This window comes from Benincasa hispida, chromosome 9 (assembly GCF_009727055.1).
Source record: "Benincasa hispida cultivar B227 chromosome 9, ASM972705v1, whole genome shotgun sequence".
Taxonomy (NCBI): domain Eukaryota; kingdom Viridiplantae; phylum Streptophyta; class Magnoliopsida; order Cucurbitales; family Cucurbitaceae; genus Benincasa; species Benincasa hispida.
In genome coordinates, this window is record NC_052357.1 from 51,260,938 (window position 1) to 51,333,026 (window position 72,089).

Genomic DNA, 72,089 nt, shown 5'->3' on the forward strand with positions numbered 1-72,089 from the left:
AAAATAAAGTAGGCTAAAGAAGTACTAACATTTTTTTTATAATATTCTCAAATAAAAGGCTAAACAAGTACTTACACTTTTTTCGAATATTCTCAACGTATCCTCCATATCTTCTTATTCCCTAATTTTCTCAAATTTTGTTTTCCTTTCGACTTCCTCACATTATCATAACACGTTCTTCTGGATCAAAATAGAAAAATACATTTTTTTATTTGAGAAAAAAAAATATTCAGAAGATTGTCAAGTAAAAAATCTTCAGAAGTTTGTCAAGTACTCCTCTTTCATATTTTCTTTTCCTAAATTTCTCACTTGATCTCATATCTCAGTTTTCCTCATCTTTTCCATCAAAATAGAAATCTTAGTTTAAATTAAATTCTAAAAAAATAAACCCTTAATGTGAAATAAAAGAAAAAAATGAATTATATCAAGGATGACTTGCATTTTTTTTTTCATAATGTTTTTTTCGTGATGCTGAGAAAAAAATGTAGGGAAGAAAACACATATAATAACATTAAAAAAAACAATGAAATAAAAAACAAAAAAAAAAATGTGAGAAACAAAGTGTTTTCACAAATGACTATGAACCAAAATAAAAGACCATTAAAATTTTCTTAAAAAAATAAATATAGAATGTATTGCAGAAGTGGTGATTTGAGGTAAACACAAGAGGACTTACATTTTTTTTTCTTTGATAATGTTTTTTCCAATGATTCTGAGAAAAAAATATAGGGAAGAAAAATACAATAATACACACACAAAAAACTATGAAACGAAAAATATAACAAAAGAAAGAAGAGGAACAAAGTGTTTAGAAACAAATATAAATCAAAATTTAAAAAAAAACAAAATTTCAAATTTCCCAAAAAAATAATGTTGAAAAAACAAATATAGGATGTTGGTTACTTTTTTGTTGGATTGGTGAAGTGAGTCGAAGAAAAAGATTAATGGTCTCTTTATATAGAGAGCGGCTTGATAAATAGTCTCCTTTGCAAACAGGTATCTTAGGGAAAGTGCATCATTGTGAAAAAGAAAAGAAATTATAACTAATAATTAAATGAGGGTATAATAGAAATATGATTAAAAATCAAGGACAAAATAGGAATGTAAAAATTCTCCTACTTAAACCCTCTTTTAATATGGTATATATAGATAATTTAATATTGCATATTTAATAATTAAATGAAATAATTATTTAAATAACTAATTAACTACGAGACTTTAGGGGATAAATCCTAATAAATATCGATATTAAGGGAACTTTCGAGAAATTTTATGGAAATTGATGGAAATCGTTGTAGTTAGTTAATGAAACTTTGATTGTGGCTAAACTAGACTATATTTGACCACTTTCAATCATCATTTCTATAAAGTAAGAAAACATTTAAATGTATATATTATAAACATTTGTGTAAATGTCGATATAAGGAGCAAAAGTCAATGAAAAACAATTACAAAAATAATAATAACAGTAATTAATTATAAAATGAAAGGACATGAATATTTGCATACAAAAAATTGCAAATTATTTATTATAAAATGAAGTTGATACAAAAAAGAAAATCATAGCATTAAACTTACATAACATAATAATGATATAAAAACTCATAACACTAAACATAGGAGGGATACAAAAAGTTTATTAAACATAACAATAATGGAAAAGATTGAAGAAAAAGATCAAATAGATAGAGTTTCAAAGAAAACGAGAGGAATATTAGAGAACTTGAAATTTGAGAGTAGTATGGAAGAAGTGATTTGGTAGAGATATTTATAGAATAAATTATGGGTTTTTATTTTATTTTTTTTAAAAAAAAATTCTTGGACATGAACAGTTTGGGCAGTAAAAGAAGCAAAATTCACACCAATTCAAGTTTGAAATGAAATAATGTGAAAATTCAATTGAGATGATTTGAATGAAGTTCAAAATAAATATATGTTATTTTTCTCAAATACATGTTATTTTTCTTAAGTTTGATTTCTTGAAAATGAAAACTTGGGATGGTAAAAGAAACAAAACTCACATCAATTTAATTTTTAAAATTTAATGAAAAAATTGGATGAAGTTAAAAATAAATATGTATTGCTACAAAAACCTCGAAATTTCGATGGAAATCTCGCAATTCGAGAAATTGGGGAAAATCAAAATTCTCCCAACCAAAATTTTGAGCCCACCAAAATCTCAAAGTTTTGAGATTTCGAAAAAAAAATTCCACTATGGAGACAATTAAATTTGTAAAATTTGGCATATACGACATTATTTATACTATCACTCAAGTAAATTGACATGGTTGAAGAAGTTTTAAGATCTGTTTCAATTGACTATAGAAAAAATTGTTTTTCAACAAAATTATTTTTATTTGAACTTTTTGGATAAAAACGGTTTAAAATACACTTTAAAAGTGTTTTAAAAACTATTTTGAGGATTTGTCATATATTTCAATTTTTTTTAGAATGACTTATTTTCAAAATTAAATACTTAAAAAATTAAAACAAAGTGTAAATACACCATTGATTCATCATTATAAACTTCTAATTCCAATTGAATAAGGTTCCTCTTGTGAACATTGTCAGCATATTGATGTGACATAACAATTATATTAATGAGCAAATAATTTGGCATAATGTTGGCACAATCGAGTTATCTTCATAATAAAATAAAGACTAAAATAGTTATTTTAATCTAAAATGTATCATGACTCCATCTTCAAATACTTATATTAGTGCTTTTTCTTTTTTCTTTTTTTCTTATATGTTTCATCAATATTTTTACGATAAAAAATCAATATATCAACGAAAATCTAATACCATCTTCTACCATGTTAGTCTTCAAACTAAAAAAAAAAAAAAAAATTCTAAGACAATGCGTAGGATAGAAGATCGAACATCAAACCTCGATATTAATAATACAAATTCATGTCAATTGAATTATATTCGTATTGGCACCAATAATGACGTATTAATTAAGAATAAAGTATCATTTGAAGTTGATTTTTTTCTAAAAGAGTAAGGAAGTCTTTGTTTATTATTGCTATGAATGGAGGTCGTTGGGCCCATTTAATAGGCAAAGTGATGATGAAATGTTACTGACGCAATTCTGATGACGCAAGTCATCCCTACGTCTCTCCATCAATCCATGCAATTATTTAATCCTTCAACTATAATATTGCCTATTCCATAATTCTTTATTAATTAAATCTTTTAATTACTATTTCAACGGTCAATAATTCGATCAGTACCTTCAAAATATCTAACTATAATTTGAATATATAAGTTTCGTTGGAGCTATTTAAGGATGAATTTAGACCGACTAGATAGATTAAAAGCTAGAAAAAAAATAAAAAAAATAAGTCTAAAATAGAGTGGACTCGGGCTCGATAAGTTCTAAGGTCAACTAATGTTGGATTAATCAGATTTAATCCTAACTTGTTTAAGATTAGGAAAAATTCATATCTAAACTTTTTTTTTTTGGACAATTTGTAGGGTGAGAGAATAAAACCTCTAATCCTGAGAAGTTGATAGAATAAGTTTTATGTTAATTAGTTGAGTTGTGCTCATTTTGGAAACTCATGTTCTAATCTTAAGAGAATTAAGATAAACGTTAGGTCAATTTTTCTATCTATTTGTCAGTATAGTTCAATATAGGGTAACTAAAACTTCCAACTTCTACTTGACTATAGTTTTCATCGTAGATTTTGGTATTAGAACAATTTTTCTTTGTTTTATAGGTCATCTCTTCCTCAAATTACAAAATTTTTGTTCTTGTCACATGAAGGTTAGGTGTGGTCGATGTATTGAATATGAAAAAAAAATTAATGTATTTGATACGTTAAATATTAAATTAAAATTTTAATGTATTAAGATAGGTATACAATTTGAATATGATCTAAATATATTATAGGAAAATTTTAGATATTTGAATAAAGATTATATCAAGTTAAATTTTGCCATAGTTCTCACTATAAATAAGACCTTTTGGGTTGGCCATCCTCAATCTTTAGACAGAAGTTTCTTTACGAAATTCTCCCAATTCCTAATTGTTTGTTTAATAACAAAAGGTTTCACAAACCTTTGGTCCTTTCTTTGAGCCATTGCAAGGAACTTTTTGTGGGAAGGATTAAAGGAATGTCGAAATATTCTCAATATATTTTACTAAGGCATTGGTTCTTTAACATTGATTTTATTTTCATTTTCAGTTCTTAAATAAAAGTTATTGGATTTCAAAGCTTTCGTTTGAGATAGATGAGATTAATCCCATAAATATAAGGAGTCAAATCTCAACGAGGAAAAAAGAATCAAAGTCAAAGTAAGAGCAAGGGAAACAAATTCATATTATGAAGAAATACAATGAAGAGAATAAATCTTAAAGGTAAAATCCAGGAGAGTTGCCTCATCCTAAATAGACTCGAGAATAGCAAGAAACATATCTAAGAGAGTTCCTTAGATGAGTGAGCAAAGCAACTAGGCCATCTCAGCCAACGTACTCCTCTTATGGAGCTTATTTTCAGTAGGCCTGTTATTTGGAACATTTGATATGGTCTGATCCAACCCTCGAGAGTCCTATTCCTGAAATGATAAAGGAAATTTGAATCTTTTTCTTCAAAGGGTTCAGGAAACTCCAGGTTTAGCTCCACTCATAACAACTCCATATCAAGTAAGTTCGTTTTCTTCCCTAAAAAGCTTTCTCTAACCCCTGTGCTGAAAATGACTTAAGCATCATAGTTCTATGGTAAGTATCACAATAGTTTTTTTATTAAAAAAAAAAACTTAGAATTCAACTCTTTTACTTAAGATAGATGAAAAACATGTAAGAAATTAAAAGGCTATGTTTAATTATTAAAAACGAAAAAAAAAAATCAAATAGTTACCAAACGAGACTATGGTTTGGCTATTTAGTTTTTTCTTCTTGAAAATTATTTTTATTATCTTATAGGAACTTATGAGTGTAAGTACTATTTACTAGCTTAATTTTTGAAAATAGAAACTAAAAATCAAATGGTTATCAAAAGTAACCTAAGTATTTATCAAATAAGTCTTATCAAACTGGGGCCTCAATAGTTAATGGGTGAAATAACAATCTTGATTCCTATTGTTTGGGGGAAAAAATTTAGTCATACCATTTAACCAAACTTGGCTAGTATCTATATTTTTAAAAGTTAAAATTTAGTCTTTATGATTTGAAAAAATCTCCATAAATAATTTCTATATATAGACAAGAACTACTTAGCGGTTGTTTGGCGCGTTGAATTGAGTTTATATGTCTGGAGTGTTCATATGTTGTGAAGTTCATATATCCGTGCTTTGGGTGCTGAGATCATATGTTAAAGGTATTTAATGCAGCTTTTTTTATATAAAAAATCTGTTTTTATGATGATTGTTTTTGTTTGAAACTTTTTTTTTATTTAATAATCCTACATATATATATATTTTAAATAAACTATAAGATGCACTTCATTTTATTGTTTTAAAATGCACTTCATTTTATTGTTTTTTAAGCACACATATGTTGTTGGAAGTTTGAGAAAATGAGGTTTAGGATTTACTTTTGGATCATGCATTTTAATTTTTTTTTTCCAATTCAAGCAATCATTTTACAAATTTGTGAATGTGATGTTTCTAGTTAAGTCATTTTTTAATATTTTTGATAACAATTTTTTAAAATAAAAACACTGATGTGTCTAACAATTTGTTTTCAAAAGTGTTTTTGCATACAAGTTTGTTTGATTTCTTACATGATAAAAGCGATTTTATTAATGACAAGTTACTATAAAGAACGATTATAAAATACTATGAATTAATTAAAAAATTTGGGAATTCAATGTTTTGACAGAACTTATGTACTTTTGTGTTAATAAAGATATTTTTATTGACAATTTTGTACATCAACTTAAATATAAACATTTATTGATGTTTTATATGTATTTTTAAATTAATAGTTATTTTTAAGTTTTAAATTAAGGTTTTATTGACGATTTTATGTCACGAGCGTCACAAAAAAAAAAAAAAAAAAAAAACTCGTGTATCAACAAAACCCAAATTTATAGTAGTCATAAGTTAAAATAATGGTTGTCGGATTTGTGGAGTGGCCATTGTCAGAGGTTGTTAGAGTTGACCTTCAACAGTGGTGGTTGGATATTGACAGAGTTGGCCATGGGCGGTGGTTGCAGAAGTTGGCTATCGGAGGTGGTCGTCAAAGTTGGTCGTCGAAGGTGGTCATTGGAGTTGGTTGTTGGAGGTGGTCGCCAGAGTTAGCTATCGGAGGTAATCGTCGAAGTTGGTTGTCGGAGGTGGTCGCCGAAGTTGAGCAACAAAGCATATATGGTGATGAGGGTTGAGTGTTCTATTGGTGAACATTGTATAAAATGTCAATGGTATTCGAAGTTGGCCTCCCAAACAATGGATTGAGTTCATATCTCAAATCATCTCATCTCATCTCCTCACTCCAAACATTCCTTAAAATTTTTATCAAATCGAGCTAAAAACCAATTATAAATTATAAGTACGAAATTCTAACTTTATTCAAATTATAAGAACAAATTTGTAATTAAACATGGTTAAACGCTATCATTATGATTATGAATGTGGCTAAATGTGTCACTTTTGTAAACGAAGTAAAGTGATGGGACCCACAGAAACCCTTTACAAGAAACCGAAGGAGGGAATTCTAAACGACGCATACTGGCGGGAGCCGGAGAAGGCAGTTAGGGCAAAGCTCTGAACATACACATTCTTCATGGCAACGCCGGAGGAGGAATCGCTGCTTCAGGGAACATCAGACAGGTACAAGACTTTTTCATCTTCTAGTTGATCGAAGAAACCAGGAACTGAAATTATAAGTCTTCTTAGCCGATTGATTTTTCTGCTGTTAAACTGTTCTTCTCGTGGGGGGTTGACACAATGGTTGACGGGAGTACTGGTGATCATTTGCTGGATCAGCGTTTGAATCAAAGGGTAACTGCGAATTATATATGTAAAAGTTTATGTCACGAAACTGTGGATGAGTACGAGATAGAAGACTGCGACAAGGATTATCTAACATTCTTAAATGGTTGGACGAACCGTGTGGACAGTAGTGATGTGGATGTTAATGCTAAGCTTGAGGATTTTAGGGATTATACTGATGATAATGCGACTTTGCTGTTTAACTGGTCGGATAAAGAAGTTGATCCTGTTTATAGGATGTTCGTTCAGCATTTGACTGAAGATGGGAAAGCTTATAAGCTTGAAATTCCATCAGTTAATGGGATGAAAGTGTATGTGAAGTATGAGGAACGGGAACAAGAAGAAAAACAAGAACAATCTAGTCCGAAGAATAATCATAATAGAAAAAGAGCTGGAACTACCAGGATCTTAAGGAGTGCTTCAAAGAAAAAGGAGATAGAGAGGCCAGCAAAAGAAAGCCCGGTTCCTTTGTTTGAGAAAGTGTTCAATTTGGATTGTGCAAAATCTATATCTCATGGGGCAGATGGAAATTCAAGCACAATCCCTGGTACAGATCTTCGTTCTGCTAAGCATCTTTCCCAATCCGATTCTGACTCAAATTTGATAGATGAAGACTACAAGACATTTTTGACTGATTTTTTTTATGATGATGATCATAGATTAATATATATGCCAGTAGACAGTAGGTCAATTGTATATGAGGAGGATGAAAGTACTTCTGATTCAGAACTGGTGATGGTTGACACTGGTCGATGTAAACAAAGCCGAGATTCCTTTGGGAGGACATATTCTTATTCTACTGTGAGTATATCTAATTCTGGTGCTATGAACTCCCTGTACTCTAATGGCGAAGGATACCTGTTTCTGTCTGTTATTTGCCTATGTTAGTTGTTCTATGTCTTGTATTGATTGAAATTCTCTCTTTCCAGATGGATGTAGATAGTGGGAAATGTCTTCAGAGTCCTGGTATACGTAATGGTTCCAATTTCAGGGAAAGGCTCATGAAAGTTCTTAAAAGGCCATACGACCAACGTGAGTATGACTATTATCTTTATGAAGTAAGTTGTCGTAAGCCACAAGTGCGTCATAGAGAGTTACGTCGTCGAGTGCTAAAAGCATATACAGTGGAAACTTACGGCAAATCATATCTTCATATCTATAGTGGTGAGTGTTCTTAATCCCAATGTAATCTTATGGAATTATATTAATTGGTTTTTTTTGTTATCCTTCTTCTTCAATGTATTAAAAGGCTTTTGAGCTACGTATTTCCTGTAGAGAGAGAATCTTCTTGCCCTGATCTGATACTTCTATTCGATTCTACTTTCGTAATTTGCCCCGGTATTTTATCAAGTTATTCAGACAAAATAGTTTTACACCCTTCTGACTTTCAAAGAACTACCTAATAAGTGTTAGAAGGAACTATGACAAATTTTCTGATACTAACATAGTATGTACCCCATCGATCTACTCTGTCACACATTATTTAATGATCTATAATTTTGTTTCATGGACACGTCATTTTTAAATGCATTGATGTAACAAGCAATGAATGAAAGAAATATGAAAAAATTTTCATACTACCATAGTATTGGAAATTTGCCCATGGAACTATCTTCTAGCTTGATGTGATCATTTTTTTTATCCCAAAAAATGTGTTGAATTTAACCTTTGGGCATATATCATTGTTTGTCAAATAGATATCCGATTATGCTCTTGCCTTTTTCTGGTCCGTTAATTTCTTTGCATATACTTTCAAAATTATTTGCGTGATGTTCCTTATTACCAATGTGAGGTTCTGTTTATTGATTGTATCTTCTCTGTTTTCTTATGGCAGAGCTTGCTACAAAAATCCAAGAAGTTCAATATGATCGCCTCAGAACTTTGAACCTACTGCGTGGCTTCTTCTATTGGTTGCAGGTAGTTTTTGTATTATTTCTGCACTAATTTTTATTTCAATAGACATCTTCAAAGAATAGCTCAATGGTTAAGACACGACTTCCTTCTCTTAAAAGGTCAGAGGTATAGGCACTTTTAGCAATTACGATGGCGATGAGTTTGGATGACATGAAATAGTGTAAATGAAGTTTTCTCACTTGCCAGTTAATGCACTTCATTATTGAAAGTCTATAATGGGTTTAAATTCTTTGGTTTTTCAACTTTTTCTTTTCCTCCTTAGAATTATTCTGTATAAACTCACTTTGTAAGAAACATTGCAATCTGAGACAGTTTGTGATTATTTCTTTCGTTATTTGTCAGAATTTATCACATGAGGATGCGTTTCGGCCTTGGATGGACCCATCATGCTTGGATGTGTTGCCACAGTCATAACTTGGAAGTTTAGCTCAATTTGGCACTCGTTTCACTTTATATGCAGACGAATGAATCCAAGAGAAAATGGTATTCCGAATGTATTTTGGTGGTCGTGGGTTTCATGTTTTTGTAATTATGGTAGGAGGAATTAGTAGGTGTTATCCATTAAATTATTCCTCTTTCTAGCATGAGCCCATGTCATTGAAGTGTAGAAGAAACACATTCCTTCTGCCAAAGTGTAGCATTGCATCTTTCCTTTTTATTTTATGTGTTTCCCTATGATTTGAAAGATTTCATTTGAATACAAGTGACAGGAAATGAACCAAGATTTCGATTATGAAACAGTGAATTGAAGGAGGACAAACTATCACCTCGACTCCAGGTTAAGCAACTTTACACTCTAGACATAGTCTTCTTAATTAACTCCAAGTTAAACAACTCTTCTCTCTAAACACAAACTTCAAAACTCCAGACTAAATAACTCCACATTCTAAATACACATTAAATAACTCTTCAGACTAAACTTCACTCTGTCTCAAATGGCTAAAAGTTTCAATTTGGTATTCCAAAGTTTAAAGACATCACTAAAAGGTAATGATTATCTTGCATAACTCTTTGTTTGGAATTGGACAGTTCTTTGGGCATGTGGAATGTCCTTTTGTTTTCTTTTTTTCTCCCTAATGTAGTAGGTTTTGAAGGTATGAAACTACATTTACAGGGATTATGCATTGATGAAGCATCAAAATGAGACAGGGAAGGGAATGATAAGTATAAGGTGAAGAATTATGGTTTCCATTATTTGGAAGACCAACACATTGATTTGAATATTTCACATATGATTACATTTGTAAAGAGTAATTATTGTGATTGTAGATCCTGAGGCAGATCATTGGCATTGAACATAATTCTTGGCTTTCCCATGCTGAAGTTGAGGACTCTTGCATTCATATTGTACTTGATTTCTCCATCATAAAGCATCTTTCTTATATAGTGTTCTATGTCTGAACCTATTAGTCGAAGTGTATATTCTGTCAATGGAGCTCCCTGCTTTCCACAAATGAAACACACTCGATCAAAATATTTGTTAAAGAGCATAGTATTCTACCTCTAATAACCTATCTTTTTACAAATTCTTTATAGCAAAAACAATATGGAATTTCTCATTTAACTCTCCGCTTTCTCAAAGGAAAAGAGAAACTTCACAGTTCTAAGTTCTAAGAATGGAGAAGCGTTCTATAAGAGTCGTTTTCCTTTTTGGTTAAAGTATCATTTTGATTCTTGTACTTACAATATGGTTCAAATTTAGTTGCTAACTATGAATGACTGAATTTATGATTTATTGAAAATATTGAGACTAAAAGTAGACATTTTAAAATTGAACAAGTTCCAAAATACAAGGATTAAAGTAATATTTTAAATTTCATTTTTAGTATAAATATCAAAGGAGATGATGCATCAATTTTCCCTAATGCTTATGTTTTATTTATTTATTTATTTATTTTTGGGCTAAATATCAAAAAATATATCCAGGAACTTGCCCTTGATCTTCCTGAGTGTTTCAAAACCATCATTAGAGTAGAATCTTTGCACTTGATCTACATGAGTGTTTCAAAACTATCATTGGAGTAGAATCTTAGATTCTAGATGGAAATTGGGACCTAAAGCAGGTGGACTGATGACTCGGGTATTGAACTCCCAATTTCTATTCCAAGTCAAATTGTACTGTTATAGATCTCAATTTCCCCCTGGTATACTAACAAAATTTTACTTCAAAGATAGCTTTGAAATATTTAAGAAAAATCTGAGTAATATTGCAAATTTTAAAAGAATAGAGGTATGTCTTAAACAAAAAGAAGAATTAGGATACCTTTTGTATTTAGCATTTAAAAATAATAATAAATAAATAAGTTTCTATGTCTCTCAGTTTAATGGAAAATTTGTTTGATCTTCTTGGATATTGATTGAATATTTGTCTTCAAATTCATCGACTAGTCCAAAATTCATTAATGTCCTGTTTGGTAATTATTCAATTTTATTTTTAGTTTTTGAAAATTAAGTCTATAAAAATTACTTCCACTTCTAAATGTCTTACTTTGTTATCTACTTTCTACCAAAATTTTAAAAATCAACTTTTACTTAAAGAAGATGAAAATCATTATATGAAACTGAGAGGAAATAGATTTAATTAAAAAAAAAAAAAAAAACTAACAAATGATGCCTAAGAAATAAAAGAGAGAATATCATGCATATATGATCTTATGGTAAATTCATCCTACAATTGCTACTTACTTGGAATATAAAAAGTTTACAAAATTCCAATGCCAAATGAGTTGTGCACTTCAATTGTAGTTTTGTCAATTGAAACACACACACCTTTGTATGTAGACAAACAACAATCAATAAAAGTACAGTAACCCTTTTTTTAAATCTTTACATTCAATTAGTATAGTATCAGCCATCCCAATTTTACTAACAACTACACTGATTTGATGCAACAACAATTTCAAAATCGAACACAAACTGTTTTCGAAAAACCACTAAACTAACCCATGATGTAAACAAAGAAAGAAAAAAAAAGTACCTCATAATGATCCACAAGCTCTTGGAAGTAAGCATAGACTTTGTTGCAAGTTTGAGGATTCCAAAGGAATTCATTACTTGGATCCAAAATAAGAGTAAGTTTATCCATTTGAGTTTGATCAAACTCACAAGTAACAGGATCAATATAAGCTGCATATATTCTTACATGTCTTGTTACACTGCTAAGCCATTGCCCTCCATACTCTCTCCCCATGTTTTTGCTCTTCACATTCTGCTGTGCTTCGACCGGCCGCAACGGCGACGGTTTTGGCTTCCCCTGTTCTTCTTTTTGTTGGTCTCCCAAATTTAGTTGCTCTGCAGCTTCATTGATCTGAGCTGAGATGGGAAATTTGGGTTTGGGTTTTGTGTTTTGTTTGCTGTTTTTCCAACCCACCATAGGAAACACCATGTAAGATGAAGCTGTTGCCATTGAGGATTTCTATCTTTGGAAAATATGGTTGGTTTTGGTTTCTTTGTTTTATACTTTCGGTTTTTTTTTTTCAAATGAAATGAGATCCAATTGTTTGTGGATAAGATTTTTCTGGTTTTGTTTCATCTTTTGGTGTATTTATTGGATAGTTTCCTATTTGTTTTTTCCTTTTTATTAGACTCCAAAAAGGGATTGTAGTCTTTTGAGGCAATTACATTTTTTTTTTAAAATTACGTTGTAATATTTAATAAAAAGAAAAAAAAAAAGTTTATTTCATGATTTAAGTACTAATTCACTGATTCAAGTATAGCTCATAATATTAGATATTTATTGAATTTTAATTTTTTTTTATGGAAAAAAAGACAAAATGTTAAGGTCTCGTCTAATAACTATTTTGTTTTTTATTTTTTGAAATTGAGTCTATTTTCTCCTCATTCTTTATAATGATTTGTATATTTCTTGAGTACCAAACTAAAATAAAATAACAAGTTTTCAAAAGTTACTTTTTTTAGTTTGGTTTTTTAAACCAATGATAAAAAGTAGATAACAAATGAAAAAATTTGAAGATGGAAGTAGTGTTTATAGAAAAAAAAAACTAAAGATATATTTGGAAGTGATTTTGAGAGGGTCAAAATCACTTTCTCTTGCCAAAATCAATTTTCCTTAATATGATGGTGTTTGGCATAAGTTAAAATTGATTTTAGGAAAATTTAAAATCATTCCAAATTGATTTAGAGGAATTAGTTATAGGTGATTTTTGTTAGCTGATTGATCGGGAATAGTCTTAAAATGGCTATCTAATTCTATTTTTGTTAAAATATTGTTGGTTAGTTATTTGTGAAATAGTTTTTTTAAATTTTAAATACTGAAACAAAAGGTGACAGAGAGTTTGTCATTAAATTGTTAATAAAACAAATAATTATATATATTTTGAATTTCTTTAAATATCTATTATAAACATTTACCTTACTCAAACTATCAATTATGCATATAAGAAATTAACATTAAAATAAATAGAAATTGATATTTACAACAGTTATTTAGTTAAATAATAATTTTTCAAATAGAAAATACAATTTTGAGTAATTGGGTAACTATAAATTTACTTCTAAAACCAACATAACAATTCATTTAAAAATTTTGGAACCAAACATAAATATGATTGTTTAAAAATCAATTTTATAAAATCAATTATATCTAATCTCTTTTTCTAAAATCATTATTCCAACTGTCACTCTTAAACACATTCTAAATGGTTATCAAACGGGGCTACAATTTTAGTTTTTTTTTTTCCTTTTTAACTTAAACTAATTTCATTTAACTTAAACTACTTAAGTTTAAATTAACCAATTTCAGTTCCTGTAACCTTTAATTTCATTTTTTTAACCAAATCCAATTCTAATTCCATTGTTCCCGTAAGTTTAAGTTGTTATTATTATTGTTTTTTTTTAACTTAAGCTTGTGGAAATGGTGTAAGGGAGTAGTTTAAGTTTTTTTTTTTTTAATTATTTATTCTTCTTAGTTTTGAGTTAAAAAAATTACTTTTTCCTAATTTTCGAAATTTCTCCCAATTTTCCAATTCTTGTGGAAAATTTCACATAAGAATTTTGTAGAGGAAATTTTTTAATCCTTACAAGAATCTCAATGAATTTTTTTTTTTTCCAAACGTTTCCTTTAAAAAGAACAACAAACCTACCACAAAGGTGATAGTTGAAACTTGCCAAAAACACGGAACAAACAAAATGGAGAAGTGAAGTATATAAGTTTTTGGGTATGAAAATTTGTGTTAGGTAAAAGTAAAATTGGAGGCACTTGAATGAGGGACAAAATATATTTTCATTATTGGAGGTGCTCCAATTAAAATCTGAAAAATAAGAAAAAGGTTAGAAAAATTACTTTTTTTTAAAAAAAAAAGTTAGCTTTGAAAGATTAATTTTTTTGGGTAAAACATGGCAATTTTCTAGATTCAATTAAAACAAAATTATATTTCATGTTTTTAGATTTGGTTTGATAGCAGATTTAGAAACTGAATTCTAATTTAAACAATTATTAAAATGTGTTTGATAATATATTTATGAACCATAAAATTAACTATAATTATTCACCATACCTTCAAGTTGAATATAAACTATTATTAATTTATTTATGAACATGTTTTATATTAAAATTTTAGAATGATTATTATTTGGAGTATCATATAATTTATGATATATTATATAATTATTTTAATTTAACAAAATAATTGAATTTGTAATATGAAATGTTATATTTGTTAATGTATTTATCTATTATAATACAATTATGTATTTTTAAAATGTCAAATTCAAAATCAGAATACACTATAAATATAAAAATGTTTTTTCAGATTTGAAATATCTTATTCATTCTACTTATTAAATTAGTTTTAAAATTTAAGGTTAAAAACTTAAGAAAACATATTTAGTCGATTAAACTATTTCGGTGGAGATTGATTGGTTTCATCTGTTTGTCTTTGTCAGCCCATATTTAATACATACATTAATCCTAAAATGCCCGGAAATGATAAGAATTATAGCATCAATCTATAGAAGGATATTTGGAAATAGGCCAGACTTGAGGAATGGCAAACTTTAAAGTTTTATTTATAAAAATAGCAAAAAAAAAAAAAAAAAAAATTAATCTGAAAAATGGCAAAAAGGTTTTTTTTAACTGTTAATTTGGAATTGTTGAAAGACCAAATTGCCCCCAATTTTTATAAACACGTCCCCGAGAACCAAAACATCCTAGAATAGTAACAAAAAATTATACGGTAGGTTTAAATCTTATCTTAGTCTCTGAATTTTGAATCTTGTTCTATTTTGGTCCCTCAACTTACAAGAATGTTTTTTTTAGTATTAAACTTTTAAAAACTGCTTATTTTAGTCTATGCTATTAAAATTATGTTAAATCTTCAACAAAAATGTGAGGAAACTTATATTTTTGGATGACTATGTGTTCTAGATGTATTGAGCAAGATGAATGTGAAGTAAAATGGCAACAACCAACATGTCAAAATATTGAATGACCAAAATTTTGAGCTAAAACTGTCTTTTAAATTCTCCCGCTTTGCCACCTTATTCAAAATTGAAACTCTAGAATTTTTAGTGTAGCTAACTTATTTGATTAACCTAATCATCCAAAAATAACACCTCGTCATTTTATTGAAGTGTTAACAAAATCTTAATATAGCAGAGACCAAAATAAGCATTTTTTTTAAAAGTTCAAGGATTAAAACAAACAATTCTAAAAGTTCAGAGACCAAAATAAAACAATATTCAAAGTTCATGGATTAAAACGAATATTTTTAAAAGTTTAAGGACCAAAATAGAACATTATTCAAAATTACCGAAATAAGATTTAAACTTTGTAATGTACTTAAAAACAAACCCAAATACAATCTATTTATAGCTTCAAGAAGAGAAAATAGGAAAATTGCCGGTTTTGACCCAAAAAGTTTTTTTCCATTCAAAAGCAACCTCATTTTTAAAATCGACTTTTTTTAAACCTATTTTCCAACTTATCAGACTTTAAGTGGAAGGTTCCACCATGTAAAAATGCAATTTTACCCCTTAATAAATGGTCAATCAATTGCCTTTAATATGAAATCATCAAATTTACCTAACTCGCATATCTTAAATTAAAAACTTCAATCTTCAATTTCATATTTTATTTTCAATATAGAAAGGCTTTATGTAAGAGTCCCAACTTCAGAGGAATAATCCTTTTCAGAGGCTTCTAAGATCAGAGGAATAATTTCTTTCCTTTTTAGAGTTCTAAAAGAGACATGTATGTTGAAAAGTAGTATTTGATTTTTAAAAAAATTCAGCAAAATGGAACGAAAAAATTACTTTTTAAAGAAAGTTTTCAGTAACCAACGAAATTCTTACTTATTTTTCACTTATTTACGTTATAAAGGAGAATTATTACGTGTTAGGAGAAAAAGTGGAGAGAAAATTGAAAAATGAAAAGTATTAGAACATGATTGAATGTGAGATTGGAACCACGGTCAAGGTTGTGCCTCTTTGTAGGCTACCCCAAAAGTACACGAGGGGGTACTTTTATGATCCCACGGAGAATAGAGTGTTTGTGTCTACAAACGCTACCTTCCTGGGGGAGAATCATATTAGGGAGCACAATCCACGTAGTAAGATCGTGTTACGTGAGCTTTCCAATGAAACTACTGAAACTTCAATAAGGGTTGTTGAAGGGCCTGCTTCATCAGCAAGAGTTGTTGATGATAGTTCATCTAGTAGGTCGGTTCCACCTCAAAAGTTGATGGAATCTTGATGCAGTGGAAGGATTGCGAACCCACCTGTTTGCTATCTAGGTTTCACGAAAATCCTGACTATGGTAGCCGATGGCGATGTTATGGATCCGTTATCTTATCAGAAGGCAATAGAGGAAACTAGGATGAATGGGTCAAAGCCATGGATCTCGAGATGGAGTCGATGTACTTCAACTCAATGTGGGACCTTGTAGATCAGCCTGATGGGGTAAGACCTATAGGTTGCAAATGGATCTACAAGAGGAAATGAGGTGTCGACGGAAGGTGCAAACCTTCAAGGCTAGACTTGTGGCAAACGGTTATACCCAGGTGGAGGGAGTTGACTATGAGAAGACTTTCTCGCCTTTTGCCATGTTAAAGTCTATCCGCATCCTCCTGTTCATTGCCGCTTATTATAATTATGAAATTTGGCAAATGAACATCAAGACTGTCTTTCTGAATGGTAATCTAGAGGAGACCATTTATATGGTGCAGCCCGAGGGAATTCATTGCCCAAGGTCAAGAGAAAAAAGTCTGCAAACTGAATCAATCCATTTATGGGATGAAACATGCGTCTCAATCTTGGAACATTCGGTTTGATACTGCGATCAAATCGTATGGCTTTGACCAAAACGTTGATGAGCCTTGTGTCTACAAGAAAATCATCAACGGTTCAGTAGTTTTCCTAATGTTGTATGTAGACTATATCCTACTGATTGGAAATGATGTAGGACTACTGACTACAGTTAAGAACTGGCAAGCGACCCAATTCCAAATGAAATATTTGGGAGAGGCTTAGTTTGTTCTCGATATACAGATCTTTCGGGATCGGAAGAACAAAGTGTTAGCGTTGTCTCAGGCATCGTACATTGACAAGATGTTGCTCAAGTACTCGACGTAGAACTCTAAAAGGGGCCTACTGCCTTTCAGGCATGGAGTTTTTTTGTCTAAGAAAATGTGTCCTAAGTGAAGGAACTCTTAAACAAGAGTATCTATGAGCGGGTTCGGATCTTTCCTATTTCATTGTGATTGAATTATCACACACATTCTAACAAATAGGTATGCATTTTAACACTAATTATAGGCATGCTTCGACAAATAAAATACAACAAATTGAGTAAACGTACCAGTTGAAGACTATCTTCCCTCGAACTCAATCTAGCGGAAGCGACACCTTTACGGTCCAAATCGCCCAGCAATCAGTCGCCTAACAACACCACGATCGTCTACACGAATGGCAGCGCATGAAAAAGCAGCAACTGGAGACGACACCACCACTTGAAGCCCTTGGCATTCTCAGAGTGAGAATCCAAAGAGTGAACTTTGATGGAATTGGTAGAGGAAGGAGGAGAGGACGATCATGTAGAACGAACAAGCAAGTGGGAGATAGAAGGTGACTATCGTATAGTCGGGTGCTTGTCGCTTAGAGAAAGGTACACGATCGTGTAGGTTTTACTAAGTGATCATCTAGTAAATATTAAGCAATCGTTTAGGAAAGCTCGTTGCGCTAAGCGATCGTTTAGAAAACACGTGTGATCGTTTAGGCGATGTGCGTTATTGTATAGTCTATCAACTAAGCGATTGTGAAGTTTCCACACCGTGAGTGAAATTTTCGAACTTTTTACAAAAATGAAAACAATTTTCATTTTATTCTTCAGTTACAATAACTGAAATCAATCTTCCCACTTTCACATGATTTAGGAGAAATTCCCGATCAATTATCTCATAACCGCCTATTTAAATAAATAATGAATATAATCATATTATATTCTTAACCTATAGGTTGATATCATATATCTACTATAGTAATTTCTCCTCTACTTGATATAAATCATATTTATATTTAATTTCTTCCAAAATAATGTATCTCATACATTTAGTCAATTATATCATATATAATTAACCAGTTCAATTATATCATATATAATCGAACTCCCTCTTGTCAATTTGAACATTTTAAACTAACCCAAAAACTAATTCTCGACTTTATCCAAGCTACCAAGGGGACCTTATGGACCTATGGCTCGAAGCTCCAACGGTACGTGCATAGCTGACTAAACTCTTTAGCCACGAGATCCACCATCCATTAACTGCCAGACATTCCACTAAAGACCAACAGCTGAACTCTTCTTACCCCAGATATATTTCTATGCCCATTGGATATAACCAATCATGAGTACGATGACCCTTCACATGCTCGTAGTACAGTTGAGCCAATTTACTGTTTTTCCCTTGTAGTTACATCTCACTCTTTAAGTACCACTGATTCCTCTAATGAACAATACAACATAGTCCAACTATGTGTGAACACCTCTCGAGCCAAGAGAAGGTGTGTGGTGTCACATCATTCAAGCCCTGGAATCAGCCCTCAAGGGAGCTATCTATCTACTTGCCCCTGCTTCGAGGAAGGAGTGAATTCCATCTTGTGTAGCTGAGTTCCCAGCTCCCAAATCAGATAAATCCCCAAAATGGTAGGTTTGAGTCGACGACCCGGCCACTCACACCCATACAAATCAAAGGACCGCCCTCAATCGCAGGAGTTCATAACTCACTCAGGATTGAGGTCATGTTATCTATAGTCATCCTAGTGAAGTGAGTCTCTGTTATGAACGGTGTTATATAACGAGACATTAATACTTCGTGGTCAGATCTTATACAAACTCTTTGTATAGGACGCCTTCATTCTCATGTCCCTTACACGAATGATCAGGATCAGACCATCTGTGACAAGTCATAACCCTTGTGACCATTCTACAAAGCGGGTCGCATCCGTAGTGTTACCAAGATAAGGTTTCCCTCATATATTCATATACTATAGACCATTTTGGTTATCACTTAAGACATGATCCACTTGTATGTCACCACATACATGCTTAAGTTACTTACAGATAACCAGAGATTTTAGGTTTATTGGTTTGTGGTAAATCAAATAAAACAAACAACTGAGAAAAATCAAGAAGTGAAGTAAAATATCATATATTATAATACGTCATAAGCATTTGTACAAACTGTTTACAAACTACAGGACACGAGACTTTAGGGCATCAACCTCAACACTAAGACGCCTCAAGAGGTTAAGAAGATGAGACGGGTCCCATATGCATCTGTCGTTGGCAATTTGATGTATGTGATGCTTTGTACTAGACCAGACATCTGCTATGCTGTGAGAATAGTCAGTAGGTATCAGTCTAATCTAGGACAAGGTCACTGGACCGCAGTCAAGAACATCCTCAAGTATCTTTAGAGAACGAGGACTACATGCTCGTGTATGGAACTAGGGATTTGATCCTTACTGGATATACGGATTCTGATTTTCAAACTGATAAGGATTCTAGGAAATTTCTTTCAGGGTCAGTTTTCACTTTTAATGGAGGATCAGTAGTGTGATGAAGCACTAAGTTGGGGTGCATCGCCGACTCCACGATGGAGGCCGAGTATGTAGCAGTTTGTGAAGCTTCTAAGGAAGCCGTTTGGCTCAGAAAGTTCCTGACAGATCTGGAAATTGTTCCAGACATGTCTAGACCCATTACCCTCTATTGTGACAATAGTGGTATTGTAGAGTTCTAAGGAGCTCAGGAGTCACAAGCGAGGCAAATATAGAGAGCGAAAGTATCATCTCATCCGCGAGATAGTGCATCGAGGGGATGTGCTAGTCATGAGGATCGCTTTGGAGCATAACGTTGTGACCCGTTTACGAAGGCTCTCACGGCTACAGTTTTTTAAGGTCACCTTCATAGCTTGGGTCTACGGGACCGCCCACGACTAGATTAAGGCAAGTGGGAGATTTTTGTACTGGCCCTCAGTGCCCTAGTTTATTGTTTTGTACTAGTTGTTTGTACACCCCACTCGCTTTAAGACAAGTGGGAGATTATTGGGGTTGATGCCCTAAACTCTCATTTGGTCCTGTAGTTTGTAAACACTGTATTGAACAAAGCTTATGATGTAATAATATATGATATTTTCTTCACTATTGTCTATGAAACATTGGATATTTTAATTGCTTTACCACAAACCAATAAACTAAGATCCCTGGTTTTTGTTGTAATTTAAGCATGTATGTGGAGACATACAGGTAGATCATGCCTTAAGTGATAACCAAAATGGTTTGTAGTATATGGATATAGGAGGGAAACCTTATCCTGATAACGCTATGGATGTGACCCACTTTGTAGAATAGTTACAAGTGTTGTGACTTGCTACAGATGGTCTGATCTTGATCATTCATGTGGAGACATTCGAACGGAGGCATCCTATACAAAGGAGTTTGTATAAGACCGGACCACGAAGTGTTATAGTCTCGTTATATAACACCGTTCATGACAGAAACTTCACTTCACTAGGATGACCATAGGTAACATGACCTCAATCCTGAATGAGTTGGGAACTCCAGCCTTTGAGAACGGTTCTTTGATTTGCATGGGTGCAAGTGGCCAGATTGCCGACTCAAACCTACCACTTTGGGGATTTGTCTGATTTGGGAGTTGGGAACTCAGCTACACAAGATGGAATTCACTCCTTCCCCAAAGCATGGGTAAGTAGATAGATTGCTCCCTTAAGAGTTGATTCCGGGGCTTGAATGATGTGGCGCCACACACCTTCTCATGGCCCGAGAGATGTTCGCACATAGTAGGACTATGCTGTATTGTTTATTAGATGGATCGATGGTACTTAAGGAGTTAGATGTAACTATAGGGGCAAAACAGTAAATTGGCCTAGCTGTATTTACGAGCATCTGTGAAGGGTTATCGTACTGTTGATTGGTTATATCCGATGGATACAAAAATATATCTGTGGTGAGAAGAGTGTAGTTGTTGGTCTTTAGAGAAATGTCTGGCAGTTAACGGATGGTGGATCTCGTGGCTAAAGTGTTTAGTCAGCTATTCACGTACTGTTGGAGCTTCGAGCCACAGGCCCATAAAGTCCCTTTGGTAGCTCAATGGATTCAAGTTGAAGATCAGTTTTTGGTCAGTTTAAAGTGTTCAAATTGATAAGAGGGAGTTCGATTATATATCATATGATTGAACTAGTCAATTATATATGATATGGTTGACATGATGTATGAGATATATTAATTAGAAGAAAAATATATAAATATGATTTATATCTAGCGGAGGAAAAAATGACTATGGTTTATATATTGCATATGATGTGGTATTAAACTATAGGTTATAAATATAATATGATTATATTTATTTCTTATTAAACTATTATGAGATAATTGTTGGCTGTTTTTTATTCGTAATCGAATGAGATAGTGGGAGGTTGCAATCAGTTTTCGTAACTGAAGGATAAAATGAAAATGGTTTTCATTTTGCAAAGAGATCGAATAATCGCTACATGAATTAGTTCATTGCCTATTGCTTAGCAAACGAGAGCATACACGATAGCTCAAAGTTTACCAAAAGATCGTGTACACGCACAACTTACCTAAATGATCGTCTACATGATCAGCCCGATTTACTACACGATCGTGCACCTTTTGCTAAACGATCAAGCATCCGTTTATATGATAGACTTCAAGTATCTCCCACTTGCTTGGTCGTGGTAAACGATCGTTCCTTCCTCATTCCCTTTACCAAATCCAACAAAGCCTACACCTCTTAGATTCTCGCTCCGAGAATACCGAGGTTTCCGAGTGGTTGTGTCCTCCTTGCTACCTTGTTCGTGAGAAGTCCGTTCGGTGGTAGATGACAGCGAGATTTGATGGACGATAGCCTTGGCAATCTCAGCGACAACGAGAGTTGTCGTTCCTTGACGAGAGCGAGATTTAAGGCGAAGAAGAGTTCTTCAACTGGTATGTCTCTCATCTCTTTGTTGTTTAAGTTTAAAAAGCATGCCGTAATTTGTTGTAGATGCATAACTTGTATGTAATTGTAAATGCGATTTTTCTGTCATAATGAATTTGGAACGATCTTGCTTCCGCTCATAGGTACTCTTTGATAAAAGTTCCTTCAAGGACGTCCTCACTCCTCATGTCAATACATAAACGAATCAGGATCACTTCGTTTATAACATCTTTACAACAACTTGTAACAACTACAGAGTGGGCCACATCCAATAATGTTACTAGGATAAGGTACCCAACCTTATTCATATATTATAGATTATTTTGATTATTTTCTTGGACCTGATCCACTTTTATGTCTCCACATAAAGTTCACGTCAAATAACCAAATAATATCTTTATTGATAATAGAATATGTTTAACTTTACAAACTGTGAGTTTTAAGACATACAACCCAACACCATCATCCTCAATGTACGGTAAGAAGGATAATGTTTGTGTAGACGAGGGGTTTGGGCATAATGTAAGTGAGGAGAATGATATAGAAGATGAAAAGGTACGTGTTGAAGGGTTTTTTAGCATGATGTAGGAGAGGAGAACGTAAACCAAGAGAAGAACATAGTTGAAGACAATTCAGACTATGAATAGGAATTACTAGAGGAATTGGATGATAAGTCTGATGAGTCTAACGATCTAATTGTAAAGAGGATAACAGGGACGTTCGAATGGAGGGTGAGTGTGCTAATCGTCAATGCGAAGATTGAAGGGATCGAATCCCAAACGGAAGCGTGTGTGTGATCACCTTGCAATTTTGTTTTCGATTTTACCTAAACAAAATATAGTATAACATAATTGATAAACAATCAAGATTATCATGCATTAAGAGAAGAAAAGAGGGAAGAGTTAAACCTTACCTTTGTAGATTCCCAAATTATTCCTGATTCCCTCCACGCCTTCTCCAGAATGTCTCTTCAATGGTCAAAGGACACCACCGTAAGTGAAACCTTGTTATTCTCTAGGATCCCAAGAATTGGATGTGTGATCTCCAAGACTTGGAAGAGGAAAAAGAAGTAGTAGAGAAAAGACTATTTTGAAAGTAGTAGGAGACTAAAACTCAGAATTCCCAATTCAATTGTATCACAAACATGGGCCATGAAGAACTATTTATAAAGAGGAGAGGTGACCCCCTTCTCCTAGTCTTTCCTATTTCTACTCTAGTTCATATTTAATTAAATAACTTTTATTTAAAGTCCAATAAATAAATAACCATATATATTAAATCCAATTTAATGTAGGAGTATATCAGCATGCAGTGGAAGCAACAAGGATCAATAAGCATTCTAATTCAGCTTCCGTAGTGGATTCGACAATATAACCTTGTTTTGTGCTGCATCATACTATAGCCCCTCCATTCAGAGTAAACCTTAATCCTGATACGGGTTTCCCAAAATCTTATTAGTATAAAAATCAGAGTCAGTGTATCTTGTAAAGATAAAATCCTTAGCACCATACACAAACATATAGTTTCTCATTCTCTTAAGATACTTGAGAATGAATTTGACCGCTATCCAGTGATCAAATCCTAGATTGGACAATCTACTGACCACTCCCACTACGTGGTAGATATCAGGCCTAGTACACAACATGACATACATAAGGCTACCTACCGCAGATGCATAAGGAATCCATCTCATTTCCTCAACCTCTTAAGGTGTCTTAGGACACTATTCCTTAGAAATAACAATTCCATACCTAAAAGGTAGTAAACATTTCTTGGAATTCTACATCGAATATTTGACAAGAATTTTGTTAATATACGATGCTTGAGACAAGGCTAGCGTTTCGTTTTTACGTATCATTTGGATCCCTAGAACATATTGAGCTTCACCCAAATCTTTCATTTGGAACTGAACAACTAACCATTCCTTAATTTTGATCAGAAAACATACATCATTCCCAGTGAGTAGGATATCATCCACATACAACACCAAGAAAGCTATTGAACTGTTAATATCTTCTTGTAAACACAAGGTTCATCAACATTTTGATTAAATCCATAGGTTTTGACCGCAACATCAAAACCTCATGTTCCAAGATCTAGATGCCTGTTTCAATCCATAGATGGATCGATTAAACTTGCAAACTTTTTGCTTTTGACCTTGTACTATGAATCCTTCTAGTTGAGTCTAGATATCTCTTCAAGATTACCATTTAAAAAGACAGTCTTGACGTCCAGTTTTCATATTCCATAGTCATAATATGTGGCAATAGACAAGAGAATTTAAATAGATTTTATCATAGCAACAGGAGAGAAGGTTTCTTCATAGTCCACCCGCTCAACCTGGGTATAACACTTTGCTAATGATCTAGCCTTGAAGGTTTGCACCTGTCCATCTACACCTCTTTTGCTCTTGTAGATCGACTTGCAACATATAAGTTTGATCCTATCAAGTTGGTCTACAAGTTTCCAAACAGAATTAGAGTACATAGACTCCATTTCTAAATCCATGGTCTTAATCCATTCATCTTTGTCAACATTTTCGATTGCCTTCTTGTAAGACAACGGATCTTCAACATCATCATTAATGATATTTTGGGCTTCTGTTAAACCACGTAGTAGACAGATGGGTTCACAACCCTCCTACTACATTGAGGCAATCTCACTCTTGAGATGGATTAGTTTGACCAGACGAACCAACATCAACAACTTTTTTGATGTAATAGCCTATTCAACAACTTTTGTTGAAGTTTCAATAGTATTTTCAGAAATTTTTCTTAAAACTATTTTGCTTCGTGGTTTCTGGTCCCTCATGTGGTCTTCCTCCAAGAATGTAGCGTTTGTCGATACAAACACTTTATTTTCATTTGGATCAAAGAAATATCAACATCAATTTCCTTGAGGTAGCCTACAAATAGGCATACTTTTGAATGTGGTTCTAACTTTTTGGGATTTGTCATAAGCACATGGACTAGACATCCCCAAATTATAAAGTGGCGTACATTCACGGACTCTCCACAACTTCAAAGGTGTTTCAGAAACACTCTTTATTGGAACATTGTTCAAAATGTCAACACCAGCCTCCGTTGCAAATCCCTAGAACGAGTGAACATAACACATCATAGACTGAACCATGTTCAATAGGGTTTCTATTTCTCCTTTATGATACACCATTCTACTGGGGTGTACCAGAGGCTAAGAGTTGAGATGTTATTCCATGTTCTATCATATAGCTATGAAAAAGTCCATATACTCTCCACCACGATCAGACCGTAGTGTTTTTATCTTTTTTACCTAACAAGTTTTTAACCTCAGATTTATATTCTTTAGAACTTTTCAAGTGTTTCAGACTTATGTTGCATTAGGTATAGATACATGTATCTTGAATAATATCTAATGAAATATTCATACGCTCCTCTTGGTTTTACATTCAACGAACCACAAAGTCTGAATGTATAAGTTCCAAGGCTTCTTTGACTCTATAATCTTTTCCAGTAAAAGGTCGTCTTGTCATCTTGCCTTCAACCATTATAGAGAAATGTGGATGAAAGAGTCCTAGTTTTAAAAAAAACAAAAATCAATAACTAAATAGTTACTAAATGGGACCTAATAAAATAAAACTAGTTTTTTAAAGATAACCTACATAATTAAAGGATCTATCAAAATAAGATAAACTAAATTTTAAAATTGAGAACCAACACATTTGCTAGATAAACACTCAAAATCCAAACACCCACGAAAAATAAGCAAAGATTCTGTTTTTTGAAAATTCAAATTTGGAAATCCAAATATAGTAAATTGGACATAAAAAATATAATTACACCGTATTAGTAAAATTGTATGAAATATAGTTATCTAAACAACTAGAGAGTAGTTATACCGTATCTCAAACATCAAGTGCATATCTATTGAGGGCAATTTAGGGATTATGAAAATTGAAATCCATATGGCAACCACCATGTTTGCCATCGGAAATGGTTTTATTTTGTAAAATTGGATCCGGTGGCATCAATTATAGCAAAATCCAGAGATTATTCTTCATCGATTCTTTTTTAAATATTAAGAAAAAATCTCAATAGCAAGAAGTATATGTTCTTTTTAATCGAATTTTGCAAATTAGGATTCGAGTTGTTGTGATCCTTTACCTTATGGATACTAAATGACACTTTGGACTTGTCATCCCAATCATAGAGAGATTTAGAGGAATCAACTGACCTTTGTAAACGAGCTAATTAGGGGATAGAGCGTAATGAAGGCTTGATGAGGCAAAACAAGGAGAGTGAATTTAAAATTAGAAGATTTAAGAGGAAGAAAAATAATTAATTTGATAATTTTTTTTTATTCTCAATAATTTTTGTCCCTTATTTTACAAAATCGCCAACTTTCAAGTAAGTAAATTATCTATTTTCTTCTTATGTTTACTAATTTTTCCTCTGGCCCTTCAACAATGTACTAAAATTATCGTGCAGTTAACCAATGGACATCACACAATTGTCAAATAATCTCAAATTTGTATATGGCATATAGTACTTATTTCAATTAAGGTGTAATACAATTTTAATAAACAGTTGCTAAAGAAAAGGTTAAGATCAAATTTGTTCGTTCGATTCCCAAATTATTGGTAAAATCTTTTAAATGAAAAAACAAAAAGATTTAGAGTGTGCAAATCTAATAATTCGAAAACTATAGTTTAGACAAAATATTTTTTTTTTTGAACATTCAAAAAATTTGGGTTTGTGTGATTTTAAATAAACCGGTAATTTTTTTTAATGAATTTGTTACATATGCTCTTTGGGGTATTGTGTAATTTATTAATTGTTAATTAATAAAATAAAAAATCAAATTTTTATTTTCGTAACTTGAAAGCATCTTTGCTACTTCTCAAACTGAATCTTTAAAAAATGTTATTCCTGTCACCAGCTCTTTTATTTTTAAAATTTGTTTTTATTTTCCTTTTTCCTAACTTTCATATTATAGTTATCACATTCCTTAAAAAAATATTTATTTTTAATCGACTACCAAAACAAATTTTCAAAAACTAAGTTTTCACATTCTCTAAACCCTTAATTTTCAAAAACAAAAAAACAAAAACCACCATTTTGTTTTTTGTTTTTGTTTTTGAAAATTAAACCTATAAATACTACTTCCATCTCCAAATTTATTCCTTTATTATCTACTTTTCACCAATTGTTTAAAAAACCAAACAAAATTTTGAGAACTAAAAAAAATATCTTGCAAAAAGCTTTTTTTATTTTTTTGACATTTGGTTAAAAAATCAACTATTGTACTCAAGAAAAATGTAAATCGTTATAAAATATAGATGAAATAAACTTAATTTTCAAAAACGAAAAACAAAAAAAAAAACCAAATGATTACCAAAAAAAACCCAAATGATTAGCAAACAAGACCTTATATTTAAGATTTTAGAATGTTTTTCCCAAAACAGTAGCGCTGCAAGGTATACAAAACAAAGAAAAATTCATAGGTAGAAATATTGTTTTTCAAAAAATGACCAAACGGAAGCTTAAGTAAAGTACTTATTTATTGTCCTTTTTTTTCTTTTTCTTTTTCCTTCTTTTTCCTTTTTTAAATAAAAGAACTAAAACTGTTACAAATAAAAGCACAAGAACCACGATGCTACACCATTTAAAGAGGTTTTCCTAAATCTTTCTAAACATTCTACACACTTAAAAGAGGTTTAAGAAAATAAGCAAAAACTCGATAACAAGAACTACCTCCTAACTTCTATAAGGAAAAGTTTTGGAAGACAAAAAATAAAAGAACATGGTAGCTTTTCATACAAAATCATTTCATTCCCGTCAAATTAAAGTGTCCATCTACAGCAATGGCAGAAACGGAGTTCATCCAGATTTCTGCAACTAGAAGAAGAAGAAAAAACAAAAAAAAACAAAAACAAAAACAAAAACAAAAACAAAAACAAAAAAAAACAAAAAACTAAAGACCTAAAAACTAACCTAGGCCAACAAGAGCATAGCTCAACTGGCATAGTGTTCATATTATCGACCTCAAGGTTTGAGATTCGATTTTTCCACCCTACACTTTAATTGCAATACCTTTCAAAAAAAAAAAAAAAACTAATCTAAAACTACAACTGTGGTTCTGTTAGAGATTATTAGCAGCAGGTATACACTCTGTTAAACCGTAATGGTGAAAGATTGGATACAACCCTTGCTCACAGTAAGGAGCAAGCAACTCAACTCAGTTTGCCAACTATTGCACACTCAGATTCTCATTCATTACCCTAACCGGTTTGATTAACTCGTCAGGATCGTCTAACAGTAACTCGGAGAGGTAACCTTGATAAAAGGACGTAGTCTGGCTTGTTGAGTCGTGGCTTTCTACAATATCTTCATCACTACTGAGATCAAGGCTAATATAATCTGTCAGATCTCCTTCAAGAAAAGGGTCATTTGATTTAACAGGATGCTGTTTCTCAGTCACCACCATTCTAGACCCAGAAACATCCTGATTCATAGAACCGAAGTAGCGTCCTTGATCATTATTCTTCCCTTCTGATCGCTTCCTTTTCCTTCCTTTAGTTTGTCGTTCAGGATGGTGAAGTTTGCATGTCGATCTATCCGGACATGTTCCCGTTGCTTCGAACAAGGGGCACACATAACTGTGCTTCTTACGGCACTGAATAATTAGGTTCCAAGTTTCATTAGCGAGGGTAATCTCTTGAGTTGAAAACTCGATATTGTCTTTAAAAGTTAAAATAGTATCCAAAAGGAGCAAATTTGAAGTAGGATAAAAGCAGTGCTCTAAGAAGCAGTTCTACGAAACGGCTTTTGAACACATTTTTTTCAGAATCCACTACCAAACAGCATTCACTAGAAATAAATTGAGTGCTTGGTCAGGAAGGGTCTCCATCATCACAAGAAGCACTTGAAAAAATTGAAGATTTTCAGTACAGTGGAAGCCTAACGAAGAAAAGGTACCAATTCTGATAAGGTTTGACTAGGTTCTGAAAAGTCTTAAATTTCTTTTCAGGGAAAAAAGTGTTTGACCGGAAAATTTGCACCATATTTATTAGAGTTAAAGCTACATTAAATAAATGTGCAAGTCCTTCATGCCTAGTAAACTAGAAATTAAAGTTTGAAGAGTGGAGATTACCTCGTTGCCCAGAGCACAATAGCCCCTGAGAAAAGCCTCGCAAGTAGGAGCCTTTGAGTTCACATTTACATGTCTATAAGCACAATTTTTGCTGCTGCATAAACCTGTCAAGAAGTCAATCATAAACCTGCAGTGCTATATATATTTTTTGAAAAGATGAAGTTTGAAAAGTACCCTGTAAAAAGTATGAACAATCAGGCATCCTTTCTGGAATCACCTGCGGAGAGCAGAAAATTGAGATGAAAGGTTATCGACATTTAACAATAAACAAAACCAAGGCCTAAACAAGAAACATCCATCAATTCAATCAGTGCTGAACCTTATGAGTCAATTTGCAGCTTGCATTAGAACATAAACCGTTAAGAAATTTTGTGCAGACTGCAATCTTGGAAGTGTCATGAATATAAGGGCACTTGCCACCTTCTTTGTTACATTTACCAAATCTTGTGAAAAATTGACAGTACTTCCGCTTCTTAGCCAGACGATGTCTTGCAGTGTGCAAACTCCATCGAATTTTCTCACTTGCCAATATGCGTGCTCTTCTTTTTGGATTTCTGACCAATTGATTGCCATTTCCGATCTTAACATATCTACCAGTGTTTCAGAGTCGATCACAAGAATGTTAGTACAATTGTCTCGAAACTAGTATGTAAATGAAACTGAAGTACTAAAATTGGCACGTGTTTCTACAGAAAAAATAAAAAATTACATTGATACAAGTACACAGCTATACTGTTCATCTAATATCCATGCACATACTCAAATCATGCATTAGCTTAAATAAATCACATACTCATCATTGCCAATCATTAGTCTCCGTGGAATATAAAATTTCTTAGCGCTCTTTTTTGGTTGGAGAGCAGTAGAACCAGATGCTTGGTCATCTGTAGGACATGAAAAATGAAGAATAACAATGAAATTAGAGGATGTCTATACCTCTTAAACCTGTGAGTGCAAATAATATACTCAATAGCAAGAGATTTGTTTTAAGAATATAAAGTTAGGTTCAAACATATTTTAGATCCTGTATTGGACTTCATAAATGTTTTGATCTCTAGTACATTTTTTTTTCCCAATAGTTATTTAGCTCTTGTGAAAAATGTAAGGATTACATACTAGTATGTTAAAAATTTCAATGAAAAGCACATTGAAAAGCAACCAACAAAAAAAAAACCAGATGGACCTCTTAACGTCCAATGACAAAATTAAAAAAAAAAAAAAAAAAAAATTCATCACTACAATATAAAATATACAAGGGAAAAATGTTACAAGAATTAAAATGAAGAAACTAAACTGCGCTTCCAACAATTTTTTAACAACAGAAGCAAAAAAACAGAAACCTGCAGGAGCCGAAAGAATCCAGGAAAGACGACAAGTAACATCCACCACTAAAGCAAGTATCAACTAGCTGAGAGGTGTGTCATGAAAAAAATGTGAAAGATAACCCCTCCTACCCTTTCTTGTAGAAAAAAAATGACTTGCCAGACAGTTAAGGAAGTGTCATCATTATTTACTACAGATATCCAAACCCACATCACTTCATTAAAGGAAACACTGCAGATCATTTGGCCATGCCAGCAAAATTAAAACCCAATCCCACAGAAATTGACAATAACCAACAGACTTACAAGAAAATTGGCTTCCACCCAGAGTGTCAGTGGAAGCAGATGCATCCCAATTACGTTCTCTTTTCTTCCTTTCTGCATCAGCAACTGCCCTTGTAGCTTCCTATGTTAAAGAAGAATAAAAAGAAACTATTTTCTAAAAATATGTTATAAACGGTCAAAGTTCATTCTTCCCTCCACAAGTGCCCAAGAAAAAGGATAAATAGTGGAAGACAAAATTGCAGCCTACAAATATATAATTATCCAACTTCCAACAAACCTCGTTAGCTTTCTTTGAGTGCTTTTCAATGGATTTTGACCACTTTAAACTAGACCTGCCAACACTTAGTACCTTGGATTTTCGAAGTGAAAATCCATGTTTTGATCTTTTATAAACTGTGTTCCTATTCCTCAACAGCAACAATTTTCTGGTGAAAGAAAAAAAAAAGTGGAATTATTACTTGTTGAACCTAACAGCCACCTTAGAATGAAAGAAGTGCAAATAAGATTGGAAATAGTTCGTGCACAACATGCCTGACTATAGAGGAAGAACTGTTTCTCTGAGTAGAAGCATTAAGCTTGAAAGTCTTCCAATATGTTCTTTTCCAAGGAAAAAGACGAGGAGCCATCTTATGGTTCTGCAAATTACAAGCACCATTTCCTGCAGCAACTGAACTGCGAAGTGTCCATACCAAAGAGGACTTCAAAGGCCCATGTGTTTTCACTACAGCTGTAAAGAAAATCCATATTCAGTTTTACTATTGACTATATTTCATCCTAAAGGAATGACATTAAGAATGTCAGGACGAGTAGACCCACACCCACTCCCAATGCATGGAAGAAATTAAATACAAACAAATACGATGACTATCAGGGATACAAAGCATACTTGGGAAGAAGCACCAAACAAAGACAAATCAGTTGGATGACTTGTAACAACAAAAGCCAGCAATAACTTAGTAAAGCTCCTCTTAAATGAAAGGTAATAATTTAAAAAATCTCTTATCAATATCATTATTTGTTTTTTTTTTTAATTTTATTATGGAGATGACCTCAGAGGACAGACAAAACAATAATTTGAAACGTAAAACATGAAAAAGATCCAGATCTCGTACATTTTAAGACTACGATGCACGAGCTATAAATCCATAAAACTCTTCATCATGATTATTTCTTTTCTAAAACCATAACACCTAGACATGAATCAACAGTTCATTTTCTAACCAATAAAAGCACGTTCCAAGATAAAGAAACGCCATAAATATGTTCTGTTTTTTTAACCAAAAAAATAAAAGTCTTACAACTACGTTCAAAGAAAAAATTCCCAATGAGTGGAAATGGAAAAAGAGAAACTTACAAACCTTCTATCAAAGGACATTTAAATTTGACGGAATCCAGTAGCTAAAGCCATTACCAATTAAATATAGAAGTAATCGCATGAATAGGATGAATGGTGTAGGGAATAAGAGATTTACACAGCACTGGAAGCACTAGAAAATGTGCCCTTATGCAGAGGCAGACAAGGGATAAAAAGATAAAAGAATCCTGTAAAACTGCCGCCTCTACGATGCATATTCATTATTTTCATTCATTATACAACAATATAGTGAAATATAAAAATTTAAGATCTAAATGAAATTGTTCATAATATACTGTTTCAGTGGAAACATTTACAAGGCCAATAAAGCTCTTATTTAGCTACTATACCTTTAAATTGTTGCCTCTTATTGAAACTTCTAGCATCTCCATCTCCATAAGAGCTTTTGGCTCCGGGGTTTGAAATATCTTCAGTGGGCAGTGAAGTCTGTTTCATCTGACATTCTGGTGAGGCCCTGATTAGCTGATTCTTTTTCCTCTTGTAATAGCCATCAGAGGCCAAGGAACAAGTCGTCTCCATGTTCTTAGTTGATAAATCACAGGGATTCGAAGTTGCAACCAACTGATTTGACTTGCGCTTTACATACACCATCTTTTTTACAACTAAAGAGACAGAATTCTTGTTCCTTGTTTCAGTCAGATTTTCTTTTTCATCAGCAGTACCAACCTGAGTTTTAGGAGCTAACAAAATGAGTGAATCCCCAACCAACCTTGACAGATCACTAACATGCTTAGACTTCATGAGAGATGATTCAGTTTCATGGCAAGGAGATGGGTCACAATCTCCCATAGGAATGGAATAATTAGGCGACCCAGGCCCACTAGATAGTTGAGGAGGATAGGGCTTATCAACATTAGCATCAGTTCCCCTTGCTTTAGAATGGAAAGGAGGATTAGTGACCTCAACCTTACTATTAGATTTTATGCTAGGCCAGCAATCATGCTGATCTAATGAGCTTGAACTCAAATCATGAGACCCCAAAACTCGAGCAGCAACTGGAGAAGGCTTTCGAACTAGGCTGTTACCTTTACGAATGTATGAAGTACTCTGAAGCATTCCATCTCCTCCAAGTAACTTTGCTTGGGGAGGAATAAAGCTCAAACAAACCTTATTTCCAGGAGCCGGAGCCGGAGACGGAGAATTTACATTTCGATGCCAACTTCGGGGTTTTTTACTATAGGTTGCAGATGTTAACTTCTTTGAAGCAGTGTATGTGGAAAAAGATTTACCAGGAAAAGCCTGAGATTTGTAATAACCCATTTTCTGTTCATTTTTGCATGAGTTGGCAAAATTATTGTCAGCTTGAAGTCCATTTTTTAATTCTTCCAATACCCGTGGTAATACTTTGCCGGTGGACAAATTATTTACAGCATTGGTGCAACCTAATTTCTGATGAACAGCCAAAGGCTGTGGAAACGGAGTGTCAGTAGATGCCTTTAATTCATTTTCATCATTAGATTTCTTCTTCACTTTTTTGTCATCTGCACAATCCATGTTTAAGTCAGTATGGCTGAATGATGCCTCACGATTTAATTTATGCATTTCTGGAACATTATAAGCTTCTGAAGAACCCAAATCCCCTCGTTTATCAAACACACTCCCCATAATTTCACTATCAGACTTGGCAGTGGGGAATCCCTTCCCATCAGCAAATCTTTCAATATGATGCAAATTATCCTGGCCAACATTACTAGATGCTTTAACTGATTCTGGATTTGAACAATTTAAAGTTTGCGAGGATGGAACTTCAGGACTGTCCCTCTGTTCAGTCTTATTATTACAACTTATTGATTGCCCTTCTGCAGCATGACCGTTTAGTTCTTTTCTTCTGCCAGTGACTACGTCCATATCATCTCTTTGATTTGTGGCCTTTATGGGAGCATCACTCTCTTCTTGCTCATTTCCCAATGATGCTGAGAGAGAAAGCGACTGACAAACAGTCGACTCCTCCTGGATTGAACAAGAGTTTTTCTCAGGCTGCTCATATTTCAAGAGACACTCTAAGGGGTCTCTGTCAATATTGACCTCTATGGCAATTTCTTTTGTTGGTATATCATCGAGCATCATGCTGATCCCATTTAAACAATCTGTAGAAACAGGATTAGCTGTGAAAAGAGCATCCCTAGTGGATGCTGCAGCCTCCTTTCCTTCCATTGATTCACCATTAGAATTTAGCTGATCACTTAAACTAGAAATGAATGTAAATGCAGCCCCATCATTAGCTTCAGCACTGGGGCAAGGCAAAACAGGACTAGCAATGCATATTTTTTGCTTCTCTCGAGACTTCAACAATGTCTCATTTCCTCTATCATCAACGTCAAAACCCATCAACAATTTATTTTTTGACGACTTACCTAATGAAGTGTAATCATGCATTGCACTCTCTCCAGTGGTGGTAGAATTTTCCCCCATTACTATGCTTTCAAGACCTGAAACATCCTGCTCTGAAGGGCAATGACCATCAGAATTGAAACTTACACATAAATTCTCAGATTTAGTTTCTTGATTGATGTCAACAGGACCTGCAAAATCTGGTTTGCTCACCTTAGACAACAATTTCTCACCTTGTTCACTTAGTATTAAATCCTCGGCTTTGGTAGATCTCTCTATTAAACTAAGACCTAGTGAAACAGAACTACTACCCGAAGATTCCTGTACTCTCGTAATACCAATCCTCTCACAGTTAAGAACCTCATCCACTAGTATATTAGTACAATGACGACAGTCATCTGAATTCTGATTAGTATGATGGTCACCACTGCTATCTTTTTCCAAATTTATGGAATCAATCTGCATCTCAGATGCTTCGGGATTTACACTCACCAAAGAATTTCTAATTGTAACTTTTGCTGCAGGTACTCCTACAACATCAGTCTCAGGAGGACCAGCCACCTTATTTGCACAAAGCTGCTTGCAAATTCCATCAACAAAACAAGTTTCAGAAAGTGGAGTATTATCTTGAAATTGAGTTACTCCATTGTTAAAATCCATGGGAGAACCTATGCTAACAGCCAAATTCTTTCCATTAACAAGATCATCATGTAGATGACTCAATAATCCAGACTGACTGCCTGCCAGAAAAAACATGGTACCTTTAGACTCTTTACCTAATACATTCTCAACTGACGACATTTCAATCCCTTTAGTAATTTCAAAATCAAACTCATTATGTCCATTTCGTAATTTAAGATCCCTATTAGAATTTAAAAGGGGTGGAATGGCCGTAGAAGAACCATTTGTCTCAAGATGATCACTAGTTCCACTTCCCTGTTTTATCAGGGAATTTAATGGAAAATCTAACCTATTTTTATTAGTCTTATCTGCAGGTACAGATTCCATGCCCATAACAGTGTTGGCTTGACATTCTTTTGATGCTACAGGGAGGACAGATTGGTCTGCTTTTCTATTATCTAGTGATCCTGACATATCATGCTGAGAAGCTCTTAATACAAAACCATGGTCTAAGTTCTTTCCAGATGTAGAAATCTTGTTTTCTGAAACTTCTAAACCCTGATCAGACTCGGTGACAACTGGGGGAATATTTGTCAAACTACCTACTTTCACATGTGGGTTACCATCACCTTTTCTAGTCTGTAAACACAACTGGGGACTTACTACCTTCTTCGCTACTTTCCTCACAACCTTTTTCTTCTTCATGTTCCTCACTGTAGCTGCTTTTCCTGAAACATTCCTCCCTTCTACATCTGACACCTTTCCTTGTGAAGGCCTTTCAACGTTAGTTTTTCTAAGCGAATAATTGCCTTTAACTGAAGAATCCTTTAAATTATTAGATTCATCACCAGCCAATGGACCTATAGCCTTCTCTTCTGAATCCTTCAGCTTGATTTTAAAGTCTTGGGGACAAGTGGCAAGATTCGTAACATCATTTGTACCTAAATCATCCTTGTTCTGTCCAGTTAAATGTGAGTCAGTAGAGTCATGGTGAGGAACCAAGACATTTGTAGTTTTCTCGTTTACAGGCATTGTATCCATATCTGAAATAGGAGCAGACTGTGTTGGTGCCACAATTGCCTTGGCCACCAACGAATTGGATTTAAAAGAAACATCAAGCTCCATGGGACTTCCCTCTCTCTTCTTCCCTGAATCCATTCTGTAGCATAGAGATCCAACCTGATTTTTTCCTCTGAGGAAACTGTTCTTCTCATCAAAATAATCAGAATCACGTACTTGCTCACTCTCTCTGTTACTGTGACAAGGATTTGCCATTTGAATTCTAAGAAAAGCACTCTTTTTCTGTACTTGCTTCCGTGGAGTGGACGTGTACTCATTATAACCTTCTATACTAACCTCATTGTCATTGTAATATTTTCCTAATTCTGCATTAGAATGGCCATGCTTTCCAGATATAAATCGAAAATCACTACGGTCACCATGTCCTCTATCATTACTTCCATCTGAGTACGAATTGTGCATGTTCCTAAAGGTCTGTTTGCTATGAACCCATCTCTGATTTTTCCCCACTACATTACCACTCCTACGACTCCTAAAAGATTCCCTTTCATAATTCGAGCCAGACCTGTGTTTATCAAAGCTTCCTGAAGTAAATTTGTTACCTCTAGACAATGGACTCTGCGAGGCTCCAGATTCCATACAGGAAACGTTGGAATCTTCTTTAAGCTGATCGTGGAGATAATAATTCTCCTCACCGCGTGCTCGTAGCACCTCTTCTCTTGGATTTGTCTGAAAACTATCATTGTAATCCGCACCCCGCCTAGAACTATTACCTGAACTATACCTAAACATATCAGGGGGCGGATATGGCATCCCAGATCTGTGATCAATTTCTCGGTGCCTCGTTCCATGGTCAAGATCAATAGGAGAACGCGGTAATGGTGGTCGATTATCCACCGCGACTCTGGATGGATCCGAAACATCAAATCGACTGTCATGATACGAATGGTTGAGGTCAACAAAATCACGGTCAAATCCTCCGTCGAAAGCGATTCGACTAGAAAGCGGAGGGGAACGCTGAAATTCACGACGACGGGGCGGAGATCGAAATTGGTCGTCGTGAATTGACGAAGAAACAACAAATTGGGGTTGAGAGGGATTATAACCAAGCGGAGGCGCGGGTGATGGGGGTGGATGAATGGGAAGATGACGGTACGAAGACGGCGGCGGTGGCGGCGGTGGCGGGAGAGGGAAATCTAGGGGTTGATCGGGATGATTATGAAGGTGGTGGTGGTGGTGATTGGGAGGGAAGTGGAAATTGGGATCGTCGGGGAAAAAAGGATGAGGAAGAGGGGGGGCGGAGGAAGACGGAGAGATGTACCTGGATTGATCCCGTTGATGGTAAAGAAATTGAGGTAGATCCATGGCGGAGATCAGATCTGGTTGAGCGGCCACTGTTTATGGTCGTTCTTGATTGGATTTGGTTTTGGATTTGGATTTCATGGCGCTACGGCGTAATTACGACGATTTGTTCATTGTTGTATACAGATTTGAGCGATCACCGATCCAATCGTGTGGAGGAAAAGGGCACACGGAAAAATTAAAAGGATATTGTCTTTTTAGATACTATTTAGAATGTTTTTAAACTATTTGTAAAAATATTGTTTTTTTTTTTAAATAGGTCGAATTTTGAAAGCTCGACCTTCTCCTTTTATATTTTTTGTACGTCAAACTTTAAACTCTCGACCTTGCCCTAACATTATTATTGAGTCGGTTTAATTATCATTCCAGAGATCTTCATCATAATTATTTGAGGTGGAGAGAACGAAAGATCTTCCTTATTTCGGAGACCTTCCTCATAACACTCATAATTATTTGATGTGTTAAAAATAATTTTGTATTGGGAGAGAACGAAAGAGGGAAGAGTAAGAGAGAGAGCGAGATATTGAAAGAGAGCGAGAGCGGAGAGAGCGAGATATTGAGAGAGCGAAATCTGAGAGAGCGAGATATTGAGAGAGAGCGAGAACAGAGAGAGCTTGAGAGAGCGAGATTTTGAGAGAGAGCGAGAGTTTCTAGTTTTTTTTCTTTTTAACTTGGGAGTTTCCAGCTTGATATGTTATTCTTTCTAACCCATTTGGAAACACACTCATTTGGATAAATCTTTTAGAATTTAACTGCTATTACTCGTAGATGGGGCCATTTCATCTTTTTGGTTCATCATATTCTTATGCTTTTTTATTACTTGCTTGATATCATAAATATTTTATTATTTATTTATAATTTAACAAAAAAAAACTCCATCAAAATTTCTGAACTCACTATTATATTTCTTGTTCTTTATATTTAATAATACATTCTTATTATAATTTGCATGTGAAGGTTTTGAGTGTTGATTTTGATTTATTATGTCCCCAAATTATTATCTAAAATATGTTAAATTTGAATATTGAATGTTTTTTACCTAACTTTTTAGATTTAAGACTATCTGATATTACTATTTATGTCAGTGACATTTAAAAGGTTCTTATATCAAAATAATTACATTCATAATAGTTATAAAAAGATATAATTAAAAAAATAATATATCATTAAAATAAAAAATTAAAATCAAATTCATTCATTTTATATAAAAATAATTACAAAAAATCAATGTGTCCCACGAGGCGACGTCGGCGATTTCGAGGCTGGTGTTCGTCGTCGACTTTGAACTTGAGTTGCTCGGGTTCTTCTTGATGTTGCTCTGGTACCTCTGCAAGCGCTTTATAATATAAATATTCATTATGCTCTCCCACGACCCCAAACAATGCCCATGCACGTATGAAAACGAAGGACCAGGCCTCTGAGTCATAATGTTCCTGAACCAAATGTTGGCATCATCAGAACTAGCATAATCAGTTTGACTCTGTATCTGCATATAGGGCAACTCTTCGGCACATTATGTGCACCTCATCAAACCCTCATCCTCTCACCGAATAGGTCCTCATAATGTCTATGAGCTGGTGGAGAGAACAATAGCGTATAGTTGACTATAATGAATTTCCTCCATTATAGCTTGGTTTCACTCAATAGCAGGAAACCTGGTGCAGATCTATTCGCAACCTGCCACGGAGTCTTTACGGGCTTGTTCATCTCTGGAATTATGAAAATCAGATATTAGACAATACTTTAAAATAAATTTAAATTAAAAAATAATTAGTATATCATTCACTTTACTAGATGACTCACGGGCTTGCTCGCCGGACGAGTTGACGTCTAGTGCCTTGTGATTAGTAATATACCAATGAATATATTCTGGAGTGACACTTTGGTCAAACGTTCAAGCGAGAAACCGCCTACGTTGTCCAATAAACCCTCTGCACGATAGTGCATCGCACATACCAAATGTAGTAAACTTTTCGAACCAATCTCCAGTCCTTAGGCTCAATATCATACAATACGGTTCAGTATTACAAGGCGATGGGACATCCTGCTGGAAAAACTGAATTGTCTCAGCACCCTGTCAGAAAGATGCCACTTCACCAATGGTGGAAAACATATGAGAGACTTATCGTCCGCCATATGTTTGACTATCGCTAACAAAAAATTAAGATAAAGATGCATATGTTTTTTTACCATTCGTACAAAAATTCGATAAAGCTGTTATTGAAATTGTAATCTTGAATCTAATAAACTAAGGTTCCTGAGGTTATTTTAAATGTTAGTTTTGAACTTTATGTATGATCATTACAATGTTGGATCAAGTTCATAATAATAGCCCAAAATGGGTTCTATAGGTATATGAATAAAGGTTTTGGCGCCATTTAGGACAACTATGGTTGCGGTCCACTTTGTAATAGTACAACGATTCTTGATCCTGAATCGTTCATATAGAATACTGTGAGTGGGGGATCAGCTTAGTGCAATGAAGTTTGCATAAGACCTTAACCATGAAATAGTCACTTGTTTACATTATAAATGTCGTTTTATGTATAAAACTGGAAACTATTTCGTTTAATTGATGACCTTAAGTAACTAATCTTAATGTTATTAAAACCTACGGTCTTGAACAAGGGTCCCCACCCTCTGCCTTGGCTCGAGAGGTTCGGTTCTATAGGTTGGACTTAAACTCAATTGTTCCTCCCTACTAGATATATGGAAATAAACTATAGGAACAGTACTGATAAGAAATAATTCGAAATTGTTTCGAATTAGGTGAAGGAGAGGAAACCGACCAAGTATAGTGGATATAGTGAGTCGGGTTTTCAATTTAGAGATACAGCTTTAATAATGTGATTTTAAATATCGAAATAATATGAATAGCGTTTCATATTCGAAAGTTCAGAAATTAATGGAAAATGGTCAAAAATGTAATAAGTCAAAGAGTGACTTTTTTACTTTTTGAAACAGTCAAGTAACTTTGACCAATTATATTTCAAATTTGATTTGAATTTCAAGAAAAATGTAATGCGGATTCATGCTCAGGATATCAAAAATTAGTCCAACATGGAAAAAATGCATAAAAAAAGTCAAAAATGTTGACTTTGGTCAAAGGTTTTGAGTTCCATCACAAACATGTATCTATACTAGCTGACTTTACATGTGTGATTGTCTCAGTCACACAAAGATAATTTTATCTCTCCACCTAAATTTTAAATATTAAATTTAGAATTTAAATTATCAAGTATCTGAAGAAACAGACTCCACCCATAATTTGGTAGTATATACTCGTGCATATTCTTATGACGGGTTTCCCTCGGTCTGATCATCTATGAGCTCATCGACCAAATTGTGTTCTCCCTAACCACTATCAAACTTAACTCGATCCTTTAATCTATGGTCGGCGGTGGGTCGCACCGAGTAACAATCTGACAAACTTCTAACCAGTCATCGTACATCACTCCGGGTGACCGGCTCAACCTTCAACCTAGGTAACCCTACAACACTTTCTTATGTCTTGTAAGAGTTGATAAGTGCACTCATCCAACAGACATATGGAATATATGCATCTCGGGCCCATCTCTCGACCAAGCTGTGATCAGATGTCAGTCAACTGATAAAATCTTAAATCTGACAACCCCATAGAATCCAGAATGTCGTCATAGATAGCGGTAGTATTCAGGTGAGCGGGGATATAGTCGTGGAGAAACTGCCTCTCGACGCCTGCAAGATATTTTCCAGTAGACGATTCTCGTCATACAACAGAATGATCGATGAATGGACTGGTCGAAACATACTGGTCAACATGTCTGATGATAATTATTTCTCAATTAAAAAACCATGTACACAACTAATTAAAAGAATTAATGTGCAATTAATAAAAGAATAATGTACAAGTTAATTAAAAGAATAATGTACAACTTAATTAAAAGAAAAGAATAATGTACAACTTAATTTAAAAGATAAATAATGTACAATTAATTAAAAAAAATAATGTACAAGCTTAATTAAAGAATAAGTGTGAACCTTAATTAAAAGAAAGATACGTACAACGTAATTAAAAGAAAAAAAATGTACAACTTTATATAATAAAAAAATTGAAATTCAATAAATTTATTACTTTCCATAGATAGAGCGAGATGTAATCATTACTTTTCATATATACATGACCAATGAGAAAAAAAAGCTAATATTATTAATGGAGAAAATAACAACAATAAACAAAGGAGAGCGAGATGGTGCAGCGAGGATTTTAGGATGAGAAACAGATTATTAGGATGAGAGCGAGATTGTAGAAGAGGAGCGAGATAATCTTCATTATTAATTGAACTTCCATAAAAAATATATATAAAAAAAAGAAGATAGGTCTTCACCAATGAGAAAAAAAAAGCTAATAATCATTAATGAAAAAATAACAACAATAACATAATTGTCCTTTACTGATTACAAAATCCACAACAATAACAAATATAATTAGATTACATATATTGAATATACAATAGATTATTAAAAAAAAAAAATTGAATATACAATAAATGAATATATTAGATATATTATACTATAATTGAATAAATCATTAGACATAATTGAATATAGAAGAAAAGTGAGAGGGTAAAGAATAATATAAAACTTTATTGATTACAATAAAAAAATTGAATATACAAATAGATCTCAACTCTCTTCCCAAATCCTCGCTTCTCCTACTATCTCTGTTATTTTTGTTATTTTTCCGTATTGCTCTCTCCTACAATCTGCTTCACCCACTTATGTTCCTTGTCGAGGGTTGAGTTTCGACTTATGTGGTCGAAACTTCAAACCCTTCGGAATCGAACTATCAAAATTAGCCGATGATGTTGTCGTGTGTAGTGTTAATTTCCCTTGTCGAGGGGTTGAAGTTTCGGCTTATGTATGTCGAAACTTCAACCCTCGACAACCCTAATTTGCGTATTGTTTCCAAGTTTTTCTTTGTTTGTCGAGTTCTCAACATTCGACCTCTAGCATCGAATTCCCAAAACAACAATATTTCTCTAATAAGTTTCAAAACAACAATATTTCTTCAATAGGTTTCAAAACAACAACAATAATATTAAAGGTCTCAACGTTTCGTAATCCTGTGGAAATTTGAATACGCATAATACAAGTAATCTCTATTTTCTTTTCTTATTCTTTTTAAAAAATATGACATTTGTATATATTATATTGTGTTTGGCCGAAAGAGAGAGGAGGTAAGGGGACGTTTGGCACACAGCTGCAAATGTTAAGCTTCGGATTTATAAATATTTAGTTTGTAATTTTTTTTTATTTAATCACGGGATAGATTTTATATTAATTTAAATTTGTCATCTTAATTATTTTAATATAGTTAAGTTTAAAATAATCTAAAAAAGTTAGAAGAATATTTTTTTTTAAAAAAAATTGAAATAGAAATTTGGACTAAAATTATAATTTTATCTAATCTATTGTTTTAATAATTTGATATTTTAATTTTACTAGATTTTGAAAATTTTTATAGACATTTGTCACTTTAACTAATTTGAAAATGATAATTTTTTTTACCATAATATGCCAACTTAAAATTGGAATAAACTAGTATTTTAATATTAAATTCAATGATTGAAAAACTATATTTTTTTTTTCTTATCGAATTACATTTGAGGAATAAAAAAATCATAAAATTTGAGTCTTAGTTTTTATTTGGTCCCTAAGTTGTTTCAAATATTTTAAATCTTTACGTTTAGAAAATGATTCTAAGTCTTCCAACTAGTTAAATTGACCAACAAAAAGAATTAAAATGTTATTAAATTAAAAATCTATTTCTCTCCAATTATGTTGTAATTCTTGTAATTGACTCTTGATTTATAGGTCTTAATGTGTGTTTAAGCATCTGTAATTTGATTGGAGTCATTAGAGTTTAAATTAGGATATAATTGAAAAAAGAAGTGAAGAAGGTCAGCAGCAACAACCACTACCAGGCACTGTTGCAACAATGCCCCTAGAGTTGAACCCTGCATTGCAATGCTGGGGTGAGACCGTTACAATGCTGCTCATCCCAGCCTGGAACGCATGAATCCGAACCGATGGTTTAAGGGAATCGATCCAGTCGGTTCAGGTCTAGGAGATCCGATTCGACCAATTAAGGTCTGGTTCAACCACTTTTGAAGCTTTGAAGTTTCAATTCGAGTGGTTCAGGTCCAGTTCGGGTTGGTTCGTGCTGTCTAGAAGGGTTTTTTAGCTTCTTTTGTTGATTTATGTAATAACTTAGGCCTAGTTTGTTTGAAAATGTCAAAACCGAACCACATTAGTTTGTGTTTAATTATTTATGCATGTGATGTATGTTGTAATTAAATAAATCTTGTATGTGCATACAGTATGCCATGTAGATTTAAATTTCTACCATAGAAAGCATGTTACCTGCATTGAAAGTATGTTATAAGGTGTTATAATGTAACATCCTGAGTTTTTCATTATTCAAATTCTCTATTTTCGTAAAATTCGAGGATAATTTTGTTATTTCGATGTTCAGTTTTGTTTAAAGGGAAAATTTGGATTTATGTCATATTAATTTAATTTTAAGTTAATGTCGAAAATTTAAATTTATATTGGAGAAATTAATTTAATTTTGATTTTAGAATTTGAAGAGAAAAGGGGAAGAGTTTTAAGAATATATATATTTAGATATATTTGTGTAACGAGGAAAAGGTTAAAATAAAAGTGGAATAGAATATAATGGAATAAAATAAAATAAAATTTTATTATATTTTATTTCTTTTATTAAAATAACCTTTTTCTTTTAAAACGAAAATTAAAAAAAAAAAAAACTCTTTTCTCTCCCTTCTTCTTCCCCCCCCCAAACGTGAAGACCCTCTTTGTGTGCCCTAGCAGCCGCCAACCATCTCCTCTCCAGCCGGCACCGCACGCGTCCGACTAAGCCGCCACCAGTTTTATGCTCTCGCTCATGATATCTAAATTTCTTTTCACATTTTCAATTCTCAATTTTGATGTTTGAAACTTACTATTAAGAGTTGCTTTCAGACCTATTTATTATCATTTATGATTTATAGGTACCCTATTGTTTATTTTTTTTTATATTGAATTTATTGAAGGTCTTTTGAATTTACCTTATTTATTTAACATTTATTTCACTATAAAAGGGTGTCGTTTTAAGTTACATGCATGTATGTGTTTAGTAACAGTTCAACTTCAGTCCTAGGGGGTCGAGTCGTTACATATAATATATCGTATGTTGTTGACATAAATTTAATCTAAGCTGCAAGTCCATGTTCCCGTTACCAGTTCCCCGACAACGGCGCCATAAACTTGTTACGCGAAAATTGAATATGAATGATCTTATGTCATACAACGCATGAATGATTGCGATGATATGCGATACTACTTCTAGATATGCGTTATTAATGAATGTTGTAGTATGTTGTGCGTTGTCACAAGTTTCCTTGCGTTGAAACCAAGTATAATTTCACTGCAAGTTTCTCGGTGTGATCCGAGGTCGAACACAGGGATTGTTTTAGGTTAATTTCGTTATATTTGTGATATATGCGACCAGGGGTTTTTCAATTTAATAATAGTGTTGTTTGTACATGCGATAAAGTAAATTGTGCAGTAAAGTAAAGATAAGCGATAAAAATGCGATAATAAAGTAAATTGCGATAAAAGTAAAGTGCGATAAAATAAACCTAAGCTATGATAATACAAGATATAGGTTACATGATACAAGATATCGAGGTTGAGACTGACTCTGAAGAATATACAAAGATCGTGTTGTGTGGTGACAAGGCTTATGTGTGAAACAGAAAGAGAAAGAATAATTAATATAAACAATGCAAGTTTCTTAATTGCGTTAAAGATATAAGTATGGCTCCGCTTTCCCTTAGCATACACCTCTCGGTGATCAGCCGTGTTTCCCATATCTCTGTGGTGAAACAGAGACGAACATAGTGAACATAAGGTTGCTTCTATCTCTGGAAGTACTTCTTGCTTTAATTAATGCATTCTTCTGACCTTCTCTCAACAAATCAGAATGGCATCTTCACTTCTGCTCTCACAGGTGAAGATGCCATCTAGCATGCTTTAGCTAAACATCTTTATTTCTTTAGCATAGATTAAGTTTCTTGTTTAATTCATATTAATCACCAGGGGATTAAGAAAACATGGTGGAGAAAGCGATTAATGGAGGAACGTAAATAGACATAAATGTGGAAATGAAAGTGATCATGACATTTAATTATAAAATCAAGCGTTTGATACATGGTTGTGAATGATTTAGACTAAGAAGATGAAATACAATTGATGAATAAGAGTTAGAAATAGATACAGAAGAGTGTCAATGCCTTGACACCGATCTGGATGGAGAGATTGCTTGCTGACGTAGATGGAGTAAATGGAAGGATGAGCTTCCCTCTCAGGCTTGCTCAACCGGTAGAGTTGATCTAGGTACAGAGCTTCATGGCGGGGATTTAGAACAATTCGCCCTGAGACTCGCCTCTCAGCCTTGTCTCTTTTCTTCCCGGATCTTCTCCGATAAGCACTCAGATCAGCCTCTCTCTTAATAGCCTCGTATGAATTATCCTGTGTATCAAGTATATCTTTTCGGTGAATTCTTTGAGGGTATTTATAGATGAAAGCTTTGACTCTCTGACTTGTGGTCCCCACCGTATTGTTATGAAAATTCTGAGAATGGTGGAATAAATATTCCTTCTGTTATGCAATCAGTCCATTGAAAATGCACAATGGTTAGTTGTACACGTGTCAGAATCCTCCGTGATTGCGCTGCTCATCTGCATCTTCGATCGTGTGCCCGCATGCAGAGTTGTTTTTATTACCACATATGGTTAAAGTTCAACTCTGGATCGATTGTTGCATGCGCTGTCATTGCGTTGATTGTCTATTCATTCTTGACTGATGGGCACAATGCGACATAGATGCGTTAATCTTTCTCTCTTGAGCCATGAGCGCATACAGTGACTGGATTTCCTGCAAAACAGACTTGAAATATTCTTTTCTACCATCGCAACGGTGTTAGTGGGTGTATTTGTGATAATTTATAATTATTGTATTTCTTAGCTAATTTCCATACAATTGACGTAACTTTCCTCTCTTTTAACCATAATATCTAAATAAAGCAGTATAAATAACTTGTATTTCTACAAGTTATCACACACCCAAATTTAGACATATGTTTGTCTTCAAGCATTTCTTCTACTAAGGCAAAAATGCTCAGTTCCTATCCTAAATTTTGCGTCGATTGTTTGCTCCGAATGCTCCATTTAGGCACATTACTTAACAACGCAATTTCCTTTCATCCTTGCTAATTCATATCTGCTAAAAAATTCTTTTCTAATTTTAAAAAGAATGTTTACCTCTTCTTTGTCAAAACAACTTGATGCGTCTGTATGCGGTGGTCAAATTTTGCGTCATTTATTAGAGACTGTTGGTCATGGTTACACTCTTCGTTTTGGCTTGTTTCCACGTGTGTCATGTGAACATCCAACTATGGTTGTGTGCCAATTTCAACTTTAACTCATGAATTTCAGAGGAGTTGTCTCTTGCATTCTTTTATTTTCTTTTGCATTTTTCTCTTTTCATATTGCATTGTTCTTGGAAACCCACCTTCGTTTTGGCTTGCTCCCACAGGTGTCATGCGAACATCCAACTACGAGCAGGTTCCTTTCACAACTAACTCTTATCAAGTTGGGAATGTTTTTGAGTTTTCCCTTGCGCCGACATTGGAGCTGATATGAAAATGTTTTTTTTTTTTTGGAAATGATGAATGCATTTTTCTTAAAGACCGTATAATCTTGATCTCATCTGCTTAGACCTTTCCTACCCTCAAATTTAGAGATGCACAAGGTCCTCATTGCATTGTTTGGACAAAATAGACAAACACTTAGAAAAAAATTTCAAAAAAAAGTTTGAGCAGAACTTTGAAAGATAAAAGGTAAAGTACTGCTAAGCTACGAATTAACTAAGTGTTAGTTAGAAAGTACAAAGTATGGGAAATGTTTCTAAGTGGATGCATATTATACATCATGGCAGCGCAATGAATAACGCAAAAAGAAAGATTAAGAACATCGCAAAGTTGATAAAGGATGATAAAGAAAAAGGCACAGGCAAATAGAGAGAAATGCTACTTAGTTGTATTGAAGATTCACTAAGTATACAAAGAATTAAAAATTAACGCAATACAAAAATTGTTGGCTTGTACAAAGAATCAAAGAATTTCGTTAACTTAGAAAAATAATGAATTGAAATTATCTTTTGAATCTAATTCAGACGGGTGCACGATTAAAAGTTAACACCGCGCTTCCATTAACGCAAATACATTTTTGCTGAGGATGGGCAATAACGCATACATCCCCGCAACACACCCCTTAACTAAACACATTTCTGGAGGATCGGGTGCACGGTATTGCTACCAGCACAACACTACCTCGACATAGTGCATTTTGCTAAGGACGGGCAAAGGACACACACGCGCGCAACACACCTCTCAACGCAATGCAGTTGAGTGTAATGGACGCAAGGTGTCTCATGTTGTCCCACAATACACCCATCATTGCGTTACATACCAATTTTTTTATTTTTTATTTTTTTTCTGTTCACTTCATCAATTACACAAGTCGAAAAGACTTTATGATGTTCAATGTTTCATCCAATCATTCACTTGTAAAAACAACGCTACTAATACATACAAATTAAAGCAATTAAATATGACATGGAAATACTCAACTGAATTAAATTGAAGGTAAATACAGAAAGCATTAAAAGCTAATTCTATGAAGCAGTAAATAACGTAATTTAGGAAGTAGTAAAAGAGAGCTGTAACGAAAGTAAGTAAACATAGATAGAGATGCTGATTGAAAGAAGCTTTCAGAATTACCGCACTCATATCCCTCTGCAAGAGATTAATCCTGCTTGCCCAAGTCAATGGTATCCATGCGTCGATCTATGTCGCCTCCGTAGTAAGGCTTAATCCATTGACCATTGATTTTAAATGCGTTGTTCCCATCTAAAGTTAGTTCCACTGTGCCGTGGGGAAAGATAGTCTTGATTTTGAATGGCCCAGACCAGCGAGACTTCAATTTCCCTGGAAACAATCGCAAACGTGCGTTAAAGAGTAATACTTATTGACCTTCGACAAATGTCTGGTCGTTTATGCGGTCGTCATGCCACTTTTTGGTTTCTCCTTATAGATTTTGGCATTTTCATAGGCGTCCCTTCGCCATTCGACCAGCTGGTTCAGTTGCAGCTTCCACACTTTCCTTGCACTTTCTAAATCAAACTTCAGCTTCTTGCATGCCCACATCGCCTTATGTTCCAAATCGAGCGGCAGATGACAAGCTTTTCCAAAGACCAGGGCATACGGGGACATGCCAATTGGTGTTTAATAGGCAGTCTTATATGCCCACAGTGCTTCATCAAGCTTGGGTGACCAATCCTTCCTGGAAGTATTAACTACCTTCTCCAAGATAGTTTTGATCTCTTGGTTAGAAATCTCTGCCTGCCCATTAGTCTGTGGGTGATAAGCAGTTGTAACTTGATGGCTGACGTTAAATTTAGTCAACAGATTGGTAATTATGCGGTTAATGAAGTGAGAGCCTTCATCGTTGATTAAGGCCTGTGGCATCCCATATCGAGCAAAAATATTCTTCTTAAGAAACTTCGCCACTATGGCCGCATCATTCTTGGCACATGCAATGGCCTCAACCCATTTTGTACGTAGTAAACCGCGACCAGGATATAGTGATGACTTTCTGATGGTGGAAATGGGCCCATGAAGTCAATTCCTCCAAACATCAAATAATTCAACTTCTAAGATTAACGTCAATGAAATATTCATTTCTTTTAGACATATTCCTTGTTCTTTGGACATTTGTCGCATTGCACAGCGTGGGCATGGGCCATCCTTAAACAATATTGGCCAGAAATAGCCACAACTGTTTAAACCTTTGCGGCAGTCCGCTGCCCCCCAAAATGTCCTCCGTAAGGGGACTCATAACAAAGCTCTAGAATGTGCTTGACTTCGTGCTCAGGAACGCATCGACGTAGAATGTGATCAGGTCCAAGTCGATATAGGAATGGGTTGTCCCAGAAATAAAATTTTACGTCGTGTCTTAGCTTCTTTTTCTGCTAGTAACTATAGTCATATGGTATTTGACCGCAAACGATGAAGTTCACAATGTCCGCATATCAGGGAACATTAATGTCTATTGACATCAGTAGCTTATCAAGGAATCTTTCCTCAATATCTTTTTCTTTCCCTTGAACCTCGTAATTCTCCATTCTTAACAAATGATCAACGACTTGGTTCTCGGTGCCCTTCCGGTCTTTGATCTTTAGGTCAAACTCTTGCAGGAGCAACACCACCGTATAAGCCTTGGTTTTGCATCCTTCTTTTTCATCAGATATTTGATCGCAAAGTGATCGGTATACACCACAACGTTTGTTCCGATTAAGTATTGTCGAAATTTCTCCAGTGCAAACACCATTGCGAGCATTTCCTTCTCCGTGATTGTTAAGCTCTCCTGCGCATCATTCAATGTTTTGCTTGCATAATAGATAGGATGCAATACCTTTTCCTTGTGCTAACTCAACATTGCACCCACTGCATAACCGCTCGCATCACACATCAACGCACATGGTTGCATCCAATCCGGCGTAATCAAAATGGGTGCCATGATGAGCGCATCTTTCAATGTGTTGAATGCTTTAGTGCACGCATCATCAAAATTATATTCTCGGTTAGCTTCAAGGAGCGCACTTAGGGGCCTTGCAATCTGGGAAAAGTTGCAAATAAATCTTTGATAGAACCCAACATGTCCTCGAAAGCTCCTAAGTGTTTTTATGTTCACTGGTGGGGGTAGCTTGGAAATTGCGTCGATTTTTGCTTGATCAATTTCCAATCCTGCTTTCGAGATTTTATGACCCAGAATAATTCCTTCTTCAACCATAAAGTGGCATTTTTCCCAGTTCAGAACAAGATTCGTTGCCACACATCTCTTCAAGACTTTCTCGAGGTTAGCTAAATATGAGTCATAATTATTGTCGAAAACTGAAAAATCATCCATGAATACCTTGACTGACTCCTCCAAGTAATCTGAAAAGATTGCCATCATACAGCGTTGGAAAGTGCCTGGCGCATTCCAGAGTCCAAATTGCATACGTCGGAATGCAAATGTACCAAATGGGCACGTGAAGGTTGTCTTGTCTTAATCCTCCGGCGCAATTGCTATTTGGTTGTACCCTGAATAGCCATCAAGAAAACATAAGAATTCATTCCCAGCAAGTCTGTCTAACATCTTATCAATGAACGGGAGTGGGAAGTGGTCCTTTTAGTGGCCAAATTTAACTTGCGATAATCCATACAAATTCTCCACCCATAGTCGTTCTTGTGGGAATTAATTCATTCTTGTCATTAGTGACTACTGTCATCCCCTTTCTTCGGAACACACTGCACTGGGCTCACCCAGCTGCTATCAGATATTGGGTAGATGACACCTGCATCTAACCACTTCACTATTTCCTTCTTTACTACCTCCCTCATAGCATGGTTCAAGCGTCGTTGCCTTTCTATCGATCTTGTCGTTCCTTCTTCCAGACGAATCTTGTGCATGCAGTACGAGGGACTGATTCCTCAAATGNTCCTTCTTCCAGACGAATCTTGTGCATGCAGTACGAGGGACTGATTCCTCAAATGTCTGCCAAGGTCCATCCTAAAGCCTTTGCGTTATTTCTCAGGATCTGTATAAGTGCGTCTTCTTTCTCCTTACTCAACGAAGCAGAAATGATAACCAGTACTGTGTTGTTACCTCTTAAGTAAGCATACTTGAGGTGCACAGAAAACGGCTTCAACTTTAGCACAGGTGGTTCTTCCAACGATGGCTTAGTGCGTTGTGAAGTTCGTTCAGATAACTTGAGTGGTTCAAAATTTGATCCAACTTGAATTGCGGCGTAATCCTCCTCCCAAATTGTGCTGATTCCAAATTCTTCTTCCTCTAATTCTGCTAGGGGCTCGTGCCAAGGTTCTTCACATAGTTCTTCAATATACTGGAAATTCTTCATATCACTTGGGTACTTCAACACATTGAAAACATTGAACTTCACTTCTTGATCGTCAACTCTGATGGTGAGTTCTCCTTTTTGCACATCGATCAGCGCTTGCCCTGTTGCGAGAAATGGGCGACCCAAGATGATAGGTACTTCTCTTTCAGCTTTGTAATCCAATATGATAAAGTCCGCTGGGAAGATGAACTTGTCTACTTGCACAAGTACATCCTCTATCTTGCCCTCAGGATGCGTTATCGATCTATCGGCCAACTGTAGTGTGATCATGGTTGGTCTTGCGTTGCCGATATCCAACTTTTTAAAGATCAATAAGGGCATTAAATTTATGCTCGCTTAAATCGCACAGCGCGTTCCTGACCTTCTTCCCTCCTATTGAGTAGGGCAATGTAAAACTCTCAGGGTCCTTCATTTTGTTGGGGATATTATTTTGAAACAGTGCACTACATTCATACGTTAATGCAACTTTTTCATTCTCCCCGATCTTCCTTTTATTAGCAAGAATATCCTTGAGAAATTTTACATAGCTCGACATCTGTTCCAGAGCTTCTATTAAGGGAATATCAATGTGTAATTGTTGGAGAACGTCCAGAAACCTCTGGAATTGCTTGCTATCATCTTTCTTCTTCAGCCTGGACCAGAAAGGTGGAGGATCCTGCCTTACTTCTTATTTAGTTGGCTGTTTGTTGAGGTCCTGTTCTTGTTATGTTTCGTTAGCTGGAGGTTGCGTTGATTCAGACTCCAAGTCTTGAGGAGTTTCATCTTTTGTAGGTATACTTACTCCTGAACTGATAATTTTTCCACTGCTGATTGATTGGTCATCATCGATAGTTAGATCTACTGGCCTTGTTGTTTGATCTGGTACTGGTAGCGCGGGGGCTGTTGTTTTACCACTCCTAAATGTCACTGCTCTTTACCTTGTGACTGTCTCTTATACACATCTAGATGTGTATAAGAGACAGCTGCTAGTCAGCGTACCAGGCGCTTTGTTTTTCAACTCAATTGTAAGCTGTTCAATCTACTCTTCCAAACCTCTAAGGGAACTAGCTTGCAATTGTCTAATTGCCTCGCTCTTTTCGATATAATGCTTCAGTGAAGTCTCCAGAGACGAGGTACTGCAAGAGGCATCATATAAGAACGATTGGTCATAGGGTGGTGTACTTTGAGAGTGACCTGGAATACAGTCTGAATTAGTGAAGACCGGAGGGTTGCCTCGATCCCCTTGATAATTGTTCTGATGGAAACTATGGCTTCCCTGGTTGTGATTCCCGTCCCAACTTACAGTTGGGTGATCCCACCAACCAGGGTTGTAGATGTTGTCAAATAACTCATTATAGACAGAATATACGGCCTGTTGATTCCATGGGCAGACTTCTGCTGGATGTCCCTCCCCACATTGAACGCAGTTCATTGCGGCCACATGCGTCAACGCATTAACTTGCGCTGAACCTTGAGAGAGATTTCTCTGTTGATTAGCCAACGTCTGAAGAAGCGAGGTCATCGTGGTCATTTGATTTACCAGTGTGCTCATTGTATTAGTTGACACATCGACACTTTCTACTCTTTCTTACTCTAGACCACTTTCCTCCAACTCGGTATCAATCCACTCATCAGAATGTCGCAAGATGCGATCTAATATGCTCTTGGCTTCCATATATGATCTGTCCATTAATCCTGCTGTCACGGAGGCATCGACAACTGCTTGCGTTGATTGATCTAAACCATTGTAAAACGTCTCCATTAGAATGCTATCGGGAATCCCGATATGCGGACAACTCTTCACTAATTGTTTGAAACGCACCCAGGCGGTGCTCAAAGTTTCATAACCCTTTTGCTCAAAGTTCAACACATCCCTCCGTCTCTTTGCGTTGACGGCTGGAGGGAAGAATCTGTTCATGAACCTGTCAACCAACTGTTCCCACGCATTAATCTCATCTGGCTCTAATGACTGAGCCCACCTCTTTGCTTCATCCCGCAGTGTGAACGTGAAAAGATATAACCTAAGTCATTCTTGAATCACACCAGGTATCAATCCGCTGCACATATCTACAAAATTCGTCAAATGTGCATGTGGGTCCTCTCCTTGTAATCCTCCAAATTGACCCGCATTTTGAATCATCTACAACATAATCGGTCTTATTTTAAAGCTTACATTCTCCTCAACTGTTGGCCTTGAGATTCCTGGTGAGAAGTTATAGAAATTCGGCGCCGCATAGTCTCTCATTGGGATGTTGCGGTCAGAAGCAAGAAATATGGAATCTTGTGCTGGCCAATTTTCCCTTTGATTCCCTATTGGTGCCTCGTTATTATTGGCCATGCTTCTTCACCAATTAATTCGGCTCTGATGTGCTTCCGTGCGAATAATACACCTAGTCTCTGTGTCCGCTTAGAATATCTGAATCACTCCAGAGCTCATAAGCCGTCAGACTACTCTTCGCGATAAACAACCAGTATAAAGAGATCTGTCCTGCAAAATACCACAAACATTCTCAAACAATAATCGTTAACCAATCCCCCGCAACGGCGCTATAAACTTGTTACGTAGAAATTGAATATGAATGATCTTATGTCATACAACGCATGAATGATTGCAATGATATGTGATACTACTTCTAGATATGCGTTATTAATGAATGTTCATGTAGTATGATGTGCGTTGTTACAAGTTTCCTTGCGTTGAAACCAAGTATAATTTCACCGCAAGTTTCTCGGTGTGATCCAAGGTTGAACACAGGGATTGTTTTAGGTTAATTGCGTTATATTTGTGATATATGCAACCGGGGGTTTTTCAATTTAATAATAGTGTTGTTTGTACAAGCAATAAAGTAAAGTAAACGATAAAAATGCGATAATAAAGTAAATTGCGATAAAAGTAAAGTGCGATAAAATAAACCTAAGCTATGATGATACAAGATACAAGATATCGAGGTTGAGACTGACTGTGAAGAATATACAAAGATCGTGTTGTATGGTGACAAGGCTTATGTGTGAAACAGAAAGAGAAAGGATAATTAATATAAACAATGCACGTTTCTTAATTGCGTTAAAGATATAAGTATGGCTCCGCTTTCCCTTGGCATACACTTCTCAGTGATCGGTCGCGTTTCCCACATCTCTGTGGTGAAACAGAGACGAACGTAGTGAACGCAAGGTTGCTTCCATCTCTGAAAGTACTTCTTGCTTTAGTTAATGCATTCTTTTGACCTTCTCTCGACAGATCAGAATGGCATCTTCACTTCTGCTCTCATAGGTGAAGATGTCGTCTAACATGCTTTAGCTAAACATCTTTATTTCTTTAGCACATATTAAGTTACTTGTTTAATTCATATTAATCACCAAGGGATTAAGAAAACATTGTGGAGAAAGCCATTAATGGAGGAACGGAAATAGATAGAAATGTGGAAATGAAAGTGATCATGACATTTAATTATAAAATCAAGCGTCTGATACATGGTTGTGAATGATTTAGACTAAGAAGATGAAATACAATTAATGAATAAGATTTAGAAACAGATACAGAAGAGTGTCAATGCCTTGACACCGATTTGGATGGAGAGATTGCTTGCCGGCGTAGATGGAGTAAATAGAAGGATGAGCTTCCCTCTCGGGCTTACTCAACCAATAGAGTTGATCTAGGTACAGAGCTTCACGGTGGGGATTTGGAACGATTCGCCCTGAGACTCACCTCTTGGCCTTGTCTCTTTTCTTCCCGGATCTTTTCCGATCAGCACTCAGATCAGCCTCTCTCTCAATAGCCTCGTATGAATTATCCCGTGTATCAAGTATATCTTTTCAGTGAATTCTTTGAGGGTGTTTATAGATGAAAGCTTTGATTCTCTTACTTGTGGTCCCCACTGTATTGTTATGGAAATTCCAAGAATGGTGGAATAAATATTCCTTCTGTTATGCAATCAGTCCATTGAAAATGCACAATGATTTATTGTACACGTGTCAGAATCCTCCGTGATTGCGCTGCTCATCTGCATCTTCGATCGTGTGCCTACATGCGGTGTTGTTTTTATTACCGCATGTGGTTGAAGTTCGACTCTGGATCGATTGTCACATGTGCCGTCATTGCGTTGATTGTCTATTCATTCTTGACTGATGGGCGCAATGCGACGTAGATGCATTAATCTTTCTCTCTTGAGCCATGAGCACATACGGTGATTGGATTTCCTGCAAAATAGACTTGAAATATTCTTTTTTACCATCGCAATGGTGTTAGTGGGTGTATTTGCGATAATTTATAATTATTGTATTTCTTAGCTAATTTTCATACAATTGACGCAACTTTCCTCTCTTTTAACCTCAATATCTAAAGAAAGCAATATAAATAACTTGTATTTCTTCAAGTTATCATATGCATGTTTAGGGTTTCAATTGTTTTTATATATGTGATATATTAAATCATGAGTTATCTGATATATGTTATGGATGCAAAGCATGTCTAAAGTTTTATAAGTTATTAAAAATTGGATTAGACATTAAAATCCATAACAAAGATAAGTTGTGTACTCACGTAAGTTAATCACTTTTTTTAAATAGTTAAAATAGGTCGTTATCTTATAAAACTTGGGTTGCAAACTCAACCGGTATATAATCCTTTCTAAGGCCGGTTTTTAAGTTGACGGTCTATGGAACACCTCCTACCTAGGGATTATGGCCAAATAATTGAGCGTTGTTAATCGGTTTTATAAGCGCAAATGAACGATGTAAGGTTTTAAAACTTGTTTGTCACCTGGACATCGTAGCTTAAATCCAAATATAAACGTTATACTTGGATAAACACCTAGACTTAGGTTGTTTAATTAGCCGAAACAAACCTGAGTAAAATATACCCAAACAAATGTTAGAACATTTCCGTGGGAGTTTAATAACATATATGATATGTTGTTAGAACATTTAGTAGGAATTTAATAATGTATATGATATGTTATTAGAACACTTCACTGGGAGATTAATAACATATATGATATGTTGTTTTTAGCTCTCGCGTCCCTAAGAGTTCATGTCACTCTGGGAGTGACCTCCATTCAGAAAGTGTTTGCATGAATCGAGATTAAGGTGAATAGGAGAAGTTGTTCATAGTAAAATCAAATATATGATATATTGATTTTAATTCTCACGCCCCTAAAGAGTTTACACCGTAAGGTTCATGCGACACTTCGTGTCACCCTAGGAGTGACCTCTATTTGGAAAGTGTTTGTATGAATCAATATCAAGGTGAATAAGGGGAAGTTGTTCATTATAAAATAAAATATACGATATATTGATTTCAACTCTCACGTCCCTAGAAAGTCCGCACCGTGAGATCCGTTCAATGCTTCTTGTCGATTATACCTTGGTTGCTTCATTCGGAAAGTGTTTGCATGGGATCAAGATCAAGGTGAATGGGTGAAGTTGTTCATAGTAAGTGGGTGAAGGATATGTGTCAACGTGTCTCGCGGTCTCTTCCATTGGTTTGGACCATGAGATTCCTATGTTGCGCTTACTGGTTAGCTTTAAGGCGGCCTTTTCTAGTCGTTTAACGATGGCTAGCCCCTCGGAGGATTGCAACATAGAATTTGGGACAACTCAAACTCCAGAAATGGATAGGATTTCTTAGTTCCATTCCTAACCTTGACTCTCCAATTTGGTAGCATCGTTGGGGTCGACCTCTAAGTCTGAAAATGGAGGGTTACACTTACAGAATTACTAAGTGTTAGTAGTTTCTGACCAAAAACGATAACTACATGACTATAGAAATAAGAGTTATTTTGGATATAGTATTTAGTCAAGAATGTCTTGCCTTAGTGAAAAAGTATTTGATTGCCCCCTGTTAGCACTTATCCTGACTCAATATAGTATCGTTGCAAAAATAATGAAATTTAGGTACATTATTTTGCTAAAACATGATTGGGTTTATAAGCAATTCACTAATAAAGAAATTGTTTATTTTTCAGAATGATTAGTTCACTAATACAACTGTTGGCTTCAGATAAATTAACTAGAGACAATTATGCTACATGGAAATCAAATTTGAACACAATACTGGTGATAGATGATTTAAGGTTCATTTTGACAGAGGAGTGTCCTCCCATCCCTAGCTTAAATGCAAATTGAATTGTTCGGGAAGCATACGAAAAATGGACAAAGGCGAACGATAAAGCCCGTGAGTACATTCTTGCCAGCATATCTAATGTTTTGGCTAAGAAACACGAAAGCATGTATACTGCCAAAGAGATTAAGGTATCTCTACATGGGATATTTGGACAATCATTCTTTTCCCTAAGGCATGATGTTATCAAATATATTTACAACCGCTGAATGAAAGAAGGGGCCTCTATTAGAGAACATGTCCTAGACATGATGGTCCATTTCAATGTGGCAGAGGTAAACGAAGTTGTCATAGACGAGAAAAGGCAAGTCGGTTTTATTCCAGAGTCTCTTTCGAAGAGCTTCTTGGCTTTTTGCACCAACATGTTAATGAATAAGATAGAATACAACCTGGCTACACTTCTCAATGAGCTACAAGCTTTTCAGTCCATTTTGAGAACAAAAGAACAAGAAGCGGAGGTAATTGCTGTTGCTAAGAAAAAAGGATCATCCTCTAAAAAGTTTGATGTCGCTTCTTTTTCTAAGAACAAGAGTATTCCAGTGAAAAAGAACAAAGGGAAAGGGAAAAAGAAAACTTCTACAGGCTGCAAAGGCAAGGCCAAAGCTGCAGACAATGGAAAATGTTTCTATTACAGCGAGGATGGGCATTGGAAGAGAAACTGCCCACAGTACCTTGTAGAGAAAAGAGTGGAGAAAGCAAAATAAGGAAATTAGTGTTGGGTTGTATGTTCTAAAACTCGTAGTTTTGTAAATAGTAAACATATATGAAGTTTATTCAGACAAGTGTTGTTGATTGTTTAATAACTCTAAATCCAATAAACTACAAACCCTTGGCATTGTTATGAATACTTGGACTTTATGTGGAGACATAAACTAGATCAAGTTCGAGTAAAATAGCCTAAATCGTCTATAGTACTTGGATTAGGTTGGGTACTTATTTCTAGAGATACTATCTAATACGACCCGCTTTATGGTTGTTACAAATTTTGTAAAGTGTCATAAACGATGTGATCAATTCGTTCATGTAGAGACATGTGAGCAGGGGTGTTCTACACGATGAGATTGTGTAAGACAGACTACGAAATGACCACTGTTACGTATTAACACCGATTATTGTAAACACTGATTAATTTCACTTCTTGATGACCTAGATAACTTGATCTGAATCCTGAGCTGTCTATGAACACTTGTTTATTCACGATTGTTCCTTGATCTGCATAGGTAAGGGTAAGCCCAATGTCGCTGCTCAATATGCATCCCATTTCAGGGATAAGACTGAGTAGATGGCTGGGGACAAAGAATTTGCAAGATGGAATTCACTCTTGCCCATTTTAGGGATAGTAGAAAGATTGTTCCCTTAAGGGCTCATCCCGGGTCTTGAACTAGATCCTCTCGTTGGCCTGAGAAGGAATGGATTTAGTGATTATGATCCTAACTCAATTGTTCATTAGAGGGACAGTGGTACTTAAGGAGAAAAGATGTAATTGAGGGGTATTTTGGTATTTTACCTAGTTGAGGTTACGAACAACTTATGAAGGATCAACTTATTGATGACGGTTATATCAAATGGGCACACAATATATCTACAGTGAGGGAAGTGCAACTACAGGCTATAGTGGATAGTCTTGTTAGTTAACGAATGTTGATTAACTAGGTTAAAGAGTTTGACCGGTTAGTCTCGGATCGTTGGAGCCCATGATCTGTGTGTCTATCGAGTCTCCTTGCTAGCTTAATACGGACAAAATTGAAGAACTAGGTGAAGTAAAAATTTGAAATGTTCAAATTCGAATTTTAGGAAAAATTGTATTTTATATGAGATATAATTTAAAATTAAATAATTAAATAATTGATTATTTATTTTTTAGAGTGTACTTGACATTAATATGAAAGTGTTTTTTAAACTTGATTAATGTGATTAATCAAAGCTAGGTGTCATAAACAATTTAATATGTGATATTAAATTTGTTTATTTTATTTAATTAAAATGGTTTTAATTAAATAATTTCTAAAATTTGAAAATTGCATTTCATTTTTTTAATAAAAAAGTAGTTAATGGAAAATTCTAATTGTTGGATTTTTCCACTAACTAAGTGGACTTTGAAGTGATATTTCCAAGCTTGACACCTAGAGATTACACGCTAGTGGAGTTTGAGGTGGAAGACATGCAAAATGAGATTTTGCATGTATTTTCTCTACAAAAGGCTTTGTTTTTTAAATTTACAAGATTAATGCTTCCACAACTTTTGACCTAAAATCTTCCACCTTATTTCTCTTTACTCTGCTTCTTTCTATGGTGAAATTCCCATATTTTTACTAACATAACGGTCCCACAACCGTGTTCTTCAACCTGAGAATAGTGGGATTTACCATTGGTGGTGTCGTTCGTGCACGGGAGAGGAAGTTTACGGTGGAGTCTTTAAAGTTTGTATTTTCTATCCCTTTGCATGCTTATTCTTGTTTTTATTGCAATTAGAATGTTGTCGATTTTATCGATTCTACTGTGCATGCGTTCTTTATGTTCCATCAAATGGTATCAGAGTATGCTTATAATGTTCTATTGCATTTTGGTGGATGTTATTCATGTGATGAATGTTTGGTTGACTAAAGTGGATACGTTACGGTTTTGGCATTTGTTTTCTTTTAATTTCTTGTTGAAATTTGTAATTGCTCACATATATATGAGCTTTAATGTGTGACAAAGGATCTTAAATTTGCTAGAGACATTAGAGGTGTTATTAGGCTGTAATTACTTGGTTTCGAGAAAGAGGCAACTTCAAATTTGGTGTAGAAAGGCTCACAGACCTGGTTTTAGCTCTCAAAACCGATTCGTAATGCCTTCCGACCCGGTTAGGTAGTGTTCTCAGCACGCGCCAGCTGTTGCCAGTGTCCGACCCGTCAAGAGCCCGACCCAATCTATTTTTACGCGCATGACCCGATTCTGTCAGCGCCTTGTGCGCTTCCACTCGTTGACCCACCAACGTGTGTTGACCAGCTGGTCCAGATGATCTTGACCGGTCCAGTTGAGCCGGTTGACAGGTTCAACCTGGTTTTTGGTGTTTTCAAGCCGATTCGTGTGGGTTTTGACCAGTTCGAGTTGGTTCAAAGTGTTGGAAGCCGGTTCGAGGGAGTTGCTTGCTGAATTATGTAATAATTTAGTTGTTTGTTTGCTTTTAATGCCGAAATTGGTCCACTTTAGTGTTGTTTACTTATTATGCATGTGATATATAATATTCTTTGATATGTGTGCATAAAGTATGTCATATAATTTTTTTTAAAACCCCACCATAGGATAAGCATGTGGCATGCAATTGTTATATGTTATAAGCGTTATAATGTATATAGTATGCATGCTAGGTTTTAATATAAATGTTATATTAAAGCATGTTTGTTTAAGGAAGCATGTTATAGATGAATGTTCTAAGGTTATAAATGTTATAATTTATTTTATAATTGTTATAAAATAACCTAGACTTTTAAAATCTATAACAAAGATAAAATGCATGCTCACTTAGGGTTAATTGATGCAATCAATCGCCTTTTTAAGAGTTAGAATAGGTTGATTACTTATAAAATAAGAGTTGTTTACTTACCCGCGGTGATCTTGTCTAAAGTTGGGGGTACTTAAGTTGGTGGTTTACGGAGCACCTCCTACCTAGAGATCAAACTGGCGTCTAAGTCAATAACCCTAGTTTTATGAGCATGCATGAGTGGTGTAAGGTAATAAAATTAGTTTATCACCTAGACATCATAGGTTAATCCCGGTATAAGACTTATACTAGGAAAAATAACCTAAACTTAGGTTGTTAAATATTAGTCAGTTAATAACCAAATAAATACCCATTCTTTTATAAAAATAGAACAATTTAGTGGGAGATTAATAGTATATGAGATATATTATTTCTAGCTCTCACGTCCCTAAGAGTTCACACCGTGAGATCCATGCTCGGCTTTGGGTTGCTATTAGCGGCAACCTCCCTTCGGAAAGTGTTTGCATGGGTCAATAACAAGGTGAATAGGGGAAGTAATTCATAGTAAGTGGGTGAAGTGTGTATGTCAACACATACGGTCTCTTCCATTAGGTCACACTATGAGATTCCTATGTTGCGTCAGCTAGTTGGCTTTATGTGACCCTTTGCTAGTCGTTTAGCGATGGCTATCCCTTCGGAGGGTTGTAACATAGGATTCAGAACACTGTGAACTCCAGAAATGGATAGGGTTACTTAGGTCCATTTTCAAACAATTGTTTCTCCTTTAAGTGCTTGTTTGATTCTGATCTCTGTAATTCGAAAGTGGCGGGTATACTATAAGGATAAGAGTTATTCTGGTATTAGTATTTAGTCAAGAATGTCTTGATTTAGTGAAGGAGTAGACAACTGCCTTTCAGTGGGGGCTATTCTGACTCACTGAATTATCGTAGCAAAAGAATAATGAGAACATGTACATTATTTTTGCTAAATAAATTAGATTAAAAAGAGTTAAATCATTTCTCTAATAATTTGTTAAATCATTTCTCTAATAATTTGTTTACTTTTTCAACAATGTCAACACCCATTATACAACTGCTAGTTTCTGAAAAACTTAACGATGATAATTATGGAACATGGAAATCGAATATTAACACGATACTAGTAATAGATGATCTTCGATTCGTTTTAACGGAGGAGTGTCCTCCATCCCCTGGTCCCAACGCAAACCAAACAGTTCGGGATGCATATGACAGATGGGTCAAAGCTAATGAGAAGGCTCGGGTTTATATTTTAGCTAGTATATCTGATGTACTATCTAAGAAACACGAGGTTTGCTACTGCAAGAGAGACATGGACTCTTTGTAGGGCCTTTTTGGACAACCGTCCACATTTTTCATGCATGACACAATTAAATTTGTTTACCACTGCAGAATGAAGGAAGTGAAGGATCTCTTATTCAAGAGAACCAGTGAGCGGAAGTAAGATCTTTCCAAGCCCATTGTGAAAGAATAAACGCATTCACAAACATTCAAGAATAATTATGCATTATAGAGAAAATTACAACATGCTTTCTTACTAAAACAAAAGGAATTGAGAGATATACCTTTGAAGAACTCTTCTTCTAGGAATCTCTCGCTTTCGTGAGCAATTGTCTAGCAACCTTTTGCTCTCGTGAGCAATCGTCTAGCAATTTCTTGCACTTGTGACAATCACGAACTGTCTGATCCACGAACAACAACCCTTTACACCACCACTTAGTAACCTTGATATTCTCGAAGTGAGAATCCAAGAGGTGTGAGCTCTATATGAATTTGGCAAAGGGTAGGAGGAAGTATACGATCGAGCTACACGATCAAATAAGTGGGAGAAAGGTTTAGTCTATCGTATAGACAGTAGGTACTTGATCGTTTAGCAATCTCTCGCTCTCATGAGCAATCGTCTAGCCAATCGTCTAACAATCTCTTGCTCTCGTGAGTAATCATCTAGCCAATCGTCTAGCAATCTCTTGCTCGATCGTTTAGTTTCTCGCTCGATCGTTTAGTCTCTTGAAAGGGCTATTGTATAGTCTCTCATGAGCGATCGATTAATAATGCAATAATGAAGCGATCATTCATAAAATCAAAACTCTTTTCATTTTATTCTTCAATTATTAAAAACTGAAATACTCCCACTTGCACGGTTAATGGAGAAAATAAATAACCAACTAGACAATTATCTCATAATTGTTTTATTATAAATAAATATAATATTGTTTTATTATAAATAAATATAATAACTAACTTATTATATTATATTTATAACCTATAGTTTTAATATCACTTCATATGTAATATTTAAACCATAGTTATTTTCTCCTTTATTTAATATAAATCATATTTATATCAATTCTTCCAGTTAATGTATCTAATACATCAAATCAATTATATCACATATAATTGAACCAATTTAATTATATCATATATAATTAAATTCCCTCTTGTTAATTTGAACACTTCAAACTAACCCAAAAACTGATTCTTAACTTGAATCTATTGAGCTACCAAAGGGACCTTATGGACTTGTAGCTTGAAGCTCCAATGGTACGTGAATAACTGACTAAACTCTTTAATCACGATATCCACCATCCGTTAACTGTCAGGCACTCCACTAAAGACCGATAGCTACACTCTTCGCACTACATATATATTTTTGTGTCCATTGGATATAAAAAAAATAGTACGATAATCCTTCACAGATCGCTCGTAAGTATAGCTGGGCCAATTTACCGTTTTACCTCTGTAGTTCCATCTAACTTCTTAAGTACCACTGATTCCTCTAATGAACAATACATCATAGTCCTACTATGAGTGAACACTTCTCGGGCCATGAGAAAGTATGTGGTGTTGGGATTGGTGTTCTAATTCTCTCGGAGTCTCGTAGTTTGTAAACTTTGTACACATTATTATTAATAAAATAAAAGTTATTTTATTTGCATTTACTCATATCCAATAAACAAAGATCCGTGGTTGTTGTATGTAAACTTAAGCACGTATATGAGATATACAAGTGGATCATGCCTTAAGTAATAACCTAAAAGGTCTGTAGTATAAGGATAAATGAGGGATACCATATCCTTGTGACACAACGGATACGACCCGCTTTGTAGAGGTTTACAAGTGTTGTGAACTACTACAGATAGTCTGATCCTGATCATTAATATGGAGACATGCGAGCGGGGATGTCCTATACAAAGAGTTTGTATAAGACCGGACCATGAGATGATTAGTCTCTTTATATAACATCGTTGATACTTGAGACTTACTCTCACTATAACGACCATAGGTGACATGACCTTAATCCTAAGTGTTTTGGAAACTCTTGCCTTTGAGGGCAGTTCTTTGATTAGTATGGGTGAGAGTGGCCAGATTGCCAACTCAACAAGCCTACCTTTTTTGGGATTTGTCTGAATGGGGAGTTGGGAGCTCAATTACACAAGACAAAATTTACTCTTCCGAAGCAGGGGTAAGTAGATAGATTGTTCCCTTAAGGGCGGATTCTGGGTCTTAAACATAGTGGCCACATCCTCTCTTTGGAAGAGAGAACCCAGTCATAGTAGGACTATGACTTATTGTTCATTAGAGGAATTAGTGGTACTTAAGGAGTTAGATATAACTATAGGGGCAAAATGATAAATTGGCCCAGCTGTACTTACGAGCGATCTGTGAAGGGTTATCGCATTGGTTGATATGGATACATAAATATATCTGTAATGAGAAGAGTGCAGCTGTCGGTCTTTAGTGGAGTGCCCGACAATTAACGGATGGTATATCCCGTGACTAAAGAATTTAGTCAGTTATTCACGTACCGTTGGAGCTTCAAGCCACAAGTTTATAAGGTCCCCTTGGTAGCTCAATGGATTCAATTTGAGAATAAGTTTTTGGGTTAGTTTGAAGTGTTCAAATTAACAAGAGAAAATTCAGTTATATATGATATAATTTGTGTGATGTATGAGATACATCAAGTAGAGGATTAATGTAAATATGATTTACATTAAGTACCATAAAATAGAAAAAGAACTATGGTTTGCATGTTTCATGAGATGAAATATTAAAACTATAGGTTATAAATATAATAAGGTAAGTTGGTTATCATATTTATTTATAATAAATTAATTATATGATAATTAAATCTTTTTCTCTAATAACTGATCGAGTGAGAGGTTATTGGTGGTTTTATGGTAACTGTGAGATAAAAGGAAAAATGTTTTCTTGAAATTAGAGGTTACTCAATTTGGAAAGAACTCACGGTGGTAAGCTATCAAGTGAAAGTGTTTCACTAAGTGATAGCTGTGCAGAGACTAAACGATCGTGGAGCTTTGACTATACGATAGTTCATCATCTGGTCGTTGACAACTTGTAGAAATACAAGTTATTGTGACTCAAAAGTTGAAACAATTAGGGTCTTTAATGATAAAATCTCATCATTTTTAGAGAAAACGCATGGAATCACTCAAACACTATCAAACTCATGCAAAAGAATGTTTATTGCTAAAATACTACGGCGCTAATGCATGGTATTGCAGGATTTCAACAAATATGAGGGATGCAACGCAAGGAAGATTCATTGATTCAGGCTGTTTGTGTCAAATCATCACTTGCAAGCATGGGCATCTGCAACTGGCGGCGTCTGAAAAGCATCTGAGTGTCAGGCGGCTAACCAGGGTATGGAATTTAATGTTGCCCCATCATCAAGTTGGAGGAGATCGATGCCTATAAATAGAAGAAATCCCACCAGATGAAGAGATTTTTTAGCTCATTGTATAATTATGAAATTTTGAGATCTTAGAGCTGTGTTGTGGTGACGAGAAGAACAAGAGGGAAGAAAACCTCCACCATCGCCGATCAAGGAGCAGAGAAAGCTAAGCTCGAGAGAGAACTTTCTTCCAATTCTTCCACAAGTGGTTGTACACGAATTAGAATTGAGCCAATGAGGACAAGAGATTGTACTCTGCGGCTTAACTCCTTTCATTTCATCTTACTTATCGTTTTAGTCATCTCATTTGATTAAGTGTTGGTTTTGTAAAGACAATCGGTTTCTTTATAAATTCACATATTTCATCTATCTTACTTCGCCACTATTTATTTCTTGTTTTATGTTCGATGCATCTATAATTTCATGCAAAATTCCATTTCAAAATGCTTAAGCCAACTAAATCAATTGGTAAAGCAGCTTTAGCTCAAATTATTCGAGAGAATAAGCAAGCCAGCATTAAGTTAGAAATGCTTAGTACATCTAGAGATAGACGCACTGGTGTTTTATTGCATCCTGTGACTGACGCATACATCCTAGAGATATGTATTGCATGACATTTGCATTGAGAAGTGCCGAATAGAAGTCTAACGCATAAACGGAGATAAGCAAGTCATCTCATCCGCATCATATTCTTGTTTGTGTACATCTAACTTAGATCGACGCATAGCCCCTGCATCAAACTCCATTTTCACACGACTCCTTATTCTCTACTTAACCCTTTTGTATCTTCTTGCACACATACAACAACTTAATGTAAATAACTCATTTCTACATTCACTTAGGATATTTCCACAACAGTTACAACGCAAGGTGTGCATTAGCTTTAATCTGAATCCCTGAGTTCGACCCTGGACTTACTAGGAACCTGAGTTGGATTTATACTTGGATCTAATTTAAGAAAACTTGAACGCCTATAGAGAAGTGTCATGCGTCCTATTGCACATCACTAACGCATCACTAACGCATCGCAAACGCATCATCCACATTTACACTTATTTTTCCAATTACTTTAGACAATACACTTTTAAGCTCGCATCACGAATTTAACGAACAGTCGTAGCTAAACGATTAAGCACATCGTCTATACGATAGACAACTTCTTATCTCCCACTTGCTCGATCGTCTACACAATCGTTGTCCTCCAATCTCTTCCTCAAGCCAAGTTCATACAAAGCCCACAACTCGTGGATTCTCACACCGAGATTACCAAGGTAATCATTGTGGTGGTGTCTTCACTTACTTCGTGTATTGAGTTGGACTCGATTGTCTTTGTGGAGGCCGTTCGTTGTGTTTGTGTTATTGTTCGTGTTGTTTCGTTTGTTGTGTTCGAGGGCTGTCATAGACACTTGTAGATTGTTCGCGGGATTCTTGAAGAATGTTTCTTCCAAGGTATGCATACTCTATCCTTTGTTACTATTGTTAGCATGCTGTAATTTCGTGTTGTGCATGACCTGTTAGTTACCATTCTTGTATTGTAATTGTTTATGTTCAACTCGAATGGAATTTGGAACGATCCTTCCGCTGCTCATGGAAATCCTCGTGCTTGATTTCCTTCAATTGGTATCAGAGCCAGACTGTTCTGATATTTCAAATTTCACTTCTATTTTGAACTTCTTTTACAGTTGTGATGGGTTTTAAGGTTTGTGCATTGCATTTAAGTGTTAAATGCATTTGTGGATGTGTTGATGAATGTTTACAGGATGGTTGCCTCTGTTTAAAGATTTCTTTATGATTACAAAGTGTTAATTTGTAAGGGCCTCTACGTTTTTAGGCATAATTAACAAGCAATCGAGTCTGTAATTCAAAGTGTTATCGCACTGTTGATTGGTTGATATGGATAAAGAAATATATCTATGGTGAGAAGAGTGTAGCTGTCGGTCTTTAGTGGAGTGCCTCGCAGTTAACGGATGGTAGATCTCGTGGCTAAAGAGTTTAGTCAGCTATTCACGTAGCATTGGAGCTTCAAGCCATAGGTCCATAAGGTCCCCTTGGTAGCTCAATGGATTCAAGTTGAGAATCAGTTTTTGGGTCGGTTTGAAGTGTTCAAATTGACAAGAGGGAGTTTGATTATATATGATATGATTAAACTGGTCGATTATATATGAAATAGTTAGACATGATGTATGAGATACATTAATTGGAGGAAAATGATATAAATATGATTTATATCTAGTGGAGGGAAAAAGGACTATGGTTTATATGTTGCATATGATGTGATATTAAAACTATAGGTTACAAATATAATATGATTATATTAATTTATAATTAAACAATTGTGAGATAATTGTTGGTGGATTTCTCCATAACCATACATGAAAATGGGAGGTTGCATTCAGTTTTAATAACTGAAGGATAAAATGAAAATAATTTTCATTTTTACAAATAGATCGAATAAACGCTTCAAATTTGTACATTGCCCATCGTATAGAAAACGAGAGCCTACACGATAGCTTAAGTTTTCCTAAACGATCGTGTACACGCGCAGTTGACCTAAACGATCGTGTAGCTTTTACTAAGCGATCGTGTGGTAGAGCGATATTACCTAAATGATCATCTAAACGATCAGCCTCGATTACCTAAACGATCGTGCATCTTTTTCTAAACGATCAAGCATTTGTCTATATGATAGACATAAAATCTCTCCCACTTGTTTGGTCTTTGAATACGATCGTAATTTCCTCCTCCCCTCTACCAAATACAACAAAGCCCACACCTCTTGGATTCTCACTCCAAGAATACCGAGGTTATTGAGTGGTAGTGTCCTCCTTATTGCTTGTTCGTGTAGTAGACTGTTCGATGGCGAGCGACAGCGAGATTTGGTGAACGATTGACTTGGCGATCACAGCAACAGTGAGAGTTGCCGATCTTGACAAGAGCGAGAGATATAGAGAAGAAAGTTCTTCAAAGGTGAGTCTCTTGTTCCTTTGTTATTTATTTTTAAAAGCATACCGTAATTTATTTGTAGATGCATAACTTGTTGTATATTTGTGAATGCGGTATTTCTGTCACAATGAATTTGGAACGATTTTGCTTCCGCTTATAGGTACTCTTTGATAAGAGTTCCTTCAATTGGTATCACAGCCAGAATCTGAGATTCCAAATCCATTGTTGTATAGAATAGCATTTACTTTATCAGTGGGTAAAGCATGTCCACATTCAGTTTAAGTGTTAAATAGTTTTGTGGATGTGGATTAATGGAGTTTTCTGGGATGATGCCTCTAGTTATTTAATTCTTTTACATTTAAAGTTAATTGTAAGGGCCCCTGTGTTTTTGGGCATATTAACTTGCTATCGAGTCTGTAATTCAAAGTGTTTGAGTCTCTGTGAGTCGCTCGTGATGAGGCTTCAAGGAAAGGAGTTGATGTACTTTGAGGATGAAGATGACCAAGCGTTGGTCAGGTTGTGTACATGATGGGGTAAGCGATCGTTAAGTATCGGATACTCGACAACATGTTAACACACGCGCACTAGACGATCGTGTAGCTCAGCAAGCTTCATCGCTTAGTTACTGACTATATGATTGCGGNACAACATGTTAACACACGCGCACTAGACGATCGTGTAGCTCAGCAAGCTTCATCGCTTAGTTACTGACTATATGATTGCGGAGTAATTGTTACTTAAACTTTGTTCTATTATCATCTAGACGATCATGCTTCACAATAACGTCGTCGTCTAAACAATCGTTTAGACTTGCGTGTTTGTATTTGGTGTGCTAGTCGATCAAGTGCCTCATGCTTCATCGCACTGTAAATGCAATCGTAGCTAGATGATCATGGATACTTGGCCTACTAAACGATCAGAGAGGCTTCGCCTGGGTGATTCAAGACCCGGTTTGCTCGATGGATAAATGTGATAGATAGAATTTTATTTCCAGTTTTTTTAGGCTGATCATCCCGGTCCATTAATCTTTGGTGAATGTACATAGTATGTATGTTTGATTACATGTCATATAGTATGCCATATAGTTGAAATCCCAACTTAGGTTATGCATTGGTCATGCATCATCTCTATATTATAAGTGTTATGATATAGTTTGCATGATTTAAATTACATAAGAGCATGCTCATGCATCATATAATATGAGAGTTATTTGATGCATGCATTGAGCATAGACATGCATCATCTTCATATTATAAGTGTTATAGTTAAGGGTGTATGGAAGCATGTTTGCTTAGCTCATTACAAGTATATAAAAGTTATATATAGTAATGAATGGACATTGTATGAAGCATGACACATAGGTTAAAATTTATAAGTGTTATAAATACCTAGTTGTGCTTGACAATGTGTATGGGTTTTGGTTGTTTCTTTTATAAATGTTATAAGGGAACTTAGAATTAAAATCTATAAGAAAGACATGCATGCGAACTAAGGCTTGAATCATGGTTTTAAAAGTGTTTTAAAACTTGGTGGAGATAGACCTAAGATCACGGTTCTAATGAGATTAGATACCTAAGATTTAATCTTTTAATCAGTTTAATGGGATTAAATTGACTAATAAAAGATTAAAAGTGTAGCAAATCTATCTATAAGGGACCTTTTATCTAAGGCGGGTTCTGTCTAGGTTGGGGTATAAGGTGACGGAAACGGAACACCCTTCCTGGGAACCTACCTGGAAAGGTGAATTAGGTAGATTTGATGCAAGCGTGCAAATTTGAGGACAGTCCGTTAAAGAGTTTAATAAGACTACTTAAACTTATTTAATTTCAAATACAAGAGTTGTGTTTGAGCAAATTAAACTAACTTAGATAGAACCAGTAGGCGGATGGTCTAAGTTAATGAACCCCTATGTAGAACATTCAGTGGGAGGTACTTGGGGTATATAGTACTTCATTTAAATCTCTTCATGTTTCTCTCTTTATGTTCACACGATGAGATCTATCATCGGCCTCGTGGCACCCTGGGAGTGTCCTCCTAAAGGATGGTGTTTGGCTAGGTCAATATCAAGGTGAATGGAGAGAATGTTCATAGTAAATTGGAGCGAGACGTACGACAGCATATCCTTTGGTCTCTCTCGTTAGGTTGGATAACGTTTCTATGCATTGCCCCGAGGCACCTGGGAGTGTCCCCCTATAGGATGGCAGTTTTGCACGATTCTTTATCTGATCTCCTATATCGGATAAGGTCACTTTAGTCTCTTATCCTAATATACTTTTTCTCTACGGTGGGCGTACTAGGGCGGGACTTTAGGGCTGGAAATGAAGGGATACACTTACGCAGAATTGTTAAGGGTTACCAGTTATGGACCGAAAAATTGTGACTGTTAGGGTCAGTTACAAGAGTTGTTTCTACCTAATGGTTGAGAGTGTCTCATCCCAGTGAAGGGGCATCTGATCACCCCATCAGTGATGTTTTTCCTGCCTCGCTGGCACATCATTGCGAAATAGAAGTTTTTTCACTTAGGGTACTTAGAAACTATTTTGCTAAAAATAAAATTGATGTAAAAATATGGTATTGCATAGACTTATTAAGTTTGTTCATTTTTCAGCAACGTAATTATGGCTACAGCCACATTAGCTATTTTAAGCGATGACAAACTGATTGGCGAAAACTATGCTAGTTGGAAACACACGATCACAACCATTTTAATCATTGATGACTTACGATTCGTCCTTACGAAGGAGATTCCTCCTATTCCACCTCAAAACGCCTCGAAATGTTTGGGAGGTGTATGAGCGTTGGACACAAGCGAACAAGAAGGCCCAAGCCTATATCTTGGCCAGTCTTAATGACGTTTTGCCCAAGAAGCATGAGCCTATGGTCTCAGCGCGTGAGATCATGGAGTCCTTGCAGGGAATGTTTGGACAACCGTTTGGATAGCTTAAGCATAAGGCTCTGAAATGCATCTTCAACTCCAAAATGGAGGAAGGCACCTCTATTCATGAAAT

At 35.0% G+C, this 72,089-nt stretch overlaps 3 protein-coding genes across 7 annotated transcripts; 1 reads left to right on the top strand and 2 right to left on the bottom strand.

Annotated features, from left to right (window-relative positions):
• The first annotated feature begins 6,637 nt into the window (after window positions 1–6,637).
• Window positions 6,638–10,108, top strand: LOC120086550. Of its 5 annotated transcripts, none has more exons than XR_005484248.1 (7): window positions 6,638–7,740; window positions 7,869–8,103; window positions 8,774–8,856; window positions 9,196–9,336; window positions 9,558–9,631; window positions 9,767–9,840; window positions 9,968–10,085. XR_005484248.1 is itself a non-coding variant. In XM_039043260.1 (4 exons), exons 1-4 carry the CDS (start codon window positions 6,895–6,897, stop codon window positions 9,265–9,267), a joined length of 1,236 nt encoding a protein of 411 aa, XP_038899188.1. In that variant the 5' UTR covers window positions 6,638–6,894; the 3' UTR covers window positions 9,268–9,586. The 5 variants fall into 5 exon arrangements, 1 of the variants encoding a protein (XP_038899188.1); XR_005484249.1 differs by having other exon boundaries at window positions 9,564–9,631; XR_005484247.1 differs by lacking the exon at window positions 9,767–9,840 and having other exon boundaries at window positions 9,968–10,108.
• LOC120086551 (NAD(P)H-quinone oxidoreductase subunit M, chloroplastic) lies at window positions 9,995–12,290 on the bottom strand. The gene is made up of 2 exons (XM_039043261.1): window positions 11,831–12,290; window positions 9,995–10,293 (listed from the first exon to the last, which is right to left on the bottom strand). The coding sequence occupies exons 1-2, from the start codon at window positions 12,257–12,259 to the stop codon at window positions 10,108–10,110; spliced, it is 615 nt and encodes a 204-aa protein (XP_038899189.1). The 5' UTR covers window positions 12,260–12,290; the 3' UTR covers window positions 9,995–10,107.
• Window positions 12,291–28,111: 15,821 nt separating this feature from the next.
• LOC120085770 lies at window positions 28,112–37,893 on the bottom strand. Its single transcript, XM_039041951.1, has 9 exons — window positions 32,770–37,893; window positions 31,597–31,792; window positions 31,343–31,490; window positions 31,087–31,186; window positions 30,252–30,342; window positions 29,778–30,048; window positions 29,633–29,675; window positions 29,459–29,562; window positions 28,112–28,981 (listed from the first exon to the last, which is right to left on the bottom strand). Exons 1-9 carry the CDS (start codon window positions 37,775–37,777, stop codon window positions 28,556–28,558), a joined length of 6,387 nt encoding a protein of 2,128 aa, XP_038897879.1. The 5' UTR covers window positions 37,778–37,893; the 3' UTR covers window positions 28,112–28,555.
• Window positions 37,894–72,089: the final 34,196 nt, after the last annotated feature.

Bases quoted from the DNA above. Each gene is read 5' to 3' on its own strand.
- LOC120085770 (XM_039041951.1), bottom strand. From the start codon at position 37,777: ATGGATCTACCTCAATTTCTTTACCATCAACGGGATCAATCCAGGTAC. The intron at 31,187-31,342 runs GTTTGTTGGAAG...TCTTTAACATAG, and splicing joins ACTCAAAGAAAGCTAACGAG to GAAGCTACAAGGGCAGTTGC. The intron at 28,982-29,458 runs GTAATCTCCACT...CTAATTATTCAG, and splicing joins ATTGTGCTCTGGGCAACGAG to TGCCGTAAGAAGCACAGTTA.
- LOC120086550 (XM_039043260.1), top strand. From the start codon at position 6,895: ATGGTTGACGGGAGTACTGGTGATCATTTGCTGGATCAGCGTTTGAAT. The intron at 8,104-8,773 runs GTGAGTGTTCTT...TTCTTATGGCAG, and splicing joins ATATCTTCATATCTATAGTG to AGCTTGCTACAAAAATCCAA. The intron at 8,857-9,195 runs GTAGTTTTTGTA...GTTATTTGTCAG, and splicing joins GCTTCTTCTATTGGTTGCAG to AATTTATCACATGAGGATGC.
- LOC120086551 (XM_039043261.1), bottom strand. From the start codon at position 12,259: ATGGCAACAGCTTCATCTTACATGGTGTTTCCTATGGTGGGTTGGAAA. The intron at 10,294-11,830 runs GTACTTTTTTTT...TGTGGAAAGCAG, and splicing joins AGCTTGTGGATCATTATGAG to GGAGCTCCATTGACAGAATA.